General features: G+C 38.8%; 2 protein-coding genes across 3 annotated transcripts; one reads left to right on the top strand and one right to left on the bottom strand.

Moving 5' to 3' along the window:
- The first annotated feature begins 14,016 nt into the window (after positions 1–14,016).
- LOC137250933 (uncharacterized) lies at positions 14,017–47,497 on the top strand. 2 transcript variants are annotated; one of them, XR_010953118.1, is made up of 4 exons: positions 14,017–15,544; positions 46,390–46,443; positions 46,942–46,998; positions 47,422–47,497. XR_010953118.1 is itself a non-coding variant. In XM_067784677.1 (2 exons), exons 1-2 carry the CDS (start codon positions 14,059–14,061, stop codon positions 17,177–17,179), a joined length of 2,259 nt encoding a protein of 752 aa, XP_067640778.1. In that variant the 5' UTR covers positions 14,017–14,058; the 3' UTR covers positions 17,180–17,318. The 2 variants fall into 2 exon arrangements, 1 of the variants encoding a protein (XP_067640778.1); XM_067784677.1 differs by lacking the exons at positions 46,390–46,443; positions 46,942–46,998; positions 47,422–47,497 and adding an exon at positions 16,407–17,318.
- On the bottom strand, positions 26,856–43,333 carry l(3)05822 (lethal (3) 05822). The gene is made up of 3 exons (XM_067784705.1): positions 41,808–43,333; positions 41,483–41,731; positions 26,856–30,083 (listed from the first exon to the last, which is right to left on the bottom strand). Exons 1-3 carry the CDS (start codon positions 43,308–43,310, stop codon positions 29,979–29,981), a joined length of 1,857 nt encoding a protein of 618 aa, XP_067640806.1. The 5' UTR covers positions 43,311–43,333; the 3' UTR covers positions 26,856–29,978.
- Positions 47,498–72,089: the final 24,592 nt, after the last annotated feature.

Here is a 72,089-nt window from a genome sequence, read left to right as displayed (position 1 = left end):
ATTGGTCACACCAAGGGAGTTTAAATCGTTTTCCACCTGGTCCTTCCAACGGAGTGGGGGCCGCCCTCTACCTCTGCTTCCATAGGCGGGTTCCGATAGAAACACTTTCTTGGCCGGAGCATCATCTTTCATTCGCATAACATGGCCTAGCCAGCGCAGCCGCTGCGTTTTAATTCGCTGGACTATGTTGATGTCTGCGTATAGCTCGTACAGCTCATCATTAAATCTTCTTCGGTACTCGCCATCGCCAACGCGTAGAGGTCCATAAATCTTTCGAAGAACTTTTCTCTCGAACACTCCCAAAGCCGCTTCATCTGCTGTTGTCATGGTCCATGCTTCTGCCCCATATAGCAGGACGGGTACGATAAGTGACTTGTAGAGTATGATTTTCGTTCGCCGAGAGAGGACTTTACTTTTAAACAACACAGTGCACTTAAACCCCGTGTCCGGGTTGTATTCTGATCTTGGGACCTGCCACATAAACACCTCTACCAATGAATAAACAGAACAAGTTTCGGATGAGATCCGCTGTTTCTGATGACGAAATTTTATGGACTTATGGCATTTTATATAAGAAAAGTCGCTCTGCCTCGAAAAAAGACCGCTATCTACGGGCGTAGTAACTCGTAGTATATGGGAACGCTATTGGGCCGCGATGCATAAAAAGATTATCCTGCTTAAAAGAAAGAAACGCGCTGCGGAACGGCGTGAGTACTAAGGCATACAGACTTGGGCTGAGAGGAATTATGCCCGAAAGTTCTCCCAAAAAACTTGGCGGATTATAGAGTTTCAAGATTGGCCCAAATTCCTAAAAAAAAAGTGTAATCGACGTACAGGATAGGTTAACTTACATTTTTCTTCATGCTAGATAGCAACAACAACAACCGAATAGAAATATCACGAGTAAAACCGGAAAATGACTCACTACCCGCTGTTCAAACATCTAAGCGAAGAATTCAAGGTGGTCAGTCTCAATCCACAGGAAAGGCGATTCCACAAACCACGCTTATTACCGCGTAATGTAAGCTGCGCGTCGCGGATATAATCTCCGAGCGTACAAGAAACACACTTGAGGAACTGCAGGCCTGTCAAAACACCGCGCTCAGAACTGCCACGGGAACTAAACTCGCAGTTGCGAGAAGCAATCTAGCTCAACTACTGTAATAGGCTAAACTCTTTCTTATACCGAATCATCTCCTACATATCCAATGTATGTCTCGTTGTAACTTGTCCTCACCAACCATCTTTTCAATTACAATGTGCGACCAACGCCTTTGAACCCATATTTCTTTGGTTTAACCCTGTTGAAACTGCAATTTTCCGCTCACGGGAGAGGATATTGATGACAATTTGTGAGCGATCGCACCTATTGGTTGCGGCGAAGCACTGCTAAAATAACAACAACCGCGTAGCCAGCAATAATCACCACACTCATTGGACCCAATACGACTCGATAAATATACTTTCGATCTGATTTCAATTTTAATACAATCACCAAATCATGGAGAAAACTCACAATAACATAATTGATGCGCACCATTTCCAGCAGAACCTATAGGGCTTAGCAACAGCATTAGCCGCTGAAGGATTGGCAAGGACCTCTAGGAGTTATTCGGAACCTAAGGAGGCTTTAGGCAAGGTCCTATCGCGAGCTGGTTTATTTAACCCAATGCTGGAGTAGATAAGTCGAGCAACAGAACCAAACTGCAAAGATTCATTATTGTTATAACCGCAAAACACCCAATGTTGTTGTAGCAGTGCCGAGGTGTGGCCGATCACAAATTGTCATCAATATCCTCTAACGGGAGTCCAAGGAAACTTGCTGTTTCAACAGGGGTGGACCATAATGAGAGGGGTGTTAGAGGTGTTTGTTCCACATTACAATTAAAGAGATGGTTGGTGTCATGTGAGGACCATTGCAAGCAAGGCATACATTTTGTATGTCGGGGTTGATTCTGGATAGGTAAGAGTTTAACGTGTTACAGTATCCAGATCGAAGATGAGCTAGAGTGACTCGCGTTTCCCTAGGGAGTGTGCGCTCCTCTTCTACAAGTTTAGGCTATTGTTCTTTGAGTACAGGATTCACCGGCCAATTCCTGACATAGAGATCCGACGCCTGCTTGTGAAGTTCACTGAGGGCCTGCTTGGGTTTTTTGGCTTCATACGGCTGTGTTCTGAGGAGCCGTATTTCCTCATAATGCTTACGGAGATGACTCCTTAAGCCCCTGGACGGTGTTGGCTCATCAATCAGATGTCGTTGGGATGCCGACGTTTCTGGGTATTCAACAGGAACTGTTTGGTTAGCATTTCATTTCTCTCACTAATGGGGAGTATTCTCGCCTGATTATGTATATGGTGTTCTGGGGACATCAGAAGACAACCCGTGGCGGTTCTGAGGGCAGTATTTTGGCAGGCCTGTAGCTTCTTCCAGTGAGTAGTCCTAAGGCTTGGCGACCATATCGAGGACGCGTAGCATGCAATCGGCTGACCAATTGCTTTGTAAGTGGTAATGAGCGTTTCTTTATCTTTTCCCCAAGTATTGCCAGCAAGACATTTGAGGATTTTATTACGGCTCTGGATTTTCGATATAATTGCGGCTACATGCTCACCAAATTGTAGATCCTGATCGAACGTCAGACCCAATATTTTGGATTGTAAGACAGTCGGTAGCGTAGTGCCTTTGTCGTGGACATGGTCGACATTTGGAACGTCCATGTTGTAAATAAGGTCGCCGTTGATTTAGTCGGTCATAATGTCAGGTTTCGCGAGGTGAAGAAACTGGAGAGATCAGGGAGGTAGCCGTTTATTTTGTTGCATAGCTCATCGATCTGTTGTCCTGGGTCTGTGGCCATTATTGTGCAATCATCGGCGTAGGAAACGATAGTAACTCCTTCTGGTGGCGAAGGTAGCTTTGATATGTAGAAGTTAAACAAAAGTGGGGATAGGACACCACGCTGTGGCACCCCTTGTTTAACTCTCCTTGGTTTAGATGTTTCGTTTCTAAATTGCACCGATGCCTGCCGTCCACCCAGATAATTTGCGGTCCACCTTTTAAGACTTGGGGGAAGGGTAGACCCTTCCAGGTCTTGCAGTAACGTGCCATGGTTTACGGTATCAAAAGCTTTTGATAGGTCTAGCGCAACGAGTACTGTTCTATGGTGGGGGTTTTGATGTAAACCGCAATTTATCTGGGTGATAATGGAATTTAGCGCGGTGGTGGTGCTACCCAATGGTTTAAGACAGTGCTACCAGTTCTTTGTCGAATGTGAATCAGATGTTTGGACTGGCGCAGGAATGATTTGTTAGTCCCCTCAAACCATTCGGTCGGCTAATCTTGTTCCTCTGTAACGATAAAGACCTTCCCGAAGGTTTTTTTTGAAGTGTTATCGATGATGATGGTTCTTTGTAGAATATTGATCCGGTATGTTAGGAAGATTAGCACCATTAACGTACTAGCCCGTCCATATCGGAAGCGATTTGTGTTCATAAGTTGTCCAAGAGGTGTTTGGAGCTAAAAATCGCCTTCCCTAAGCTTTTCATCATACCATGTCAACAGCAGAAAAGATGGCCCTTGGAGTATTCAAAACTTTCCGCAAGTTTTATAGCCGTTACTTTTGACCCAAAGTTGAGTATAAAAAGAATTGGTGAGTTGTACGAGCTTTACATAGATACGAACATAGAGCAGTGACTTTGGCAGCAGAATAACCCAAAAGCCGCCGGTTCGATGTTGTCACAGGACGATGGAGACTTAACAATGTAAGTATTTCAATCCAGTTTTTTTCTCTGATCATTTCGAAATTTGGTTTCACAAAGGGGTGACGGAAAATTATTCCAATATACATCAATATCGCAACCATTTGCTCCGGTTTACATTCCTCCAACACTGCGAAGGTATATATTGTTGCGTCCACACATTTAACTCATATGTCAGGCCAAGCAACGCAGCAATGCGTTCTATGTATATCCGCCTTAAAGTAGCATTTCCTGAATAAAACAAAAAAATCATAAATATTTGGCGCAGTTTACCTCCGAGGAGATTTAGCCAGATCTTCTCTTACAATTTGCGTCATGCTTCTTTTTAATTTTTTCTACTAAAGGCGGGACGGGACCTTCATGTTTTATGCCAACTCCGATATGGTCACAAGGAATAACAGCCTACTTTTACATAGGACTTAGACGGCTATTCCTTATAACCACATGTTATTAAATGTTGCATACTATTCTGCGCACTTGATACTGTCTCGAATATTTTTGGCGATGGAGTTTTAGCGTTAGCGAAGGTTGGAATTTGGAGACATGAGAGTTGGCAGCACTCAACTCATGTATATTCATCGGTTACTCCGACTCCGAACGACATTTGCAAGACATGTGAATAAAGGCACAACTACACTTGTGTACACACACATCAATCATCATTTATACACATACATAGAAGGCGACGAGGAGATATCTCACACACACACATGCGGTCATCAGCCAAAGTAGTTACTCATACATACACCCGCATATGGCTATGGGAGAGGCATGGACTACAGATATTACATGTATATAGCTGGTAAGCAAGCATGAAATACAATTGTTCTCGAACTGTTCGCGAAATGACTAGACCTTAGCAGAAATGGGGAAACGCGAAAACCGAGAGTATAAAAGCGGCGCAAGCTGATTTATTTATTATTGCTTACTCATAATTACAATTATAGGCTAACGAAAACAGCTATAGCAACACAGGCCATCAGCTGACTGCTAGGTTTAAAAGTTTGTATGTATAGGTATGTGCTTAATTTCTTATGTATAGTTATATTTTAAAATAGGTAATTACGTTGCATGTTAACCTATCTTTTTAGATTTCGAAGTGCAGGTGAGATGATTTTAAGAATCTCAAGATTGTGGGTATGCTTTGATGGCTGGGATTTGATAGCAGGGAGTTTGGACTTTGTGTTAGTATATTTGTGCGTTGGGTATGGAACATCCTGCAGTCGCTTAGGATGTGCTCGATATTAATTAGTGTGGTGCTATTGCAGTAGGGACATGTTTGAGATAAGTTGTTGTCGAATCTGTGCTGGTGTCTTAGTTTGGTGTGAGCTAATCTGAGGCGAATGAATTTAGTTAGATCTAGTCTCTGCGGGTCTTCTTTGTGGGCGAAATTAATGTATGTTTGGATTCATAGTTGTTTAACGGTCATGTTTTTATACCATGCGGTTGTGTTGTGTATTTGTGAAATGTGTATTTTAGTGAAATGCGTTTTTATAAAGTTCTTGATGTCGTTGTGATTGTAATTTGCGATCACAGTTAAAGGTGAGTACGTTGCTTCTGGTAACCATATGTATCATATTGTAACGAATTTTGGGAAATTCCGCTTATTTAAAACCTTCTGCAAACGTTCGAATCGCTAAATTGTTGCATAAATCACTACAATATTCTGTATTGCGAAATGAGCTTTATTAGATTACTTTGGGAGTAGTACAATTATACTTCACTTCGCAACTACTCTCTGTTGCCTCGTCTGCATATTTCCACTAAGGTCTAGACGTTTCGCCTTCTAGAATAGTTGTATCTCCTACTTGGTAATTTCTATATACATGTATATTTGTAGTTTATGTTTATCTTATAGCCACATGCGTGCGTATGCGTGAGTACTACTTCGGCTGATGATTTCATGGTTGTTTTGTGAGTATCTTTTCGTTGCCTTGTATGTATGTGCGTAAATGATGATTGATTTGTTTACGTACACAAGAGTGGTAGCTTGCTTTAATGTTGTTGTGCCTTTATTTACTAACAGCTTAGTGATGCGAAATTCGCCACAATATTGTTGTTGCATTTGCATATTAAATCTCTATCCGTATATGGATCACGCTTCATTGGAAAGCGAGGAATATGCCAGGTAATCGAAACCAATGCAAATTATCTTTTGACTTGACATTCTTCCGCATGGCGAATCGGGTTGAATACGCTTTGCTCTCACCTTGTATTAATTCGCCTTGTCTTCAGTGAAAAAATTGAAAAAATAATTAAAATTTTTAAATATAAGTATATATTTATTTTATATGACTTTTATTATTTATGTTAAAATTATGTATGTAAATAATATGTGTAAGTTTATATCAAGGCAAGGCGAATTCAGTAACAGGTGTTGTTATTCCAATAGCTGATTGTTTCTTCTTGATAATTTTCTATACAATGCCTTGTACACCAATATATCAATTAATCAAAATCAATGAACATTTTCTTTTCACTTGACATTCTTCTGCTCGGCGAATTGGTTGAATTCGCTTTGCCACCACCTGGTATAGATTCGCCGCCTTGATATCAAGGCGAATTCAATACCAGGTGTTGTTAGTGTTGTTATCCCAACAGCTGATTGCTTCTTCTTGATTATTTTCCATACAGCGGCATTGTGGATAAAACAAGTGTGATATCTTATCCGTCAACTGCCTGACAGTCTGTTCAAGATGGCTACTTTTTGGCGTTTTGACCGGATGTTCAATATGGCGGCGCATACGGTCGCCTATCTTCAGCGGCTGATAGAAAAAGATACAGGATGAGAACACGATAGTCGCTTTGAAAATCAGGTGATCCTTTCTATTTGTAAATTTGACGTCTATGCAGAAGTTATCACACTTGTCTTATCCACAATGTACAGCGGCTTGTACTTTAATGTCAGTTAATCGAAATCAATTAAATTTTTCTTTTGACGTGAAATTCTTCAGCACGGCGAATTGGTTGAATTCGCTTCGCCACCTGGTATGGATTCGCCTTGGTTTATATTGAGCTTTTTTTCTGAAGCTTCAAAATCTTTTGTGCATGATTAAAAAAATTCAATTGGAAAATAAAAACAAAAGCGAGTTGTTGTAGAATGTTTTCGATTTCCAATTGAAATTGTGTTTAATCGTGCACAAAAAATGTAGATGCTTTAAAAACTAAACCCTTCCTATATAGGAAAATTTTCATAGATTTCGATTAACTGACATTTTGTTGTACAAGGCTTTGTATGGAAAATTATCAAGAAGAAGCAATCAGATGCTGGGATAACAAAAATTGGTACTGAATTCGCCTTGGAAGAGAGTTGCCGTGTGTATAAGGAATGCGCAACACCAAAATAGAAATTTCCGATAATTAGCATCAAAAATATTCATTTGTAAACTCGGTCTAAGCGAGCACAAAAAATATTTTTAATGATTTTTAGTTTTTGCGTATTTTGAGTTTGCATGTGATCATAAGCAAATACATTATTTTATTAACTTGGATGTGTTTTTTTAATATTTTTTTGTTTTTTTTGCTTAGAAATATTCTAACATAATATAACAATTCCAGCTATTTATAAACATTAATAGAAAGTAATAACAAGCGACAATTTAAATTTTAAAATAATTTTTTCTTTGTTTATTCGAACTCAAACAGGATCACTTATTGCTATTTAAAATAAGTTCTGTGTACTTTTTAGCACATTTTAAGGTGCACCATATAATTTGCTATCTTGAACGCCCCCAGACATTGTAAACTTTACCAAGTAGCGCAACTAACAGCTGATCGCTCAAAATTTGCACACACACACAAACATCACTGATGGCCATATTACGGAAATCTTAGGGAAATTTGAGTTAAATTTTTAAACAGACATAAAATGTTATAATTTTGGAATATATAGCATCTAGAACACCTTAATTGCAGTAATTGACAGAAAATATTAGCTTATACTCAAGTATTTAATTATTTTTTCTAAATTTATCTTTAATATTGATGCAATGATTGATCCAATGCAACTCTGGTCTTCCTACTGTTCTTCATTCCACTCTATTCGAGTGCCTATTTTCACGGCCTGCGAGTGCCCTCTATTCGCAACATAACCTCGAATTAAGCTGCCAAACTATATAGTAAACAATGCCCCCAGATATTGAATATTGTCTCTTTACAAAACTATTTTCATATTTAGAGGAAAATTCATAGAACAGGTTTACAAGTATGATATTCGGTCAGTGCATTGTACAGGTCTACAAGTAGGATATGTAGCAGCACGCACATACACAGCCACGCTCACCTGATAAAATGCTTGTTCTTGTTCGTTTTTTTTGTGGATGCTATTTGGCACTGTTGTACTTCTTAGGACCAAACAAAGTTTAGTAGCTGCTATCGAAAACTGCTTAAAATTTTTTTTCTTATATTGCAAAGAAATATACTTATTTAATTTCAAACGAGCACTTAATTACATCTCTCTTTAATAACCATATATTTTGGACAATTTTAATTAACAAATTGTGATACTTTTTTACGGGGACGATTGCTAAAACACGACCAAAACCGTCGGGGGAGGTATTAATAGACGCGTTTTTGCCTCGCTTCCAATAATTCGAATAATTTTTCTCTTCGGACTATTGACAACAGGACAAAACGCGTCTATTCATTTTTCTTTCCGCTTTTTTGGACGGGTTATTGCAGTCGACCTCGGTTTCAAACTGTTTTTCGCGGAGAACTTTTGAACGGGTAGAAAAACTTAACTCCCGTGTTTGTATTCTTAATACTGAAATAACTACGCGTCCTCAGATACCCCAATTGAAGACTTTTTTATAATTTTCTGAAGGACCCACATGGGTGATGGGTGCACTTAAAATTTCCTACTAAATTCGTTAAAAGAAATTTAACATCACAGCAACCCATATTTGATATTCCGATCCCTTTTTTGCTTCCCTGTGTCGCTTTCGACGAAGCAACCCCGGTAATTTTGACACTTCGTTCAGTGTCAAAACTCATGTTCCACGCAGGTTCCACTGGTTTCCACGCTAGTTTGACACTGACCGAAGTGTCAAACTGCCGTGTGTTAGAAAGGGAAAGAAATTGTTTCCCTCTCATACATATCATACTTGTAAACCTGTACAATGGGTCAGTGTCAAACTATTGTTGAACTCAGTGGAACCTGCGTGGAACATGCGTTTGACACTGAACGAAGTGTCAAAATTACCGGGGTTGCTGTCGTGGAAAGCGACGCAGGGAAACAAAAAAAAAGGAGCGAAATATCACATATGGGTTGCTGTGATGGTAAATTTTTTTGAACGAATTTAGCATGAAAATGTAGTGCACCTTATACAAAAGTCTTGAATTCGAGTATCTGAGGACGCGTAGTTATTCCAGTATTAAGAATACAAACACAGGTGCTAAGTTTTTCTACCCGTTCAAAAGTTCTCCGCGAAAAACTGTTTGAAACCGAGGTCGACTGCAATAACCCGTTGAAAAAGGTGGAAAGAGAAATGAAAAGACGCGTTTTGTCCTGTTATCAATAGTCCAAAGGCGAAAAAGTATTCGAATTATTGGAAGCGAGGCAAAAACGCGTCTATTAATATCTCCCTCGACGGTTTGGTCGTGTTTTAGCGATCGTCCCCGGTAATAAAGTATCACAATTTTTTAATTAAAACTGTCCAAAACATATGGATTTTAAAGAGAGATGTTTTTAACTGCTCGTTTGAAAGTAAATAAGGATATTTCTTTGTAATTTTACAATAAAAATTTTACGCACTTTTCGTTAGTAGCTACTACACTTTTCTTTGACCTAAGAAGTACAACCATGCCAAATAACATCCACAAAAAAAAAAAAAACGAACAAGAACAAGCATTTTATCAGGTGAGCGTGGCTGTGTATGTCCTTTCCATAGTGTACCTATACAAGTGTGTCAACTAAGCGATAAACATCAAAACTACAAACAACCTCGCTCACCTGATGCAAATCTCAGGTCTAGAGTTGCATTTTTGGTACGTAAGAGTACTTCAAACTGAGTTGCATTTGATAGTTTAATAAAACTTTGTAATAATAATAATAATATAAAGCGCCACACGTGTAACATGGAAAATTTTCACTTCTAAGGCTGTTTATACAAATGTATAAGAGCAAAATTATATAAACGCTTTGGTCGCTTCAAAGCAAAGATAACGTACGGCGTTTCATTGTTTTTCGTATGGCGTTGTCAAAGCGTAGGCACGCAACCAAAGCATTTATGTAAATTTTTGGATACTTCGCCCGACAGATGAATTAATGAATGCAACACAACCAAAGCGTCTGTGTAAATCCGCCATACAAGCCAACCTAATAAAACCGCACTGCGTTTTTTTAGCGCACGCAAACAACCGGCGTTTTTGCCCTAACCCAAATAAGCATGCATTGCGACAATGTAAAGCATGTGTGCAAACGTCAAATCTAAATGTCACGTAGAACAAAAATTGGAAATCGAGTCGAGCATGAGACATTTTTGACAGAAAATGACATGCGTGAATTTATATTAGGTTGGCTTCTTAAATTTTGTAGCTGTGAAAGTCTCCTGCAAATAAAATGGTACTGTAAGTGCAAACAAATCAAACTCCTATATGGCACTACTTTATTTTCTATGTATTTTTCTTGTATTTTCTCTTATATTTTTTGTCGAGGGAGCCAATAAGGTTTCAGTACTGGTGTAAGTGTGTGAACTATATTTAAAAAAACTAACGAAATACAAGAAAAATACAACGTAGTTCATTAAAAACAAACAAGCCAGTTTGTATTTCATAGGGGTTTTTGACATTAGGCCATTTTTTCTTTATTTTTTCTGACAAATGAAAATTTTGTGCATAAAAACAACTAAATTCAAAGTGTAAATTGTGTGTGCAAATGAGTTTTCAATAAGTGTACATTTTTCAGTCTTTCATAGTTAAGGAATTGACCTCCAGATTCTTAAAATGCTGTGGAAGAGGAGCAACACTTTTGTGACTACATAAACCCTGTTTCAATCTTTCACGTCTCTGCACAGAACCCTAATTGACCGTTTTCAACCGAAACAACAATGGCAACCCAGATTTTCCCGTTATGCTCACTTAAGCGAGTGCCTGTCAGAAAGAAGTCAACACACTTGTACTTGTACACTATAGTCCTTGCTGCAACATATCCTACTTGTAGACCTTTACAATGGGAAAATTTACTAAAAAACATGATTCAATTACTAGAGGTTTGTTCTCCAATGATGACAGAGCTTTGACCATATATGTAATACTCCTATATTGCTACAAAAGGCTGGGTACATTCCCAAACATCAGAGTGCCGATATATTGCTGTTTAAACGTTTTTGTTTTTGTATTCAATAATCAAATGTATTTAAATTTAAATTTTTTCTTGTCACACTTATGTATGCTGCTACAATCACAAAAATTTATAGGCTGTCTTGTTTTGATTTCGAATTCAAAACACATTGCGAGCATTTTCTATTAGCAATATAGGAGTATTACATATATGGCTTTGACACTCCCAAGTTTAGAAATCTAGGCGGGTTGGTTTTACGAAGTAACAAAAAGGGGGAATGATTCAATCCCCCCCAGCGAAAATTTTAGTAGAAAAGTACCTTTAGTAGTATATTAGTAGTGACAATAAATTTGTAAATGCCAACAGGTTTTGGGCGAAATAATTCATTTTCTACTAAATATTTCGTGAATTGATAAAGAGTTATGTTGAAATGAAAAATTTTTGAAAAATAGTTTGAGATAGACGATTTTGAACAGTCAGCCAACATAGGGTGATACTCTACTGATCAGCCGCAATCAACTGACAAAACAAAATAAAAGAAAATGGCTTATTGTCTTAGAACTTTATATCCCGGCCTTGACTTTGTAAGAAAAGTTAAGCCATTGTTTACTATATAGTTTGGCAGCTTAAGTGGAGGTTATGTTGCGAATAGAGTGGAAGGCAGTGGACTAGGCAGTCGAATGTCATATAATGAAGGAATGGTGTTCGGAGATTTTTCAAAGTTAAAAAAAAATGATAAAAGCTTTAATATAAATAAAACTATTGTTTCAATAACAACAAAAACGCCATATATATTCTGTATACATAAATTTGTAAGGATTATCTCACTTTAAAATTTGAATTAAATAATCTAAAGTTTTTTTTTGAAACTGAGTCGAGAACATTGTTTACCATATAGTTTGGCAGCTTAAGTAGAGGTTATGTTGCGAATAGAGTGGAAGGCAGTGGACTAGGCAGTCGAATGTCATATAATGAAGGAATGGTGTTCGGAGTTTTTTCAAAGTTAAAAAAAAATGATAAAAGCTTTAATATAAATAAAACTATTGTTTTAATAACAACAAAAACGCCATATATATTCTGTATACATTAATTGGCAAGGATTATCTCACTCTAAAATTTGAATTAAATAATCTAAAGTTTTTTTTTGAAACTGAGTCGAGAACTGTGCGTGTGAATGTGCGAATTTTCACCGATCAGCTGTTAGTTGCGCTACTTGGTAAAATTTACAATGGTCGAGAACTGTGCGTGTGAATGTGCGAATTTTCACCGATCAGCTGTTAGTTGCGCTACTTGGTAAAATTTACAATGGTCGAGAACTGTGCGTGTGAATGTGCGAATTTTCACCGATCAGCTGTTAGTTGCGCTACTTGGTAAAATTTACAATGGTCGAGAACTGTGCGTGTGAATGTGCGAATTTTCACCGATCAGCTGTTAGTTGCGCTACTTGGTAAAATTTACAATGAGTTAAGCTTTGTGCGGTCCTGCTACAGTATTCAGAGTATTCACCTTTTTATTCTGAAATTTTGGAAAGCTCTTTTCTGTTTAGTATTCATGGAATTGTTCCGGATAAACCGTTTGTTGCAATAAGCCACCAACGAAAGAGATTGGGGCAAAAATACAAAATCACACACACACGTTCCACACGTCATACACCAAAAGAGCATCTACGCCGACAGGTCTGGCAACACATTTGGTCCTAAATCGACGGCAGCACTGGCATGCACTTACCACACACACTTGTCAAATAAATATAGATACTTTGTATTAGTAGTTGTCTGTATTGATATTCTTTTGTACTTTATTATATACTTTGTAATTTGTCGATATCCGTTATTCGTTTATAAAAAGACAAAGAGACTTTGCCGCTAAGGCCAGTTACATTTTAATACCACATTTTGTCGTGTCATTTTTTTAAGCCGTGGACAACAATCGTGAGATTTTTTTGCCTTCCATGAAAATTTTTGTCTGTAAAATTCGTGTAGAGTAAAATTTGTTCATTCCCGCGTCAAATTATTTGTTTTCCGCCATTTGCTCGTACAATTTAAAGGGCCAATATTTCTTAATATGCTAACTAGGGCACGAAGTAGAACTGGCAGCGAAGAAGTGGAGGATGCCAACGAATCCTTTTCCGTCGCCGATAATACAATCTTAGAGAATGTCAATTCCCAAAATGCACAAGCTGCCTCTGCCGAGCAGTCTACAACAGGCATTAAGCTTCCATTACTGATACTTAGCATAGACTTGACTTGACTTGGCGTAAACTTGGCAACTTAGCCACGATTATACTCCACTTGGCGCATACAACCTGGCATCATAATCAGCGTTGAAATTTATTTTTAAATAAATGTCAATTTGTATGACCAAATGTCAAAATGAAATGGAAACAAACAAATGGCATCTCAAAATGTAAAAGTCACTTAGAACTTACATAGAAAATCAAAATTCAACAGACTTCTAAGTCAAGTTAAGTTTTGAGTAATCAGTAACATGCAATGTTAATTTAACAGAACTGTAAGTGACAGTTCGCAAGCCAAGTCAAGTCTATGCTAAGTATCAGTAATGGAGCCTTAACCATTGTTTACTATATAGTTTGGCAGCTTAATTCGAGGTTATGTTGCGAATAGAGTGGAAGGCACTCGCAGGCCGTGAAAATAGGCACTCGAATGGAGTGGAATGAAGAACAGTAGGAAGACCAGAGTTGCATTGGATCAATCATTGCATCAATATTAAAGATAAATTTAGAAGAAATAATTAAATACTTGAGTATAAGCAAACATTTTATTTCAATTACTTCAACTAAGGTGTCCTTGATGCTATATATTCCAAAATTATATCATTATATGTCTGTTTAAAAATTTAACTTGAATTTCCTTAAGATTTCCGTAATATGGCCATTAGTGATGTTTGTCTGTGTGTGCAAATTTTGAGCGATCAGCTGTTAGTTCCGCTACTTGGTAAAGTTTACAATGGGCATAACCAGCCAATTAGCCGCAATAGTAGCCAGTATTGCGTCACTTAGTGAAGGCATGAGGGAATTGCGCAACGAAACTCAAAATCTACGGGAGCGTGCATGTTCCGATTCCAGCAGTATAGGAAATGCATCAAATCAACCACCAATGGCGCCAGTAACTACGTCATCACTTGCCACACCGCCAATATCGCGGATAACATTTGCCAATAATATATCATCATGGCCGCCAGCAGCTACAGTTGCTACAGAAGGCAACATGTCACCAACTAACGCCCAGAGATTGCCACTTCCACCATCAACACCAGCCGCGCTTGTACAAAGAGAAACAGCGCAAGTATCGACGTCAGCAGCCATGCCATCGGCTACAGAAGCGCAATGGCGTGCTCAGTCAGGTCTAGATGGTTTATCAGCTAGCGGATCATATGCTTCTTCTGCACCACATTTTTTATTACAACAGCCGCAAGTATCAGCACATGCTTTGCCACAAGCATCATTGCACGCCACTGCAAATGCAATGAACCAGCCAGTATTTATGTCACAGCAGCCGCATGGTTATATGCGGGTACAGCCAACACCGCCTGCGCCATATAATATTGAGTCAGGAGTTTTGCACAGAACAAAGTTGTACCCACTGCCGGAGTTTGACGGCAATCCCGAGGATTGGCCGCTGTTTTACTCCAGTTTCGCCGACACAACACGTGAGTACAACTATAGTGATCGCCAAAATTTAATGCGCCTACAAAAGGCGTTAAAGGGTGATGCGAAGCTTGCAGTCACATCACTGCTTATCTTCCCAGAAAACGTACGAAACATATTAGAAGAGCTGAGATTTAACTTCGGTCGGCCAGAACTGCTGATTCGTGCGCAGTTACGTAAGGTACAATCATTTCCAAATATAACAGAGGACCGTATGGAACAGGTGCTGGACCTCTCCAATCAGGTACGCAATATAACTGCATTCTTTAAGTCAGCAAGGTGTGAGCAGCACTTAGTAAATCCGACGTTGCTTGAGCAACTTATTTCAAAGCTCCCAGCCTCGAAACAGTTCGAGTGGAGTAAACACGCATCTACGGTGACACCATTTGCCACAGTGGAAACCTTTGCCGAATGGGTCGGTAACCTAGCCAAAATAATAGCTATTATGCCAAAAGTTGCTGATAAGGCAACACATTCAACATCATTTAGAGCTCCTCGTCGATCGGATCAGAGACCGGTCATAGCAAGTCGCTTTCTACACAGTAGTCAGGGTAATATAAATCAACAATGGATGTGCATTGCATGCAATCAGCCACACTCATTGGAGGACTGTCCCCAATTTAAAACACGTAACATAGAAAATCGATGGGCCCTAGTCAAACGCCAACGTCTTTGTTTTGCATGCCTGCAAGGAGGACACAATTTGCAAATCTGTCAAAAGAAAAAGCGGTGTAATATACAAGAATGTCAACGTGTACATCATCGCTTACTGCACGCACCATCGAATACGCATACGGTCACATCAGCTACCACAAATAATGCGGAAGTCGTCCTCAGTTGCCAAGGTGAGTGTCGTCCCATTCTATTTAAAGTTATACCCGTCACATTATTTGGGCCGAAGGGTCACATGGAGACACACGCCATGTTCGACGAAGGCTCTTCTACATATGGTCGCCAAGCTTAAAAACCACCCACTGGAAGAAACTACAGGCCTGCCAAAATACTGCTCTCAGAATCGCCACGGGCTGTCTTCTTATGTCCCCAGAACACCATCTGCATAATGAGGCGAGAATACTCCCCATCAGGGAGAGAAATGAGATGCTGACCAAACAGTTTCTGTTGAATACCCAGAAACCTGGGCATCCCAACAGACATCTGATTGACGAACCAGCACCGCCTAGGGGCCTAAGGAGTCATCTCCGTAAGCATTTTGAGGAAATACGGCACCTGAGAACCCAGCCGTATGAAGCGAAAAAACACAAGCAGGTCCTTGGTGAACTCCATAGACAGGCGTCGGACCTTTATGTCGGGAATTGCCCGGTGAATCCAGTACTTGAAGAAAAATATCCAGAACTCGCAGAAGAGGAACGCATACTCCCCAGGGAAACGCGTGTCACTCTTGCTCAACTTCGTTCTGGATACTGTAACCGGTTAAACTCTTACCTATCCAGAATCAACCCCGACATACAAAATGTATGCCCTGCTTGCAATGTGTCCCCACATGACACCAACCATCTCTTTAATTGTAATGTGGAACCAACGCCTCTAACACCCCTTTCCTTATGGTCCACCCCTGTTGAAACGGCAAGTTTCCTTGGACTCCCGTTAGAGGATATTGATGACAATTTGTGATCGGTCGCGGCTATTAGGTGGGGCGAGCATTGCTACAACAACAACAACAACAAGGCTCTTCTATTTCTTTGCTAGAAGAAGACGTCGCTAATCAGCTGGGTTTGAATGGTCAATCATCATCACTAACACTACAATGGTATGGCGAGAACACAGCAACAGAGAAATCTCGCATAGTGTCGTTGGAGGTACAGGGTAATCAAGGCGGCGCACCATTTCCATTCAAGAACGTTCGCACAGTCAAAAGCTTGAATCTGCCTAGTCAATCGTTTCAAAACTATCGCCATTTTGGTAACTTACCAGTCGCCAGCTACAACAACGTAAAGCCGACGTTGCTCTTGGGTTTAGACAACAGCTTTCTCGGTATTGCCACCGAAACAGTTACGAAAGGGCCGAGCCAATTAATTGCCGCCAAGACAAAATTAGGATGGCTGGCTTACGGGCCAACTGATAAGATGGATTCGACTAGTCCACGGGTACTTATGATCAGAGACCCGCCTCTGTCGAAAAATATATGCAACATGGTCGAAGAATATTTTACATTAGAAAACTTGGGAGTGAAAGCAGCTGTTACCGAGGGAGAAGACGATATGCGTGCAAAAGCTATTTTGAAATCGACAGCAATTAAGATTGGCGACAGGTACGAGATTGGTTTGTTGTGGAAGCAAGACGACATTGTATTTCCACCTAGCTACGATATGGCGAAGAGACGGTTGCTTAGTATTGAGAACAAAATGAAGAGACGCACAGTTTTTGCTGAGAGTTACACCAAAGGCATGGCGCGCTACATAGAGAAGGGCTATGCCAGAGAGCTATCTGCAGCTGAAGTCAACAACAAAGAGCCCTCATAAACCCGGTAAGCTGCGCATAGTCTTCGACGCAGCCGCAATGGTCACCAACAAATCGCTCAACTCAGAACTGCTTAAGGGTCCGGAGCAAGCACAATCGCTCTTTGCTATTTTACATCGGTTTCGCCAAGGGTCGGTGGCAGTTGCGGGTGATATTGAAGAGATGTTCTCCCAGGTAAAAATCAAACCAGATGATCAGCACGCACAGAGGTTCCTGTGGGGAAACGACAGCAACTCTGATATACGGGTCTACGTAATGACCTCTATGATTTTTGGAGCAGCCCGCTCTCCCTGTTGCGCTGAATATGTTAAAAATACAAACGCGCTACAATTTTCGTCAACAATGCCAAGGGGAGCAGATGCGGTAGTAAGAAGCATGTACGTTGATGACTTGGTCATTAGCTTTCACTCGGAGAAGGAAGCCGAAATCATTACAAATGAAGCAATCGACATAAATGCAGCTGGTGGGTTGAATTTAAGAAACTTTGTCTCCAACAACAAAAGACTCCAAAGTCTTCTAAACGGTGCCAATAAGCCAAATGCGATCGTTAATATGGAGAAGCAATCAAGCGTTGACAAAATATTGGGAATGCACTGGAACTCGGAAAATCATTTTCAATTTTTCAAAATTTCTCCCGATATCTTACAGTGTAAGCGTCCACCCACCAAACGAGAGTTACTAGCCATAGTGATGTCGATTTATGATCCCTTCGGGTTTCTCGCATGTATAACAATTGCAGGAAAGTTACTGATACAAGCTATGTGGAAGCGGAAGATCCAATGGGACGAGCATCTACCTAATGATCTCGGAAGGGCATGGTCGACATGGTGGTCCATGTTCCAAAATATCAAAACACTGTCAATACCGCGCTGCTATGGAAATGTATTGCCAATCGCTGACGAAATCGAGGTCCATATATTCGTTGATGCAAGTTCAACAGCATATGCAGCTGTAGCCTATCTGCGAATGCGTAAAGGTCATCAAATTCACAATGCATTCATCTGTGCCAAATCTCGATGCGCACCTGTAAAAGGAATGACGATTCCTCGCCTGGAGCTCCAAGCAGCTGTGTTAGGATGCCGCCTAAAAACATTCATTCAGCAGAGCCATGATTTCCAGATTCATCGCTTTGCGTTCTGGTCCGACTCACAAACGGTGGTTATGTGGATACGCTCAAGGGAGCGAAAGTATAAACCCTTCGTCGAGCACCGTATCGCCGAAATTTTGATATCAACAAATTTTGACGCAACGCGAGCAACATTTACACAATGCTCATCACATCGATGGTTTACGGGGCCGGAATTTTTGCAACAAGGCACCGAGGAATGGCCGGGCGAGCCAGTTCAACTTGATACATCCGAGTGCAGTCATGAAGAAATACCAGAAAGAATTATGCTGTTATGTCAAACAGGTGACTTAATCAAATACACTAACTATTCTTGTTTTTTAAAGATAGTCAGAATTGTCGCTTGGATACTACGCTTTGTGGGTAATAGCCGCAGTAAGAGTCGTTTACGAGGAGAGCTAACAGCTGTCGAAGTCACTGAAGCAGAAAAGTATATTTGTCGCCAAATACAACAAGAATGTTTTCGAGCTGAAGTTGCAACATTGAAAGCCAAGCAACAACTTCCGAAGAGTAGTTGTCTCCACAAACTTACGCCTTTCGTCGATGAAGACAACATTATCAGAGTATATGGACGCATCGATTCAGCCTTTTGTCTACCATTGTCAGCCAGACAGCCGATAATATTGCCACAAAACCACTATGTCACGCGCCTGATCATGCAACAATTCCACGCAAGAAGACATCATCAAAACGATCTTTTAGTTATCAACGAAATGCGTCAGAAATATTGGGTGCCATCTGCCAAAAGGTTACTGAGGTCGATCAAACTAGCTTGTCCAATCTGCATCCGCTGGACTGCCAAACCCGTTGTGCCGCTAATGGGACAACTACCATCAGATCGCTTGACGCCCTTCGTTCGTCCGTTTTCATATGCGGGCGTTGAACTCTGCGGACCATTTCTGGTTACGATTGGTCACAGAACAGAGAAGCGTTGGGTGGTATTATTTACATGCATGACGACAAGAGCCATTCATCTCGAGGTAGCCGAAGATCTTTCCACCGACGCCTTCATCATTTGCTTAAGGAACTTCGTCAATCGACGCGGAGTCCCAGTGCAAATCAGAAGCGACAATGGCACAAATTTTGTTGGTGCCCAACGTGAGTTGAAGTCCGAAGACCGACTGTTTGATTTCGGGCGCATCGAGCAAGAAATTACGAAGCAGAATATTGAATGGCGTTTCAACTGCCCCGCCAATCCCAGCGCAGGTGGCTGCTGGGAACGATTGATACAGTGTGTTAAGAAGCTATTGCACCGCGTACTAAAGGAAGATGCGCCTCGAATCGAAACCTTCCGAACTGTCCTGATAGAGGCAGAGAACATTGTTAAAAGTCGCCCGCTGACAGATATCCCAGTTAGTCCAGAGGAGGAGGAGCCACTTACTCCTAATCATTTCCTGGTCGGATGCATGAACTCCACGCAGACACCCAGCCTGGATGAAGCCCACATCTGTCCGCGAAAGCAATGGAAGATTGCGCAAAATTTAAAAGATAGAATCTGGAAGCGGTGGATGGTGGAATACCTGCACAACTGTTGTGTCGACCCAAATGGAGGGAGGAATCCGATCCTCTAAAGCTAGATCAGCTGGTGATTGTCTGCGACCCTGCGCTGCCAAGAAGCCACTGGCAGATGGGTAAGGTGGTGGAAGTATTTCCTGGTAAGGATGGTCGAATTCGAAGCGCGGCCATAAAGACATCTCACGGAATCCTGCGTCGTCCAGCCAGCAAGCTAGCCGCTTTAAAGTATCGTGAATCCGCCGAAGATTCACTGGTCGGTGGGATGTTGCAATAAGCCACCAACGAAAGAGATTGGGGCAAAAATACAAAGTCACACACACACGTTCCACACGTCATACACCAAAAGAGCATCTACGCCGACAGGTCTGGCAACACATTTGGCCCTAAGTCGACGGCAGCACTGGCATGCACTTACCACACACACTTGTCAAATAAATATAGATACGTTGTATTAGTTGTCTGTATTGATATTCTTTTGTACTTTATTATATTTTTTGTAATTTGTCGTTATCCGTTATTCGTTTATAAAAAGACAAAGAGACTTTGCCGCTAAGGCCAGTTACATTTTAATACCACATTTTTTCGTGTCATTTTTTTAAGCCGTGGACAACACCGTTAATTTAGAATATTCGGAACATGTTCGTTTGATACTACCTCACGAGGCCCGAATATATCAAACAACATGCATAATATTCCAAATATAAACAGATGCCACAAATTTATATATGGAGATGAATGTTCCGAACATACAGAATGAATAAGTTAACAAGCTCAATGAGTACATTTCGTTATGACATCTCCATTATTTACTAATGACAATTTTACGTAAATCGATTTACTTGTCGAGTTTTTTACGTTGAACGATGACTTTTGAATTGGTTTAGGTTTCGTATATTCATAGGTTTACGAAAGCGCACGATTTCTTGTTGTCCTCAACTTTCATAAAATTACCTATGTTCAATGTTCAGCCATATTAATGCATCGAGGCATAGTTAATAAATTCACTATAAAATTTAAAAAAAAATGTTCTAAGGAATTATGCAGTTCAGTACTTATCGAGTATTTGTAAACTGATAGCTTCCTATTTCTACTACTAATATTTGTCGAAAAGTCGCAAAGAAACAACACAGTTAACGGATGTCAAGTCGATTTGGGAGCAAAATGACTGCAATTGTCAGAAAATTTGTCAGCCGAGCAAACCTCTTGTGATCATGACCATTTATGTTCTTTCCATGCATTATAAAAGTCGATACTTTCCAATGGCATTGTGAATTCATACAAGTGAAAAATCTTTCTATTCCTCCATTGCCATACCTACCTGTCAAATAATAGCAAACAGGGAGAATGACTGTCGCGAATGGCCAGAGAATGGAAGATAGGTTTGTTTTTTGCACGCGGTTACTAAACTGAACTGCCATGAATTGCCCATTTGTGTCTCAAATCAGTTTTTCTTTTAAATGTGTATACTGAAAATTAGACTACATATTAATAAAATTCATTTCTAAAATCTAGTTAATAGATAAAATCTGAGCAGCCAGTTAAGCAAATATTTTAAAATATGTAAAAAATTCAATAAACCAGTCGTCTACAAAAATGTTTAAAAAACACTGTTCAGCAAATAATTTAAGTAATCGAACAGCGATTGAACAGGTTATCGAGGCTGTTTACTATTGTGAACTTTTTTACGAGTAACTCTATTAAGGTTTTACCGTTTATCTATGTAAATTTTTTTTTTTTCAGAAAAGAAAACGCTATTAAATTAAAATTATCTAAAATAAACATAACTTGCACACAATTACATTTTGAATTTTATCCCCCTATTTTATTGTGCATGAGAGAATGTATTTTTTTCTTTACAATTAATGTGCTTTTGATTATGACTAAACCACTTAAAAGTAATACTCTATCAGCGCTGATAATTTTGATTTCAATATTATTTGCATTTATAGTTATACAAGTGCACACCCACTCAGCATTTAGGTGATTAAATTTTGGATTTCCCTACATATCAATACAATTTGATTACTCTTTCTGACTAAATAATGAGTTATTGAACAAAAGAAATGATCAAATATGAATATAGTTTTTCAATCACATTTTGGAATCATATTTGAATCAAATGTTTTTACTTTAGGTGATCACAAATTTTTAATCATTTCTCATTCAGATCTCTGAATCTTTTCTGACTATCTTTCTTGACTGAATAATGAATTTTATAATTGTTAAAATTTTAATTTTCATTGAAGATCTTATTTTTTTCACATACACAAATTTTTTCAATCATAAAGTTCAGAAAAAATATTTTAAAATTTGTTTCTTCAAGACAAGAAATAATGTAAATACTGCTCCTATCAAAAGATGTCCCCAAGCATTTCTCCACCTTCGACTTTCCAGAAAATACAAATCCAACCATTAGACAATACAAAGGTTGTGAACTATTTGAACCCAAGGTAAGTGAAACTCTCTTGACTTATGTACCTGGAAATGGCTTCAACATCCCGTACCATATGTTGACGATCATAGCGGATGCTGGCTGTTGTAGTCGCAGGTGTATATCGGTGAAGTTTGTTTGCGAATTACCTTTGGTTCAAATAGCTCACTTCCGCATGCTTTCTTCCCCTGATTAAATAAGATGTAGTATCTTATTTTGTATGAGATATGAAGAATAAATGCATGATAATCGCATTCAAAAATGATTCACAAATCTCAACCAAAACGATTGAAATATGTTCACGAGTATGATCAGAAAATGACTGTGAAAAGCATTCAAATATTACTCTTAAACAATTAAAGGTCAATTTTACAATGATATCAAATATGAACAAAAAGCGTTTCGAAATATGAATCATAAATGGTTATTCAAGAATAATCACATTTATGGTACACTTTTCTCCCGACGATACATTAACTTTCGAACAGAAAATGCTTTTAAATTTGAGAGTTTTAAATCATCTTGGGGTATGACATTTGAATATTTTTTGATCAAAATTTTCAAAAACTGCTGGCTGGGCAGTTTATTGTTGTATGTATGTAAATCATTAACTAATGATGTATGTATGAATGTGCTGTATCAAAGAAGTTCCAAATATCATCACATATGAAAAAAAAAAATTCAAGATAATTTTTAATCAATTCTATTTTTTGTTTACCTAGGGCTTCATTCTCTATTACGAAGCAAACGCTCGTTTCGTCTCCGAGGCGCAGCTGGTTCTTACGTAAAGAAAACGGGAAAAATTGTATTATTTTCAACAAAAACTAGGCAAAACAAAGAGGGGGCTTAGAATATACCGGCGGTAGGTATGCATGTCGTAAGAGGCGATTATAATACCAAATTGATTCAAGGGGTTGTGTAGCGCAACCCTCTCAAGGAGATGCCAGTGCAATATATAGCTTCTCCAACCCAATTGTCAACCTCACTTTTCCGTGGCGAATCCTGTTTCACTAACAGACGAGGCTCTAGGAGGGAGGGATGGCCTGAAGGTTTAATGTGGCCATATAAATCGTTCCCGAGATGGTCGGGCTAGCACCTTAATGGTGCTGTGTTACCGGAGCGTAACGGATCTGTATCCGGCAAAGGACCATCACATCGATAACACTCCTCAAGGCCTTCGGGGAGTATCTTTATCGCTACAACAACAACAACAGTATCATTTAATGTATCTATTGGAGATCAACGATATAAATTCCTCTTGAAATCGGACAGCTGTTGGTGCGATTGCTTTGAAATAAATGTTTGCCAGCATAGCCAAATTTAGGCCATCTGCAAAATTATCTACAGCAGCACGACTATCTTTACATGCTCTCACTTTTTTCAAACATACATAAATAAATTTAATTTGAAATAAATTTAGCATTTCCAAATGCCTTTTTTAATTTTTTAAATGAAAATGTCAAAATGGCAAACAAGTATTTCCAGAGTTTTAAAAGTTTTGCAACTTTGAAAAACTTAAGGCTCCATTACTGATACTTAGCATAGACTTGACTTTACTTGAGAACTGTCACTTACAGTTCTGTTAAATGAATATTGCATATTACTGATTACTCAAAACTTGGCAACACTTAACTTGACTTAGAAGTCTGTTGAATTTTGTTTTTCTATGTAAGTTCTAAGTGACGTTTACATTTTGAGATGCCATTTGTTTGTTTCCATTTCATTTTGACATTTTGTCATACAAATTGACATTTATTGATTATGATGCCAGATTGTATGCGCTAAGTGGAGTATAATCGTGGCTAAGTTGCCAAGTTTACGCCAAGTCAAGTCAAGTCTATGCTAAGTATCAGTAATGGGGGCTTTAACTGATTCTCATGTTTTCAAATAAGTTATTTATACAAGTGGCGAATGTTTGAAAAAAAAAAAACCTTCACAATAGTAAACAGCCTCGATCACCTGTTAAATCGCTGTTCGATTACTTAAATCATTTGCTCAATAAAGTTTTTCAACCATTTTTTAGAAGACTTGTTTATTGCATTATTTACATATTTTAAAATGTTTGTTTAATTGGCTACTCATATTTTCTCTATTAACTAAATTTCAAAAATTAATAATATGTGGTCCGATCTGCTGTAGATTAGAGTTGCCAAATATCCGCGTACCTGTGATTTTGTCACAGCTACTGAAATATCACAGTACACTTCAGCGACAGCTTACAAGGAATATTCGTGACTGATTGCTTGTGACAGCATTTATTTCCCGTTACCAATCACAGACTCAAACATAGCTCTCATCACAGGAACAAATCGCTTCTATGCTATGAACCAATACAATGAGCAAGTTGCTTAAGCTGCGGCTGAATAACAGTAGATGTCCCAAAAAATTACGCAGAGTTTACTATTCGCAACACAATATAAAACTGAGGTAATTCTATATGACAGCATGACACTGCTTATACGCATCCAAAAATATCGAGAGAGCTGTTAAAAGACGCGTATTAACCTCGACAACAATAATCCGAAGGCGGAAAATAAAAACTTTAGCTCGTTCAAAAAATATTAACGAAAAACCGGAAAATGACCCCGGAGTGCTCCGAAACCGGTTTGGAGACCAAAACTATATCCGCGCAAAACAACTTATGTTCACAATTTTTTTTTGTGGGTATGACAAAATCTTCAAAATTACAACAACCACATGAAAATTTCCAATTTCTTTCGCAAATATCTCTCGACAGACCCACAATTTTCATTGTGGGTATGACAAAATCTTCAAAATTACAACAACCACATGAAAATTTCCAATTTCTTTCGCAAATATCTCTCGACAGACCCACAATTTTTATTTTCCGCCTTTGGATTATTGTTGTCGACACCTCTCTCATCTCTCTTTTGACACCTCTCTCGATATTTTTGGACGCGTATTAGCAGTGTCATGCTGTCGTATACAATCACCAAAACTGATTCCTGTTGGCGTGGTATTTGTTTTTTTTTTTTTCAGTCACAGTCATGGTTAAAAGCCGCTGTGACTGAGAGGTCACAATCACAGATAACATTGTTCCTCAAAAATCACGGGATCAGCCAACATTACTGTTGATGCATTTAAAGGAAAAGCTGGTTTGAAACACAAATAGGTAGTTCAATTTATTTATATCGACCAAAAAAACAAACCTTTCTTCCATTTCTGGCCATTCGCGACAGCCATTTTCCCTGTCAGCTATTATTTGACAGGTAGGCATGGTTCAATTATGTACAGGTTGGCTCATCTCATCAGCTGATTTTATTTATGTCATTGCATGGTCGAAGGGATTGTCAAAAGGAGCTGGCAAACTCAAAATAAAACCAACACATTGGCAGCATTTTACTTACACATACAAAAACTGCTAAGTTTTATGTTTCCATTTCATACCATTCGCACCAACACCAATACACAGATTTTGACAATTTGAACAGACATGTTTTGTTGCTTTACAGATGAGCCAACCTGTATATAGTTGAACCATGACAGGTAGGTATGGCAATGGAGGAATAGAAAGATTTTTCACTTGTATGAATTCACAATGCTCTCGACTTTTCCTTGACATAACGTAAAAAACGTAAAGGGCCCATTACTCATACTTAGCATAAACTTGACTTGACTTGAGAACTGTCACTTACAGTTTTGTTAAATGAACATTGTATGTTACTGATTACTCAAAACTTAGCAACACTTAACTTGACTTAGAAGTTTGTTGAATTTTGATTTTCTATGTAAGTTCTAAGTGATATTTACATTTTGAGATGCCATTTGTTTGTTTCCATTTCATTTTGACATTTTGCCATACAAATTGACATTTATTTTTTATTTTATTTATTAATTTTTACACTCATAAATTAATTGTAGTACTCAAAATTAACTTTGTTTAAAAACCACCACTTTTTGTAGCAAATATTTAACAATAAAATGACAGCTGGAAAACAGCTGATTATGATGCCAGATTGTATGCGCTAAGTGGAGTATAATGGTGGCTAAGTTGCCAAGTTTACACCAAGTCAAGTCAAGTCTATGCTAAGTGTCAGTAATGGGCCCTTAACAGCCGAACATAAATTATAGAGAAGAACATTGCTAGACGAAACCGACAAGAGGCGAATAATTCGTTTGAATTTTCTTTCGCAATACAGAATGATGTTATAATAAAGGTGATATCAACAACATAACCTCACTTTTTCGGTAGCTCTATTTTCCAGTATTTACTTGTATTACAAAAAAAGTATTAAATTTAGACAGCTTAATTTTTCGTACAAAATTCCCCACAAAATTTTTTTGAGCTAAATTGGTTGCTATATTCTTTTTGGAACACAAAGTTACGTTAATCTTTTTGGCTAAACAGTTCTAGTAGCGACTTATATAGTTATAATATTTCTAAACGTATAGTAAAACTTACTCTGCTCGTAGTAGAGTTAAAGACAGTTATGCGTGATAGACAAACCTCTAAAATATACATACCGAACTTGTCAGAATAAGGGAAAACGTCAACGGGATAAGAACACCTGAATGTTCATTTTATCATGTCTTTATATCGTTCTACATTTTTTCTGAAACATCAAAATAGCAGTAGGTGTGGGAATTTTACTTTATATGTATACAGTTATATTTTTTGTAATAATGACGATGCAGAAAAATAGTTTAATTTTTCCACAAAAAAGTGCTTGTCGAACTCTAATGCCGAGTTTTTCAGTGCGAGTTTAAACTACAGTTAAATTTGAGTAGAGTTTAACCCTGCCACTTCGGCCGCTTAAGGGCCAATTAAACTTCCTTAACCCTAACGCCATAGTCGTAACCATACCCATATCCATAACCATCTCCATTGTGAACGATTAATGGTGCCTTAACCTAAAAATCGTGAAAATTTCATAAAAATGAAGAAAACGCAAAAAATTACAAACATATTCCACAAAAAATAAGTCTCTTAGTCCATAATGTATCCAAAACAATGAATAAAATCTACAAAAAGTTATTAAATTCACCAACTTAAATATTTTTAGGTTATGGATATGGCGAGAAACCAAAAACCAATTGGTTGGCTATGATGGTATGGTTATGGCCATTAATGGATTACATTGATTTCCATAAGGTAGGTTCGATCAGCTGTTTTATCTGGTTATGCTTATATGGTTATAAGTCACCATTAACTGGCCCTTTAAGCTGAGCAGCAAAGTTTTATGTTGTCGAACAATGTGGCAAGTTAAACTCTAGCTAACTTTAACTGTAGTTTAAACTCGCACTGAAATACTGGGTATAAATCAAAAGTAATAACTGCCACTATTACGGTTTACAACTCGACTTAGATGGAGTCTTAAGACCGTTTCTTTAATAATCGCGCGTTTTCTACGAAATGAAGGTGCGGTAATAAATTTGCGAATTAATCGTTATTCGATGCAACTATTGCCATTCGATACCTACGATCGATGTTATGAAAAATTAACCTTTTCGGGTGCTCTCAGAGAGTAGATTATCAGTGCTTGCAAAATTTCAACGGAAATAGAATTGTGAGTTGTAAACCGTAATTGGGACAAACAACACAAAACATGTTTAGGTGAATTTCTTAGCTTGAATTGACTCACAATGGGCGCTTTCAGCGAACACAATTTTCGTTAATACGTTGCAAACATGTTTCCGGCACGGCGAGATGACCCAGCTGGCAAATAAAGTAATTATTCTTAAATTTTAAGGAAAAGGATTTTTAAAATTATTTTTCACACTTCACTCTAATATTAAGAGGAAAAAATTACTTCAAATCAGTGGCGTAGTAACGGAGGAAGGGACAAAACCCCTCCGAAATATTAGTAGTTTCGTAAAAACTTTTTGATATACATTTCAATCTCAACTTAATCCATAAATCTTTCGCTCCATCGTCGAAACAATAACTTTCGTCGGCATACAAGAAATAGCTTCAAGAGGACATCGTGACCCTGGTCCTATATCCCTCGAGACTCCTCCCCATAATGATGGTAACTTCAGATCTTTATTAAGATTTCGGATGAATGCTGGTGACCAAACATTGAAGCAACATTTACTTCAAACTGCCGCATTGAAAAATCGCACAGATTCAGACTGAACTCATCGAAATTTGCGGGCACATAATTCTTGAAAATATTTTTGCAAAAATTAACGCAAGCGAATCAGGCGCGAATCCACGAGGATGCCGTCGAAACTTTGAATTATCCAACAAAGAAAGAACGTTTGAAGCGATTGCGTGAAACAAGATGGACGGAAGGACTAAATGCTGTGATCTGCTTCGAAGAAATGTTTGCTACCATTTATTTCATTTTAGAAAAATTTCATGACTGTGGAAACGCTGAAAGTTCTAAAAATGGTTTCAGTTATCTACACACTTCGAAGACTGGAGGATTCATTGTGGCAATTGTTATTAACGAAATTTTTTCTTTGGCTCAACCATTAACCTCTTACCTTCAAGGGAAAAGTGTTGATCATTCTGCAGCAGTTTCAGCGGCTGGTGATCTGGCTGTTTTGTTGAAAGAAATTAGGGAAAAGGCTAAGTCAAAGTTCAAAGAAATGTTTCTTGATGCTAAAGAATTAGCTGAATCTATCGGAAAGAAAATCGAAGTTCCTAGGATTATGAGTCGTCAAAAAAATTGAGAAAACTATGAAAACAGCTCAGCAGAAGAATATTTTCGCAAATTGATATTCACCCTTTTCATCGATCACTTCATATCTTCAGTGTCTAATAAATTCATCAAGCATAAAAATACATTGTCCATTATTGAAAATGTCATTCCCGATAAATTGGTCGGAAAAGTAGGTGAAAACGTTTCTGAAACTGTCGAAATAATAATTGATCAGTGGCTAGCACTTACTGGAACAGCGGTATCTATGGTGAAAAATGAAGTCCTACTATGGAGACAACGTTGGGTTGGAGAAGAAGGTCGCCCAAAGACATTCATCGACGCATTAAATCTTTGTAATGAAGAATTTTTTCCACACGTTTTCAAGTTTTTGAAGATTGGAGCCACGTTAGCTGTAACCATTGCCAGCAGTGAACGAAGTTTTTTAACATTGAGGCGTTTGAAAAATTGGATAAGGAATTCAACCGGAGAAGATAAGCTGAATGGACTTGCCCTATTAAGCATAAATATTGATATCACAGTGGAAGAAGTCATTGATCGATTCACTCAAAAACAGAGGAAAATCAATGTGTAATTTTGCTTTTTACTATTAATTATTACAACAACATTTTCAATAAATGGATCACTGAATAAATACAATACTATTTCGTACCAATAACATTATTCCATACAATAAGTAGGTAGTGATGATACTTAACAAAATTTGAATTTTAAATTTTGTGAATCCCTACTACTACGCCACTGTTCAAAATGTCAATGAACTGCTTAAAACGAAAAAAAAAAATTATGCTTAGTAATTTGACGTAAAATCCCATAAATACACAACGGTGCGTTCAGAAAATTACCATTCAACGTTTGATCCTCTTGTGTTCGCTGAAAGCGCCCAATAACACCAAAAATTAGTTTTTGTGCTTACTCTATTAAAAAACTACCGTGATTTTTGATTTTGTAAAAATGTTGTTAGTTTTGTGCTAGCCAGAGGCTTCCACGTAGCCTGATTTTGTGTTGTGATTTAGTATACGATATGTTTGTGTGTGTGTGTATTTGCAGAATTTGGTAGTTGACCAGTTGGTAGTTGCTTATTCCAACGGAATATTGGCTGACTAATATTCAAGGAAATTTGCTGGGAATTGACCTTGCCGATTGTCAATCTCGCCAAATAGCCAGTCTTCATTGATTCTGTAGAGTATGGTCACCATATCATTTTCCTGTAAAGGCAATAAAATAAATTAGTACATTACATAAAATAATAGTTAAATGTTGTCATTTCATAAAAGATAATCTAAGTTCAATCGTAGGCTTTAGCCAGAGTATTTTAATCTTTCTAATTTATTTGTATCGGCATTCATCCTGGAACGAGTGATGAAAAAATCCCCCCAAAATGGTATCCATTTTTATTATATATAAAAAAAAAAAATGTAAGGCGTGATAACCCCCGAAGAGACCTAAGGCCGAGCTTCTCTTCCAATTTGCGTCGTGCTCCTCTTAATTTTCCCTACAAATTTACCGGACGGGACCTACATGTTTTATGCCGACTCCGGACGGCATCTGCAAGGCAGATGAGTTTTCACTGAAAGCTTTTCATGACAGAAATACACCCGGAGCGCTTGCCAAACACTGCCGAGGGCGTCCCCGCTTAGAAAAATTTTCTTCTAATTGAAAAAACTTATTTCTAAAATTCTGATGTTGCTGTGCCCGGGGTGTGAACCCAGGGCATACGGTGTGGTAGGCGGAGCACGCTACCATCACACCACGGTGGCCACGCTTATATTAGCTTTACTTGTATGTTTGTACCTCTTTCATATCAAATAATACAAAAAACGTGTTACTTATAGGCACTGGTACCCGTTGTTGTTGTTGTTGTTGTTGTTGTAGCGATAAGGTTTCTCCCCGAAGGCTTTGGAAAGTGTTATCGATGTGATGGTCCTTTGCCGGATACAAATCCGGTACGCTCCGTTAACTCAGCACCATTAAGGTGTTAGCCCGCCATTAAACCTTCACCACATTAAACCTTCAGGCCATCCCTCCCTCCCCACCCCCAAGTTCCATGAGGAGCTTGGGGTCGCCAGAGCCTCGTCTGTTAAAGAAACAGGATTCGTCGCGGATAGGTGAGGTTAACAATTGGGTTTGGAGAAGCTATATATTGCGCTGGCAACCTGAAAGGGTTGCGCTACACAGCCCCTTGAATCTGATATTTTAGTCGCCTCTTACGACAGGCACACCTACCCCGGGTATATTCTGACCCTCTAACCCGCTGGGGGTCACTGGTACCCATCTTTTCGAGTGGTACAAATTTTGTATGGAATTTAAGTACACTAGACTACATCAAATGAAAAATTTGCAAAAGATCGTTCTCAAATATGAAATTAATTTTGGGAGAGTGTCTATAATAATTAAAAATTTGTATTCTTCCAAATACAGTAAGTTTTTATTTCAGAGTGGCCATATGACATCCGATCTATGAATTTGGAATTTCTGAACTTCAATTGTGCCTATCTGACTCTGCAATTCAAGCAATTTTCTGAATTTGAATAATAACATTTTAAACTTATTATATAAGTTGTAATTTTTTGAATTTTAGTTGTAACTTTCCGAACTCGCATTAAAACTTTCTGGATATGAACTTTCTCAATTTAAATTATAAATCCCGAAATCTAAATTATGATTTTCTGATCTCAAATTGTAATTTTTTTAATTTAATTTTATGAATCTGAGATGTAATTTTCTGAACTTGAAATATAATTTTCTGAATTTCAGTTATCATTTTCTGAAATTCAATTGTTATATTCTTAACTGAAATTGCAATTTTCTGAATTTGAGCTTAAAATTCTGTTATTGAATTTTAAGTTCAGAACTTGAAGTTTCGTGAATTTGGATTGCAGTTTGAACTTTATTTGTAATTTTCTGAATTTTAGTTATTTTCTAAATTTGAATTGAAATTTTCTGAATTTGAGTTGTAGCTTTCTGAACTTTAGTTGTTATTTTCTGATTTGAGTTGTAATTTCCGAAACTTTAGTTGTTTTCTAAATTTGAATCGAAATTTTCTGAATTTGAATTGTCATTTTCTGAATTTGAGTTTAATTATCTGGGACCATGTAGTTCCTGCGTCCTATATTTAATAGCATTTCTATTGCCATATGGCCTGCACTCAAGCTGCCTGAGGTCAGGCCTTAAGCCTTGTTACAGTTGCTAGCGCTATATTTCGCTATTGTGCAGAACGGCATACAATGCTGCTGGCGAGGTAGGTTTTATGGCTCTAGTTATGTTAATCATTGAAAAACTGCATGCCCCTCTATTTTTTGAGCTTGACAATTGCCTCCAATACTCAATTAGAGAATTCGCGTGATAGGGCATCCTAGCATCATTTTGCATGCATACAGTGGAACGGAGGCTTTCTTTTGCTCTCTCTTCCACATGGAGCTTCCACGACAACTTGCTGTCTAGTATTACTCATAGATATTTTGTACTGTACTTTTCTTGTAGGATCACCCCTCCAAGCTTAGGCTTAGTCCAATTAGGGACCTTATATTTCCTAGTAAATACTATTGTATCGGTTTTTTGCGAGGTTGCGGTTATCCCGGCTCCAGATGCCCATGCATGTAAATCCCGAAGTGCCTAATCCATCGGAGAGCTGATTGTCGATAGACATTTGCTGCTTATGACGACTCAAACGTCATCAGCATACGCTGTGGGTTTGACTGGTCCTCTATTAGTTGGTGACCAGCGTTCACAGCATTGGTTATAATATCACACCCTGCGGCGTCCCTCTGTTTACAGATCTTGTGACCTCGCATAGACCCCATTGCGCCGTGATAATTCTTCAGCTTAACATGAAGCATTCAGTTTGTTGAGGCCGGATGAACTTCAATCGTTTCGAGATATTGTTGCAAGCCCCAGAAAAACACCTAGGGCATATTCCATTTGTCCAAGGCTTTCTCTATATTCATGACCACCCTTTTCAACGTATATAGTGGAAGCATATTGTGCTGAAGAGAGAAATACTTCTTTCTATCTACGGTTTTGACAGAAAACATGTGAAAAATATAAGCCTGTAGTCTTTTGAGTGTAGATGACTGGTTCTTCCCGCTTTCGGTATGAAGATTACTCGAGCCGTTCTGCATGATTGCGGGACGTGGTTCGTTTTTCTGCAACCCTCAAAGATAGTTCCAAGCCATGCTACAATCCGTCCGTCTGCCATTTGCAATGTATAAGGTAATATCATATCTGGAATCGGCGATTTGAACTTGGCAAACGTTTTATCGTCCATTAAATTTTGGTATTTGTCACCAATCCTGGTACTGCTCGCTCCGTATTTGGAGTGTAGACTTTGTTACACAATTCTTCCGCATCATCTCTTGATGGCAAGTGTGTTTTAAGTAGCGCCTCAAGGGATTTTTCACTACTGTGTGACCATTCCCCGTTGTAGTTGTTGTAGCGATAAGGTTTCTCCCCGAAGTCTTTGGGGAGTGTTATCGATGTGATGGTCCTTTGCCGGATACAGATCCGGTACGCTCCGGTAACACAGCACCATTAAGGTGCTAGCTCGAACATCTCGGGAACGATTTATATGGCCGAGTTAAACATTCAGGCCATCTCTCCCTCCACACCACCAAGTTCCATGAGGAGCCGGGGGTCGCCAGATCCTCGTCTGTTAGTGATACAGGATTCGCCGCGGATAGGTGAGGTTGACAATTGGGTTTGGAGAAGCTATATATTGCGCTGGCAACCTGAAGGGGTTGCGCTACACAGCCCCTTGAATCTGGTATTTTAGTCGCCTCTTACGACAGGCATACCTACCGCGGGTGTATTCTGACCCCCTAACCCGCTGGGCGTGACCAGCCTTAGGGCACAACGATAGAGACATTTTCTAGAAAACACAAAGTGACAGGCCTAGGCCTACCAAAGCGTTAAAACAAACGATATCAAATGCGAATAAAGCGAACATTGAGCAAGCCTCGACCATTCCCCGTCGTCCTTCTTTATAAGACCCTGGACTTTATCTCCCTTAGCACTTTGCTAAATCTTGCCGTACAGAAAGTTTCCATGAAACCATCTTGAACCTGCTTATTTCACGTTTATAAATCCTCAACCAATCTTTATATTCGTTGCAGCAATCTTCGCTGTCCGCAGCTTAAAAATCTGCATTACCTTTCCCCAAGAGGACTCAACTCATTCAACTCCACGAAGTAAGTATTCGGCCATATTTTCACATTTTCAACTTATTTTTGGCGAATTATGTAAAATACGTTTAAGTTATTTGCATGATTCAATCACAAGAGGTTTGCTCGACAAACACATTTTTTGACAATTGCAGCCATTTTGCTCCCAAATCGAATTGACATCCGTTAACTGTGTTGTTTCTTTGCGAATTTTCGAAAAATATTAGTAGTAAAAATAGGAAGCAATCAGTTTACAAATACCGGATAAGTACTGAACTGCATATTCCTTAGAACATTTATTTTCATTTTATGATGAATTTATTAACTATGCCATAATCTATTAGTGTGATAGGTTTTATGAAAAGTACGGACACCAAGGAATCGTGCACTTTGGCAAACGTATGAACATACGAATCTTAAACCAATACAAAATTCATCGTTCAACGTCAAAACCTCGAATATTAAATCAATTCACGTAAAAATGTCATAAGTAAATAATGGAGATGTCATAACGAAATGTTCTCATTGGGCATGTTAACTTATTCAGGTAAAAGTCTAGAACAGGAGTCTACTGCTAGGTTAGGTTAGGTTAGGTTGCAAGGGCTGAGCTGGACACTATGGTAACAGCTCACTACTTAGGCCACCAATGGGCCCATTGTAATACCCTATACGGTCTCAAAGAGGACCCCTACCCTGCCTAAAGCGGCTCTAACCACCTCGTGGAAATTATAAATTTTGCTAGAGCCTTTACTTCATAGCTAGAGACCTCAGCGAGGTCATGTAGAAAACGTTTACCAAGGATGGCCAACCTACGCCTACTAAGCGCTGGACAATGACAGAGAAGGTGCTGGACACTCTCTTCCTCTTCTGTACATCTGCAGCTGCGACAATAGTCGAAGGTCGTTACCCCCATTCTAGCACCATGCGTGCCTATTAAGCAATGCCCTGTTAGAACCCTTATCAGGGACGATAAAACTGATTTGTTTAAAATCAGAAGCGCTTCTGTGCGCCCCTTGTCATATTAGGGCCAGGTTTGCCTGGATGTCTCACACGATGATATGGCTGGCCATAGTCCATTTGCAATTCTTATAATGCTTGTGTTCACACGAAGCCTGAAAGTGGCCTTGGGTATACCTACCGAATCATTTCCCGGAAGGATATGGTCGGTGGTGCCTCTTCTGGTCAGCTCGTCTGGTCTGCAATTGCCTTCAATATCCCTGTGCCCAGGTACCCATATAAGGCTGATACTGAAGTGCTGAGCCATCTCGTTAAGAGATCTGCGGCATTCAGTGACCGACTTTGCGTTGTCGACGAATGAGTCCAGGGCCTTTAACTACTGCTAATACGCGTCCAAAAATAGCGAGAGAGGTGACCTCGACAACAATAATCCGAAGGCGGAAAAGAAAAATTGTATCTCTGTCCGGAGATATTTGCAGTTGAAGTTGGCAGTTTTCATGTGATTTTTGTAATGTTTTTGTGCACTGAAAAAGATTTTGTGTACAAAGGGATTTTGCACGCATTTAATTTTGATCCCACCTCATTGGTGGACCGGCCAGGGTAATTTTTTATAAGCTCGGCTGAAGGCCGCCAACGCAACCCGGGATCATTTTTCGGTTTTTCGTCAATATCTTTTGAGCGAGCTAAAATTTTTATTTCCGCCTTCGAATTATTGTTATCGAGGTCAATACGCGTCTTTTGACCTTCTGTTCTATTAATTCCGTATGTTCGGAAAATTCGTCTCCATTTAAGAATTTGGAGACTCGGGTTTATATTTGGAATATTATGCATATTCGAACCTCGTGAGGTAGTAGCTAATGAACGGAATATAAAGTTCTTAGACAAGAATACATTTTCTTTTATTTATGTTTTTGTCAGTTCATTGCGGCTTCTGAGTAGCGTATCACCCCATGTCGGCTGCCTGTTCAAAATCATGCTATCTCAAAATATTGTCACGGATATTAGCATCCCTAAGCTATACCATCACTAAGGCGATGCTAAACGATGTTCACGTCAATAATCAAATAATGTATACACATATATAAGGCAGCCGAGAGATGTCACACACAGATGCATTTACTTATACGCCTATGTGTGTGCGAGAGACTGTAAACTACAAACTCACATACATCTGAGAGACGCTGAAAAGTAGAAAATTGTAAACAAGTAGAAACTATATGAGAACTATAAACACTCGAAATAGTTGGTAAGTTCTGGAAATAGAAGAGCCTAGATGTATGCAGCGTAAACTATAAAAGCGGCACAAGCGAGTAAAATGTAATTCAGTTTGATTTGAGATTTGGATTAAGCGCTATCTAGCGAGCTATAGCAGTATTATTTTGAATAGTAGAGTTTCATTTGAGCTGTCAATCAGTTTGGTTATTAAGTAAGCTATTCGTTGCAAATTACAAGTGTTATTGTGAAGTACTTGAATAAAGGCCATTTTTCCATTATTCAATATTGGAGTTATTTATTCAACAGTTTAGTGATTCGAACTTAGCAGAGGATTGCAAATAAGAGGATTTGCAAGCAAATTCGTTACAATTGGTGTCAGAAGAGGAATTGTTGAATAAATTCCAGAGGACAAAAAGGACATGGCAAGGTTCAGTGAATTGAAGATCCAGCAACTAAAGAAGGAGTTGGAAGCCCGTGGATTGAATACAAGCGGCGTTAAACTCGAACTTCAGGCACGGCTACGAGAGGCAATGGAAGCAGAAGGAATTGATGTGGACGAGTATGTTTTTTATCCTGATGAGGACGAGACAACAACAAAAATTGAAGAGAAAAATGAAACACCGCAGACAATGGCGAACACAGACCTGAACATGATATTGGTTGCAATATCGGCACAAATGTCCGAAATGTCATCACAAATATCTACCAACATGTCATCACAATTGGAAGAACAGAAAACGTATATGTCATCACAGATGGAATCCCAAGAGACACGAATAACATCAAAGATTGAAGCACAAGAAACGCGTATTTCAGAAATGTCGTCGCAAATGTCATCTCAACTGGAAGAACAGAAGACATATATGGCATCGCAACTGGAAGAACAGAAGACATATATGATATCTCAGTTGGCTCAGCAGTTGAAAGCGCAAGAGGATCGCATATCATCGCAGTTGGAGGGTTTTAGTGAACGACAAGATAAAATGGAAGCTGAGATGGATGCTTTGAAAGATCGGATTCCGCAGTTACAATTAAATCGTCCAGCAGTTTCAGCGAGTAATCCAAAGGTAAAAACACCATCCTTTGACGGTTCTGTTCCTTTCCATGTCTTTAAGCTACAGTTTGAGAAGACCGCAGTAGTGAACAACTGGAATGTGGAAGATAAAGTTGCCGCACTCTTCGTAGCATTGAAAGGACCAGCTGCCGAAATCTTACAGACTATTCCAGAGTACGAACGGAACAGTTATGATGCATTGATGGCTGCTGTAGAACGGCGGTACGGAAGCGAACACAGGAAACAGATATTTCAAATAGAATTGCAAAACCGTTACCAAAAAGCTAACGAGACTTTGCAGGAGTTTGCTTCGGACATTGAAAGATTGGCTCATCTTGCAAATGCGGATGCACCCGTGGAATACACGGAAAGAGTGAAGATTCAGAGCTTTATAAATGGCATACGGGACGTCGAAACGAAGCGAGCCACATACGCGAACCCAAAGCAAACATTTTCTGAAACGGTATCCCATGCATTGACTCAGGAAACGGCGTCATTATTGAGTAAACCAGCATACAAAGCTCATCGTGTGGAAGTAGAAAGGCCGGAGTGGGTAGACGCAATATTGGAGGCACTGAAAGGATCGCAAAAGCGAAGTGAAAAAGTTATCAAATGCTTCAAATGCGGGAAGTCCGGTCACATAGCACGTCATTGCGATCTTGGTCTTAATAGTTCCAACAATGTGGGTGGCCGTAAACGCAAAGCTGGAGGAGATGAGCAAGAGCGAGTAAGAGGTAGAGAGCTAGATCCAGCTATTGAATGCCCTGTGATATCTGTGTCGCAAATTGGAAGGAAATCAAGCAGTCTTACCGTCAGAGGGAATGTGGATGGCAAAGAACGAGTACTGACTGCAGATACGGGCGCATCTCATTCCTTGATCCGATCTGACTTGGTCAACAGGAGAGTAAAACCGTTACCTGGAGCAAAGTTGAGTACGGTCACTGGCGAGTATAACCAAGTTCAGGGAGAAGTGATATGTGAAGTATTGATTGGGAAGGTCATGGTTCTACACAAATTTGTTGTGGCGGAGATTGTTGATGAAGTTATATTGGGAGTGGATTTCTTGGTTGACCATGACATCAAGATCGATATGCAGAGAAGGGTGATGTGTTATGAGAACCAAGATGTGCCACTTAACTTTAATTTGGAAAAAGGGTTCAGCAGTAATCGGGTACTGGTGGAGAAGACTCGACGAAGGCCACGGAATTCAAAGGTAAAGGTTGATGGAACAAATGGGCCAAACAAATCAAAACCGAAGGTACCTGTGAGAGAAACACTGGCATTGAAAAGCCCTAACGGACGTACTGAAACGAAGAAAGAATGCAAGGGTGGTTTCAAGCCAAGGCACACTACTGTTGTGAAGCGTCGGAACGATACTGATTATGCAAAGGAAATCCGTCCAGCGCAAGCTCTGCGAAGTAGTTCTTCATTGGTCAAGCAACAGAGTGCGAGGGAACGATCCAGGATAATGAGTAGTAAGATGAAACACAGGTACGACAAGGAAAATAATTCGAAAGGTTTCTTGGCGGGAGATTTGGTACTGTTATACAACCCTCACCGGCGGAAAGGTGTTCCATCCAAATTTCGGTGCTGTTGGGAAGGTTGTGAAGAAGATCAGTGATACCATCTACCGCATACAAAGCATTGAGAAACCACGGAGTAGAAGAGTGGTACGTTTGGCGATGCTAGCAGCGTTTAGATCGAGAGATTTGTCTGATCGGGACGATCAGACTTAGGTGGAGATATTAGCATCCCTAAGCTATACCTTCACTAAGGCGATGCTAAGCGATGTTCACGTCAATAATCAAATCATGTATACACATATATAAGGCAGCCGAGAGATGTCACACACAGATGCATTTACTTATACGCCTATGTGTGTGCGAGAGACTGTAAACTACAAACTCACATACATCTGAGAGACGCTGAAAAGTAGAAAATTGTAAACAAGTAGAAACTATATGAGAACTATAAACACTCGAAATAGTTGGTAAGTTCTGGAAATAGAAGAGCCTAGATGTATGCAGCGTAAACTATAAAAGCGGCACAAGCGAGTAAAATGTAATTCAGTTTGATTTGAGATTTGGATTAAGCGCTATCTAGCGAGCTATAGCAGTATTATTTTGAATAGTAGAGTTTCATTTGAGCTGTCAATCAGTTTGGTTATTAAGTAAGCTATTCGTTGCAAATTACAAGTGTTATTGTGAAGTACTTGAATAAAGGCCATTTTTCCATTATTCAATATTGGAGTTATTTATTCAACAGTTTAGTGATTCGAACTTAGCAGAGGATTGCAGATAAGAGGATTTGCAAGCAAATTCGTTACAATATTTTTCAAAAATTTCCCAATTCAGGATTTGTCACAAAACCGCTCTATATTAGAGTTAGATTGAAGAACGCTTCATTTCAGAATGCTTTTCATTAACTCCCTCGTAAGACAAAATGCATTGAACTTATGCTCATGTAGTTTTGGAAACAAATTTTGAGATAGTGCATTTTTGAATAAAATTCTAACGTACGGCATTCTTCAAACAAACTCTGAAAGAATGACCAAACCAACATAACTCTTTAACAATTCACGAAATATTTAGTAGAAAATGAATTGTTTCGCCCAAAAACTTTTGGCATTTACAAATTTATTATCACTACTAATATACTACCAAAGATACTTATCTACTACCATTTCACTGAAGGGGATTCAATTATTCCCCGTTTTCCTTACTTCGTAAAAGCAACCCGTCCAGGACCCGTATTACGTGTTACGATCAGCGACTGAAAACCATTTTCAATCAAGCAATAACTATGCAACTGTCAAACTTTTTTTAAAAACAAGTAAAGGTGTCTAAGTTCGCGTATAACCGAACATTATATACTCAGCGTGAGCTTCAATTGTACATTTCATTTCAGATAAATTACTTTTCTACATAAACCGTGGCACCGCCCGTTTAAAAGAAAAATGTCTCCCCATTTCCTCTTACAGTAAAACTTGATAACTGAAATATCATTGATTCAAAACTATTTTTTGCTAAGTTATGGCTTATTGTTCTAGTCTACGACCCTTTTAGATTTATTTTATATCTAAGTTGCCGTGGTCTTTAACCGATCCCGTCCATTTTTACTAGAAATATTTTCTGCTATAAGAAAAATATGTGTACACAATTTCATTACGATATCTTAATTTTTCTTCGAGTTATGGCTCCCGAAAAATAGAAAATTGCCTAGTCATAAAAGGGCGGTGCCACGCCCATTTTTTTAAATTTGAAGTTTTTTCTATTTATTGTTATAAATCCACTTGGGAAATGAAATACCATTGATATAAAGCTCTTTTTTGCAAAGATATAGCTTATTTTATTCATCCATGACTCTGTTAAAAATCTTTTATATAAAAGTGGGCGTGGTCCTTAACCGAATTCGCAACTTTTTCTTCTCTCTGACGAATTTTATTACGCTAGGCTTAACCGTTTTTGACTTATGATTAATATTATTTGTAAAATTGATTTTATCACAAGTGGGCGGTGCCACGGTCACTTAAAAAGATTTTTTTTTAATTTTTATCAAGTCTCAATATCAGTCCACTCGTCAAATTTGAACATTCTAGCTGTATTATTTACTAAATAATCAGGTTTTTTGTGTTTTCCAAAATGTTATATATATAAAAAGTGGGCGTGGTTATCATCCGACTTCGCTCATTTTCAATACCAATCTATTCTGGGTCCAGATAAGCTCGTGTACCAAATTTGGCGAAGATATCTCAATATTTACTTAAGTTATTGTGTTAACGGACAGACGGACGGACGGTCATGGCTCAATCAAATTTTTTTTCGATACTGATGATTTTGACGATTCCTTTATACCTGTACAACCAACCGTTATCCAATCAAACTTAAATACTCTGTGTGCAAAGCACGCTAAGTATAATTATAATAAACAATGGATCAAACGAGTACTATTTCTGGCTAGTTCATATAAATCCGATCCACCTTTTAAGAGCTATTGTGATTTAAAAAATAAGTTTCGATCATGGATCGTAACACGTAATACGGGCCCAAATTTTTCAATTTGGGAGTGTCAAAGATCTGTCTTCATTGAAGAACAAACCTCTAGTAATTGAACCATGGTTATCTGGAAATATGTACTAACAATTGCCATTTCCTTTTTTTAAATATTATTGGAAAATGTGTAAATTCTGTTACAACTATATGCGTGCTCAAAACTAACTTACCTTTAAGGCCAAATCAGTTTCGTATTCGGCTGGAAAATTGTAGAGACAACGGACGCGCAATGGCTTACTTTTTGCTGTTTGCTGAACATTATTGATTCCTAGTGTCAATGGTGCCGCCGTTTTTTCCTCTTTTAGAGGTACTTTAATATCAATATAATTTATTGGGAAAATACCTTCACAACCAGAACGAGTGCGACCGCGATACCATTCAGCGCTTACTTGATCTAGAATATAAATTTTTTCATTTTCCTGCAATAACAAAAGGAAGTCGTATGCATTAAGAACGTATTGATGAACGAACAAAATTTCAATACAATTCACTTACCCTAAAGCAAAGATCACCTTCCTCGATACCATCAAAATCGTATAACGCTACACCAAAAGGCCTAGTTTCCGCCACACCACTGCTAGGGCCACCACTGCCAACAGCACCACTTAGCTGTAATGCGTCCGCTTTACCTGATATCACATCTAACAATGAAACACAATTCGTTGATGACAGCGGTGGTGGCGGCGGTGCACACAATGGCATCGGCGGTGATGGTGGTGCATCATTAACGCTGTTATGATCGAATTGTGGTTTCGGTAATATCGGTGGTTTGGGTGCGCGCAACTTTTGTGTTGATACTTTTGGTTTTATTATAGTGGGTACACTAACTGTTGGTGTCGGTGGTAGAAGACTCTTGCCATTACACAGTGGATTGTCGTTGCTCGATTGAATACGTGTATTAATTGTGCCGAGATTGCGCACTGGTGCTGTTCCAATATTACCCGCAGTCGTTGCTGTACTCCCATAAATAGCTTCGACTATTGTAGCGCCACTATTGAAACCACTATCAAAAGCTTCCCATGGATCTAAAGGACTTGTGGTAGCTGGACGGCTGCGCGCAGTGAAATCATCTTCGAAACCACTCTCCGGTTGTGAGACGCTACCATTGTTGGGTGAACTAAAATTCGAATCGGAACTAAAGCTATCGACGCTAAGGCAATCACTATTTGATTTTTGTGTGAATGTTGGGGAACTTGGTGGTGAATCGAAACTGATAAGTTGTGCTTCGACTACACTGCTTGAAGCGCCTCCTGCACCACCACCACCACCCCCCCATGAATTTAATGATGTAGAAGTGTAACTGCTATTCGAATTCACCTGCCAACTGCTACCATTTGCTAAATTGGATGTGGCACACGCAGCTGCTCCCAAAGCATTTGCACTGCTGCTGTTGCTGGTGTAGTTGGTTGTTGAAATTAATTTATTACTGCTGCTGGTGTTGGTGCTGCTGGAATAAGCACCAATACTGACACCATAAACTTTTTTAGCTTTATTGTTAGTATTACTGTTACTTTTCTTAAGTCTAAATATATTATTTAGCAGTTTTGTTGGATGGTTTGGTGGCTGTGGCGCTTTACGCCCGTTTACTTGCACTTTGGGTGGTGGTGGGCGTGGTGGAGGTATTTTCTTAAAATTACCATTTGTTGCGCTAATATTGCCACCTAAGCTAAAAGGGTCATCATCCCAATTAGTGGCTGGTGTATAACGTGCTTGTGGAAATTTTCGCGTTATTGTTGATTGATTACCTTCCATGCTAAAACTTGCAAAGTTGTTGTTGTTGCTAATGATGCTTGCATTGGTGTTCATTGCTGATATTGGCCTCTTTGGTGGTGGTGGTATATTGAAGGTCATCTTTTGCATGCCACCACTTTGTTGTTGTTGCAGTTGCTGTTGCTGTAATTGTAGGCGTAATTGTTCAATGCTAGCATTTGCACCTGCAGCAGCACTTTGACCATGCGCCACTGGTGGCGCTGGCGCTGGTCGCGAAGGGATTGTCATGCTAAGCGTAGGATGAATTATTACTGCAGAGAAAAAAAAGAAAACAAGTAAGTAAGCAAATTGGTTTAATAACAGTAAGGACGGCACTGCCGAAGACCCCATACCTGTCATTAATGGAGCTGAACAATAATTTGTTGCAATTTCCAAAATTTCTAAAATCTGAACACTCTGTTGTATCAAATATTTTTTTATAAAATTATTTATTTGCACATACATATTTACATACATAAGCATATTGTGTAAAGCAAGCGGTATTTTTCACCGTACTTAAAAAGTGGCATTAGGGATGTTCTAACTTTATAGCATACATTTTATATAATTTAAAGGTGAGTAAAAATTTTAAGGTAAGTATGCAGTTTACAGGTAAGTATGAAGTTTACAGGTAAGTTCGAAATTTACAATTCAATTAGTTTTAGATCCATGTCTTCAACACCGCTCTTAACGACTTTTTCAGACAGTAATAGATGCCGTATATGTGGGGATATTGAAAAGTTTGAGGCTTCTAGCGGTTAAAATGAGGAAGAAATTACGATGTGCCTCTTATCTGAACAAACTGTTGTATGATCTGATATACATTATATATATGAACGATCTTAACAATTTTTCTAGGCAACAATGTCTTCCTTATATGTAAACTTCCTGTGAAATTTCAATCTTCTAGCAGGTAAAATGAGGAAGTAATAACAAAACCCTGTTTGTAGGAAAATCGGTTGTATGGGGGATATATGATATTGTAACGAATTTAGGGAAATTCCGCTTATTTCCAACCTTCTGGAAACTTTCGAATCGCTAAATTGTCGAATAAATAACTCCAATATTTAGTAATGCAAAATGGTCTTTATTAGACAACTTTGAGAGTACTTCACAATAACACTTATACTTCACAACTAATTGCGTGTTTAAATCAAACTTATTACTGATTACTCAGCTTGCGCTGCTTTTATACTCTCCGTAGCTTCATTCGCATATTTCTACTAAAGTCTAAACGTTTCGCTTTCTAGAATCTCTGGCTTGGTTACCAGCGATATACATGTATATTTGTAGTCATATGCGTGTGTATGTGTGAGCACTACTTCGACTAATGACTACAAGTGTGCGCGCTAATATCTCTTCGTTGCGTAAATGATGATTGCTTGCTTTATTGTTGTTGTGCCTTTATTTAATAACCGCTTAGTGATGTATCACTTAGTGATGCTAATATTCGTCACAATATAGTGATCCGATCCGGCCGCTCCAGACAAATGATTAATCGGACACACAAATATACCAGCTCACCAAATTTCATCAAAATATCTCAAAAATTGAGGGACTAGTTTACGTTAAAACAGACAGACGGATGGACGGACAGGCATACATGCGGACATTGCTGAATCAACTCAGCTCTTCATCCTGATAATTTCAGTATACCTACTTATTGGTGGGTTTATCTCTTCTCCTTTAAGGACTTACATTTTTGAGATTCGTAACAAACTTACTATTCCATTTCGTTTTCATAAAAGGTATAATAAAAAAGATTTTATTATGTTTGTTCGCATCTTCGCGTTCTCCTCACCGCCCACATTTTATCTTCTGAACCCTTTCCATTTATATGTAATCCCCTGCCCTCAACAGTAAAACCAGAGATACTTGAAACTATAGAAATTCAAAACGCTGTACACAATTGGAATATGTCAAACTGGCGATAGTAATTCACCACATAGCTGCTTGAATAATTTCGAAAAAAGCGGTTAGAGTAAGAGCCCGTGACAGCCAGAGTTTTGTCATTTTATAAAAGTTGAAATTTCGTTAGTGCATACTTCCAACCGAAGCAGGATCGTTGGTCTATTATACAACTTGAGTCATGGTGGCTTTAACAGATATCGTGCAAAATATTTGCAGAAAAACAGACCTTTCTTTCATTTTATAAAGACTGATTTTCATATATATATGGTCTTCGTCACGATATAAGCAGCCACTAGTCTCATTGCCAGACACTTTCCATAGGGGCTTTGATTAGCCAGACACTTTTAATCCTTGTAAACTTCTAAGAAAATCGAACCAATTTTATATTGAAATTCGAATACAAAATCTTTAAAAAAAAACTTTTGAAATTTTGTTTGCCGTAAAAAACTTTCAGCTTATGAAAAAGTATTTAGCTTTATGAAAAAGTACAGTTTTGCATTATAAAAAGTGTCTGGGTGGACAAAGCCACTATGCAATTGTCAAGCAATGAGGCTAGTGGCTTCTTATATCGTGACGAAGACCATATATGAAAATCAGTCTTTATAAAATGACGAAAGAAAGGTCTATTTTTCTGCAAAATTTTTGCACGATATATGTTAAAGCCACCATGACTCAAGTTTTATAATAGACCAACGATCCTGCTTCAGTTGGAAGTATGCACTGACGAAATTTCAACTTTTATAAAATGAGAAAGATCTGGCAGTAACGGCCTCTTAGACTAGGTTTTTTGCTCTTAAGACAAATTTAGTGCATGAGTTACAAAATAGTTTTTGCTTTGAACAGTTTTTGGAAAAGTAGGCTGGCAACTTCCCCAGGTAGTTTAAATTTTATTTTTGCAAAAGTCCCACCCTCTTCTGCTCAAAATATTAACATTTGGGTACATCTACGGCTGAGTATTCCATTCATCATATCTCGGCTGACAGTTCGAAACTATTGGAAAATACCCTATTTCAGAATTCAGTTTATGGATATACTTGCTGTTGATAACATACTGAATCAAACCTTACTTTATTGAATAAAGTTTATTCAGAATCTTCACTTTCACTCTACGCATTTTTCACCACTTTCTACTGGGCATTTGTCATCCCTGTAGAAACTGCAGTGCACATATTCAATTACAGTAGAATCGCGAGAAAGTTAATCGCCAGTGTTTTTCTTTTATTTGAAGTTCTACCACTTCTACCACGCAAGCTCGAAAAAAGATGGTAGTTTTTTTATAGAAGTTTTTTGAAGAAACCTTTGCTTTTCCACAATTTTTTGAGAAGAGAAACAATATTATTTGTAGAAGAATAGTTTTATAACACTCAAAATAACACCTAGCGATGCTTTGATCACCATTTAATCTCTTTTCCTTTAGGTTTTTAGTACATAACTGCCACTTCCACCTACCTATGTATATATAGGAAAAGAAGTAAGTAATATTCACTACTTAAAAATATTTCAAATATAACCCAATGCTACCACTTTTTTCATATATCTCCCACTATTTTCTGAAAAATCTACCACTAAACAAAATTTTAAAGTCCGCACACTGTTAATCGATCGGCTAAGTTGACCGAGTATGAGCGTCCACGTCCCGCTCTAAAAAGTTAACTATGTATTGGTTAACTTTTCTGAGCTCATAAATTTTTTCAAATCTAGCCGTTTGTTTGGCAATAAAAAAAAGTGCGGGTATTCCGCGAATTCCTGTGTGAAAAATTATTGTTGGTGTCGCGTGGCGCAAATGTAGTTGGTCATGGGCATTTAAACTTGGGAGTTGTGTACTTGTGTTACATTGTGTTTTGGTTAACCTTTTTCGCGATTCTACTGTATTAACCTTAGAATATTAAAAAATTTAACCTAACTCGATTTACCGACTCGTTCGGCAATTTTAACTATTAAATCTGTTTAATTAATCGACAATTGGAAGTTCGAGTGTCAGATAACCAGCAAACTAAAAGACCGAGGGCGGAGGAACTCGAAAATGGTAAGTACGAATTTTCCATTAAAGTGTGATTCGGGTTTTTCCATCGAGCATACATTGCTATTTTCATATAATCGTTAAACATTTAATAAAATTTCATGAATCAGACTGCTTTTTAACAGTCGAGTATAAATAACAGTAGCGAGCAATATATTTGCACCAGCTTTTTTTCGTGAGATCACTTGGATATAGTATGTTTATGCATATACTGAAGTCGAGGCAAGAAAACAAGTGCATATAGCTTGTTTTTATAGCTTTTTTTTTAATATCAAAAGAGGAATCTTGTGTCTACGTATTTCTAATTCGCTACATCAATCAGCATCAAAAAAATTTCAAGTAGATAAACTTCATAACATGCAAATATTGCTCACTGCTTCTACGAGAATCAAAGAGAATTCTTGAATAACGTGAAATAAATATTTACAGGACGGAAACTCTGATGGAAAAGATAATAAGAAGTGACGAGGTATTAAGAGCATCAAAGAATATTTTTGGAAGCTGCCACAACTTCAAGAACAGGTCTGCTATGATCAAATGTAGAAAACGGAAGTACTGTTCCACTCTTAACTCATACTGATCGCGACGCTAATACATTCTTGGTTGATAATAATAATGAGAAAACGTTGCATTCAACATCTATGAATACTGAATCGGGTTCGAATGTACCTATATCACTTTCACAAAATTCTATTGTTGAAAAATACGACATAGGTAATTTTGTGGGAAAAAACATTTATTAGGTGATTATACGAAGTACAACTTACTAAAATATCCTTGGGTATCACCGAAGGACTATATCTTCCATTTTTCGAGTCATAGTAAAAAAGGAAAAATAGAAAAGCGATACTTTAAACATCATTTTTTAACTGAATATGAGTGGCTTGTTTATTTTAAACAAAAAAAGGATGTTTTTGTAAATATTGTTTCTTATTTGCAAGTGGTGCACTGGTGACTCGAAATCGAATGTTCCTCTCGATGCACTTGTCAAAGGTCCTGTGACATCGTTTGCAAAGTTGTCCGGTAAAGAAGGTGTACTATATAACCACGCTATCAACAAATATCACTCTAAGTCAGTCAAGATTTCATAAATACTTATGAAAATCCAGGAAAGGAAATCACTAATTTGCTTTCTTCTCATCGCATGGAACAAGTTGAGAAAAATAGAAGATTGTTGGAGATTATTATAAAAACTATTATTCTTTGTGGGCGACAGAATTTAGCATTAAGAGGCCATAGAGATGACGGTAAACTTCACTTTTCTGAATCAGCAACAAACGAGGGTAATTTTAGGGCAATTTTGAAATTTTTAGTTGCTGCAGGTCATAAAGAGCTTGAAGAACTTTTAAATTCTACACATCCAAGAGCTACTTATATAAGCAACACGACTCAAAACGATCTTATTCAATGCTGCAAAGATGAAATTCAATCTATTTTGATAGAGAGGGTTAAAAAAGCTAGATTTTTTGCAATTATTTTCGATGAAACTACTGATTATAATCCCCTCACTAGGGTAGGCACCTTGTCGTTGGTGTGAGGGCTTAGCCGAACTCCATAGCGCCGGACTATGAGGCGGAGCTGGTTAGGACTGACATCTACACCGTTTCGCCTCATACGAGGGCGGCGGGATGTCGGTGACCAAGAACTGCCAACCCCCTAATCCAGGGTGTTATGCGGACCGTGCCTATTGGACGATTTGCAGCCAGGGGATAAATTCGGAGCCTTCCCGATACCGGGCCACCTCGGGAAGTATTAATGGCCTTACCACAGCAAGGGGCGTTGCTGTGGCGGACTGTTCTTTCCCCGTATATAATACTGGACCGCTGAGCCCGCCTTGTCGGGCAGGTGGTCGTACGACCAAGATGAACGACTCATTAACTGACTGTAATAAGGACGATGTAAAGAGGAGGACTAAGTAGCAATCCAAGGACGACAAATACGAATTAAGCGATGCGTCGGACTCGGGGAGCGAGAGTAGTGCTGATTCAATGAGCTCCGTGTTGGAGAAGCACACAAATGAAAACGGAGTAGAAGAGTGGAGAAGGGTACGGAGCAGAGGAAGTAAAAGAGCTCTCTCGCAGTACCGTGCAGCACTAAGAATTGTTCAACGCTTGGGAGCAGTGGTCGACCCAACAGAAGTGGAGATCGAGCGCTTTGAATGGGCCCATGAAGCGGTAGAAGTAGGTCGAAGGTAGTTCAAAAGGTTTGCTGCGAGAAACCCTCGGTTCTGCAACCGGTACGAGGAGGAAGAAGCGTCGAATGGCAGAATGAAGAGGCAACGTTCGGCGGAAGGCGATAAGCCTGCTTTCAAGAGGTAGAAAGGACCCAGTCCTAGAGCCGCGAGGCAGGGCAGTCGCCTAGACAAGACAAGTAGGCCCAAAGCTGTAAGACAGATGGGCTCCAATAGCGAGCTAGCAACTACCTCGAAAGCTGCGAGTCAGAGGGAAGTTCCAATTAAGGAAGTAGGAGATAAGCCAAAGGGAGATAACGCTAAGACTCCGACTTTCTGGGAGGCGCTAAAGGGAGTTAACGCTAAGACTCCGGCTTTCTCGGAGGTGCCAAAGGGAGATAACACTAAGACTCCTGCTTTTCCCGAGAAGATGAGTGATGTGGCAAAGCAGTCACTGACTGTGGCGCTGGTTGATCGTAGCAGTCCTTTCGGACAAATGACTACTGAAAGGTGGAGATCTGTGGAAAGGGAGCTTATTAGCTTAATGCTTAAGATGATGCGGGAACAACCAAGTAAGCCCCTTCCAACCTTTGATTCGGGGGGATGGTATAACGGTGTGAAGATGATAGCGTGCGACAACATCGCGAGCTTGCAGTGGCTGGAGGAAGTGGTTCCAAACCTCCAAAGGCAAGGCATGAACGCGCGGTTTGAGGTGGTGGATAAAGCGCAAATCCCCACGGTACCAAAAGTTAAGGTATGGATACCATGCGTGATGAAGTCGGAGGATACACTGCGACTTCTGCAGAATCAGAATCCGAACATACCGACACAGGATTGGAAGATACTTACTGTATCTCGGCCTACCGAGGATGGTCAGTTCTAAATCTTCCAAATAAACAAGCAGGCGGAGGATATTTTGTACACGCAGCTTGGTAAAATGTCCTTTGGCACTGGCAAAATTTACATGCGACTCAGGAAAAGAAGTCCCGAGGATAAAAACCCTAACACGCTAGAGGTGGGCGAAGTCGAAAAGGACCTCAAAATCCTAAGGGAAAAAAGACAGGTGGAGGTCCCCGACGTCACCACGAACGTGCTAGAAGAGGACCAACCGCTAAATGGTGCTGTGACTCGCACAGAGGAACACCCTGCTCAACAGTCACGAGAGGCTGAAGGGGGCCTCGAATACTCTAAACCAAAAGGGCAAGGGGAGGACGACGACGTCAAGACGAAGGTGCAGGAGGGGGACAAACAGCCCAATGGTGCTGCGAGTCCTACAGATAAACCTCCAACACAGTAAAGTGGCGCCGAGCGAACTCCTCCAAACCCTTGAGGAGGGTTCGTTTGACGTGGCGCTGATCCAGGAGCCGTGGCTCTCATCGGGAGGAAAGGTTTCTGGACTTAGCGAGCGCGGGTTTGGCATTTACTACGCGCAAACGGAAGGACGAGTGCGAGCTGTAGTAATGGTAAGGAAACAGCTGCATTCATATATGCTGCCTAATTACACCACTGAGGATCTCGTAGCGGTGGCCTTTGAGCAAAAGAATAAGCAGGCATTTATCCTGGCGTCCTGCTACATGGCCCATGCTGCGGAGGTCCCACCGATGGAGTGCAAAAGGCTAGTACAGGAGGAAGGGCGCAAAGGGCGGTTGGTCATAGGCGCAGATGCAAATGCGCACCACAATGCGTGGGGAAGAGCAGATACGAACGAGAGAGGCGAATCTCTGTTTTGTTACATCCTGCAAACCAATTTGCAGATAGCCAACAGGGGAAATGTCACTACATATATTAGTCCAACATCCAGCAATGTTCTGGATATTACATTGAGCTCCGAGCATGATATATCAAGGTATGATTGGATGGTTCTTGATAGACCATCCTTCTCCGACCATGGGTATATCAGCTTCATCATCCCCCTAAAAAGGGTAGAGAAGGGAGGAACCTATAGAAACCCTAGGTCAACGAACTGGACTAAATTCCAGAAACATGTAGAAACAAAACTGGGGCAACCCAAAGAGGTTGCTAATGTAGAGGAACTGGAAGAGTCGAATGAATTCCTAACAAGGACGCTTATGACTGCGTATAACAAAGCTTGCCCTCTAAGAAGATTCAGAGGAAAAGCAAAGCTGCCAATGCAATGAGCTGAGTCTTCTAAGAAGACAGGTTAAAGAAATGGTTAAGCTCGCAAAAACCGCGGAAAGCGAAGCATGTCGGGACGAGTACAGGGATCTACTGAGGATCTACAAGCGTGAAATCACCAGGGCGAAGAGAAACTCATGGAAAAGTTTCTGTACGGACATAGAGTGCTCCAGCGAAACAGCACGGTTGAAAAAAGTCCTAGCAAAGGGAAACATAGTCCAGGGACTAATAAAGAAAGAGAACGGGGAATGGTCACGTAATAGTGAGGAATCCCTTGAGGTGCTTCTCGATACACATTTCCCATCGGGAGACGGGACATCACAGCAGACATCACTCACACTCCGATCACGGAGCTAGTAGTGCCGGGCTTGGTGACCGATACCAAGATCGAGTGGGCAGTGAAGACGTTTTCTAAGTTTAAATTGCCGGGCCCAGATGGTATATTCCCGGCCATGCTACAAGTCTCAAGTAGGGCGGTCGTGGAAGGGCTTAAAATAATATTCGATGGGTGCATACGACTGAATCATGTACCGCACTCTTGGAGAACTGCTCGTGTAGCTTTTCTACCAAAGGCGGGGAAGATCGGTCACATGTATTTCAAAGACTATAGACCCATTAGCTTAACATCATTTCTGCTCAAAAGCTTTGAGAGGCTGATAGATGTGTACATAAAGTCCAACGTGGATGAAAAGCTGCTCTCCACAACACAGCATGCGTACACCAAAGGCAAGTCGGTAGACACCGCATTGCATAGGGTGGTAATAAGCATAGAGAAATCCCTGGAATATAAGGAGTATGCTCTAGGAGTCTTCTTGGACATTGCCGGGGCTTTCAATAATGTTGCAAAATTGGCGATTATGGATGGTCTTAATTACATTAAAGTACATCCTGCCTTAATCAGATGGATCGGCTGCATGTTAAATTGCAGAAAGATTACATCACAATGGGGATTGTACGAGGCCACGAAATCAGTGGACAGGGGCACGCCGCAGGGAGGGGTGCTATCACCTCTGCTGTGGACGCTGGTCATCAACCAACTGCTCAGGCAATTCAATGAGGGACCCGTAAAACTTACGGCTTACGCAGATGACGTTGCAATTGTCATAAGTGGAAAGGACCTTCCAACGATTAGTTCTTTGATGGATCGGGCGCTTCGCGATTTTCATACCTGGGCATCTAATGTCGGGTTGAAAGTCAATGCGGAGAAGACGGATATGGTCTTGTTTACAAAGAGGTACAAGGTCCCAAATTGGACCAGGCCTAAGTTAGGAGGGGTGACCTTACAGGAGAAACCTTGCACAAAATATTTAGGAATCATCCTAGACAGTAAGCTGTCATGGAAGCTCAACGTGGAGGAGAGGGTCAAGAAGGCCTCAACAGCACTCTACGCACGTAAAAGAATGCTGGGGTGTACGTGGGGCCTATCGCCATCTCTTTCTCATAGAGTTTTTACAGCGATTGTAAGCCCTATTCTATACTATGGAGTTCTTGTTTGGTGGAAAGCCACACAAAAAACAACATACCTCAAAAAATTAGAGGGGGTATGCAGACTATCGATGCTTAGCATTACGGGAGCCCTGAAAACAAGCCCGACGGCTGCACTGTATGCCATTTTGCACATCCCACCTGTAGACCTGGTAGCAAAGAACAAAGCGTTAACGACCGCAACCAGGCTCGGTGCTTCGGGGCAGCTTGAGCGCCGACCATATGGCCATAGTAGTATAGCGTCATCAATCACAAGACGAACAGACTACATGATTCCCTATCTGCGCTTCGAGGGAGATCATAAGGCCACAATAGAGGTGGACGGTTGGCGCAAGGGTGCGCAAATGGCGGACGAGGCGATACATGTGTACACCGATGGTTCCAAAGTAGTGGAAGGAGTAGGGTCTGCGGTATACTGCGCTGATCCGGAAATAAACAGATCCTACAGGCTGCCGGATTACTGTAGCGTTTTCCAAGCGGAAATATTAGCCGTAACCAAAGCAGTAGAAACCCTGGAAGAGAATAGCTTAAGCTGCAACCGTGTTAACTTTTATATTGACAGTCAAGCAGCAATTAAGGCAATAATCTCGCAAAGCACAGCATCTAAATGCGTGTTAGAGTGTAAGCAGTCTCTGGAGAGAATCGGGACAGGGAGAAGCATACATCTATATTGGGTCCCAGGGCATATGGGAATAGATGGGAATGAAAAAGCGGATGAACTAGCTAAAAAGGGCGCATCCCTTGAAGCTTGCTCCGTAGATGTCCCAATTAGATTGGGCGAGATTAAGCGAAGGCGAGAGGTGCACATGATCGACCAAGCGGGAAAGGCGTGGGCTCAAGTGCGGGGCTGTAAAGTGTCGAAGATTATGTGTAGGTCTTACAACCTTAGACTAACACAGTTGCTCCTATCATTAAAAAGAGAGGACTGTAGACTCATGACGGGTATTCTGACTGGACACTGCCTTCTGCCGTCACATGCCTTTAAACTAGGCTTGATCAGTGATAGCAGATGTAGGAAGTGCGGGTTGGAGGAGGAAACGATCGAGCACGTTCTGTGCTCGTGCCCTGCACTTGCCAGGCTAAGACTCCAGCTATTAGGAGTGATACAGCTGTCAGATCTAGAAGCAGCAAGTGGCTTAAGTCCTAGGAAGCTTCTAGTATTTGCTAAGAGGACGGAGTTATTTTATAACATAGGTCCTGGTTTTTGATAGGGTTTTTCAGTTTGGTCGTTAAAACAAACTTCTGGTAACACTACGGACTCAATCAGTCTATGTGAGGTCCTCGTGGACCGGCCAGTTCAACCTACCTACCTACTGATTGTAATCATACTGAGCAACTCAGCCTTTGTTTGCGGTATTTATATGATGGCAATATAAGAGAAGATTTTGTAACTTTCCTTGATGCGTACGATTCGATCCGAAAAGAAGATGTTATAAATGGAGAAAAAAAATTGACAGGTGTAGCCTTGGCACACATAGTGATCGATGTTTTTAATAATTTAGGACTACCCTTCGAAGATTGCGTTGGAATTGGAACGATTGGAAGTTCTGTAATGACATCAGAAGTTAAAGGAGCTGTGCAGGAACTTTTTAAAATATGTACCAATGCTAATCATTGTCCGTGTTTCAACCATTGTCTTAATAACTCGCTTGCGAAAACGTTGAAAGTTCTTCAAACAAAGGATTGTATTGCGTTGATGAAAAAAATTATCAGTTTTCCAAATCAGTATCCGAAACGTACCATAGTTTTCAAAAAACATCTGCAGGAATCATTAAGTGGACTACGCGCTGGTCTGAAAAGCATGATGGTATAATGCAGTTTGAAGAAAACGTCACAAAACTTGTTGCTTTGTTTCAAGAAATTTCTACTTGGCAAGATTCAACAAGTTCTGAGGCCCGTACTATGTTGAAATCTATTTGCGAGACAGAGTTCGTGATTTCAATGATTTGTTTGAGCAATGTACTTTCTGTTACACGACCACTAAGCTTACTTTTGCAAACACCGTCAATAGATTTGAATCAAGCTTCTGAAGCATTAAGTGACACTTTGCGAAAATTAAAAAACCATAGACTTGAAGCAGGAAGTCGTTTTGCGGGACTTCACAAAAAAATAGTCGCTTTAGCAGAGTTGAAGTTTGATATTGTCCTCCCACGAATTGCTAAAAAGCAAATACATCGAGCGAATTACACTTCATCAGACGCTGAAGAGTATTATCGAAAAGCAATTTATATACATTTTCTTGATCATATCATTCTTGATTTACAAGGTAGATTACCTGAAGATACATTGCAAGTTTTTAATCTTAATTTGCTACTCCCATCGCGAATCATCAAAGATAATACACTGCAAAAAAAGAATTTGTCTAAAGAGCTTGTCCAAGATCTTGGTAAACGATACCCATTTCTTATTGGAGGAAATAAAAATAATCTAGATGGAGAGTATGAAGTGTGGTGAGAACGCTGGTCTGATAAGCAACACAAAAAATCAATTCCACTATCAGCTGAAAAAGTTTTAAATGATTGCAATGAATATGCGTTTCATCAATAAATGCCCTTATCAAAATTCTGGCCACGCTTCAAGCTAGCAATGCTTGTGCTGAAAGGAGTTTTTCGACACTTCGCCGGTTGAAAACGTGGTTACGGTCCACAATGTCCGAGGAAAGACTTACTGGTCTTGCACTTTTAAATACACATTTCGATATTGAGATTGATATTGATCATATAATTGGAAGATATGTAAAAATGGGAAGCATAGAATTAAATTTACTATGTGAATATGAACTATGCAGAAGATAAAATTGATGTAAAAAAATTGTATGTACTGTTAATTTGAATAACTAAATGAAAACAAATATGTGTATGAAATTATTAAACAATGTAAAAAAATACTAATAAATTTACCCCTAAAAAATAACGATCTGCTATACGTTTCCCTTGTTGTTTTGTCTTGCATTTTCACGTATAAAGTATCTTGATGTGAACTTTGTTCAAAACACATCAGCTATTGGGAGAAACAGTTACTGACTGAAATCGCCCCCCCCCCCCCCCCTTAAAAACGCAGCCTGGATCCGCCACTGGACCCGGCAGACATTGTTCTGCCCTAAATTTGGTCTATCTGCATACATTTTAATAAGCTTTTTCCGTCTAACTCTGCCCTTCCCCCTCCTCACTTTTTCCTAATCCTTTTACTCACTCCTCCGTCCGTCTTTTTCGCTTCATCTATCTCTTTCTTCGTCTCACTCTATCTCTTTCTCAGTCTCCTTCACCTTCTTCTTCATCCCTTATTGCCAGTCCCAGAGGGTGGTATCTATTTTGTTCCAGTCCCATTCCGAGTCCCAGTCCCACTCCGAGTCTCAGTCCCAGTCCTAGTCCTAATCCCAGTCCCAGTCCGTCTCTGGTCTACTTCCCGGAAAAAAGGATCGTAAATAATAATATAGGCAAATTTATATACCAAATTTCTGGCAAATCGAATAGTACGTATGTAAATAGGTATGTGGGTATTATTAATTCATATCTTTATTTCGGCTTCGCATGCATATTTATTAGTATTGCCAGGTTGATACGACTAAATCGAATATCACAATGAAAATTACTTTAAAGCACACACAACAGCTTTCATTTGACATCCATATTACACACACATTCTAGGGGTATCCGGATCCACGTTTTGGCCTATATCTCGAGACCCTAGTCCCCAATAGGTATGAAAACTATCCTTTACTAAAGCACTCATCACCAGCTTTCATTTGATATCCATATTGTATAAACTTTGTCTAGGGGTGCACGGACCCACGTTTTGGCCTATATCTTGAGACGCTAGTCACCCAGGGGTATGCAAATTACCCTGTACTAAAGCACTCATCAACAGCTTTCATTTGATATCCATATTGTGTAAACACTGTCTAGGTATCAAGACCCTAGTCACGAAAAATTCCCCGTATCAAAGTACTCATAAACAGCTTCCATTTGATAGCCATATTGTACAAACACATCTTAGGATTACCTTAGCAGAAAAAATATATTGAAGAATTAAATTTCCTTAGTGCACAAATATTAGAGGATAAATATAATAAGAGGCGTCACTGCTTACATTGCGTAATGTTATTCGTTAGGGTAACAGCAGGTTTTGTTTTGGGCGAGATTTGCATAAATGTCTTCTATACATTTCGTGGGGTATTTGTGTTTATTTTTTCAACTTTATTTAATGAATTAATTAATTCTCTTTACAAAAATAATATTTGCATAAGGTGCCTACACGGCATGAATAAATGCGAGACAATTAAAAATGTCCCTCACAAAAAACATTAGACATCAATTTTTTTGATTTCCAGCGAGTTATTCGCGACTTGTAGCAGACTGGTGGCTCTTTTTTTATTTATCCTCTTTGTCCATACATATAAATGTACTCCCGAAGTTAAATAACGCAGCGAATGCTACATATGTGTAGCCTGCCTCACTCAGAAGCAATTTGCGCGCACACTTGACACCAAACAACCACACACACTAATTTTTTGGTAAAAATGTTACTTTTGTTTAAACAATTTGGCTGATATAAGAAAGGAATCAAGTATTTTTTTTTTTATGCAGAACGGAGGTAAATATTTGAAAGTTTTACTGAAAAGTAGAATTTTTTAAATTCATCCATCCGTTTATGAGTTATAGCTGTGTAAACAAAAACTTTATGATTTTTTTACTACATTTTGGCAATTTGCCACGCCTCTATAATATATCCCTTCAAATTATATTAACTGTACCATCTCACGTAGCTAAGCTTTCAAATGCAAAAAACCGGTTTAAAATCGGAGCATTCTGTGTGAAGTTATGTGCGCACATAGCATTTAGCGACTTAATTTTATAAGATTTATAGAAGATATAGATAGATTATAGATATAGATAGATGACTGCAGCCTCTTTTAGGCGGAATTTATAGCCCTGTAAGCAGCCGATTCTATTCATAGTCAGTCGGCGATCAAGGCAATAATCTCACACAGTACTTCATCAAGAAGTGTTCTGGAATGCAAAGAAGCATTGGAATAACTTCGCTCAGGCCGGACCATACATCTATACTGGGTGCCCGGTCATAAAGGGATAGAAAACGAAAAGAATATACGTCCCAAACCACAACCGTCCATCACACTGAAGAGATCCTGGGTTCGACTCCCGGGCAAAGCACCATCAACAATTAAGAAATAAGTAACGTCAATTAGAAAAGTCTTTCTAAGCGGGGTCGGCATTGCTTTGGCAAATATTCCGAGTGTATTTAAGTCATGAAAAGCTTCTCAGTGAAAACTCATCTGCTTTCCGCATGCCGGCGAGTCGGCGTAGAACATGTAGGTCCCGTTCCGCCAATTTGTGGGGAAAATTAAAAGGAGCACGACGCAAATTGGAAGAGAAGCTTAGCCTAAAATCTCTTCATAAGTTATCGCGCCTTGCATTTATTTACATTCTTATTTATATGAACATGTGTAATAAAATAATAAAAAAAAAAATTTAAGATAAACGGTTTTATTGAAAATAATACTTACATTAAGTAATAATAATACTAAAAGCTAGAAAATAATTAGGTAGGCCCTAGGTACTAGTTACTACACTCCTCACCAATCTAGGGCGTTGATCATACAATTAAATAAAAGCGTTGGACGCGCCAAATTTCTATTGATAGTCATATACAAGACCAACTGAACCTTAATCAAGTTTTGCTACGCCTCACATTTTTAGAAATTTCACGCGACCAATTTTCGTCGCAGTGCTTTTGTTTAGCTCTATTTTATTAAAATAATTTGCTAAAAATAAACGATTGTGAGCACACAAAGAAATCTATTTATACTATGGCACTATTGTGAATATTTGCACTGCATTACCGGTAGTTGCTACCATACGCCAGATGTAAGTTTTAATTGATTGATAGAACATCTGGTTTCTGTTGATATTTGATAAGAGACTTTTATATTGGTTGCGGAAGATGTGCACGGGTCCGGCTCTTTATACATATAATTTTGTTCACAATATTTTATTTTTTTAACGAGATATTCTCGAATCTCGAAATACTCGTTATACTCCCTTGCTTCTCGAAACGTATTAGTGAAGGCATAGACTTATCCTAGAAATTTGAAAATATAATCACCCTTGTCGCGAAGTTCACGCGGAAAAGTGTTCGCCTTCACTTCTTTTGTTCGGGTGAACTTTTTCCGCCTATCGGCAATTTCGGGTGAACAAAAGTTCACTTCGAAACAGCTGATGCCCTATTGTGAATTGGCAGTAAACAAATAATTTACTTAAAATTGTGTAAATTTTGTAACCAAGCACATATTTTCTTAAAATACAACAAAAAATAGGAATAAAAAATGTATAGTATGGGAGACATTCACAATGTCGAACATCAAGACCCAGACACACCAAAATACAGACAAAATTCAAAATTTCCGACAAAGTCAAAATACAGACAAATCAAAATACAGACAAACCAAAATTAAGACAAATCGAAAAAAAGACACATCAAAATGCAGACAAATCTTAATTTAGACGAAACAAAATACAGACGAATGTAAATTCAGAAAAATCAAAATACAGACTAAGACTCTCCGTTCAAAAATAAATGTGATTTCTTGAATAAGTATATTAAAGGATAATTCTTTACGACAACATGACACTGCTAATAATATCGAAAGAGGTGTCAAAAGACGCGTATTAATCTCGAGAACAATAACCCAAAAGCGAAAAAAAAAATTGTATCTCTGTCCGGAGATATTTGCAGTGGAAGTTGGCGATTTTCATGTGGTTGTTGCAATTTGTACCCACAAAAAAAATTGTGAACGCAGGACATCACCGTGGCGGTAGCCACGGTTATACCACACACCCGGACTTGGCATGGCGTAGCCCAGGGTTATTTTCTATAAGCGCGGCCGAAGACCGCCACCGCAGAAAGGTGTTCTGCGCAAAAATACTATGGATACCACCCCCGGTTTCGGAGGTACCCGCGGGTATTTTTTCGGTTTTTCGTTAATAATAATTTTTATTTTCCGCCTTCGGATTATTAATACTGAGGACTATGTATTTTTATTTCAATTAATATATCTTCATAAATGAAGATAAACCTATGTATGTTTAAATATGCTCAGCGAGGGGATCGCGTAGCCGGTGTTGGATCGGCTAAGGGTTATTTTTTTGAAGCGCGGCCGAAGGCCGCCTTCGCGGAAAGGTCTTCTGGGTAGAAATACTGTGGATCGCGTAGCCGCCTACGCAGAAAGGTGTTCTTAATAGAAGAATCAGATTTTGGGACCAACAAGATACCATTTTTTGGTTTGTCTGTATTTTGTCTGTATTTATCTGTATTTTGATTTGTCTGCATTTGGATTTGTCCGTATTTAGATTTGTCTGAATTTTGGTTTGTCGGTGTTTTGATTTGTTTGCATTTTTATTTGTCTGTATTTTAAATTATCTTTATTTTGATTTGTCTGCATTTCGATTTGTCTGTATTTTGATTTGTCTGCATTTTGAATGTCGACATTTTGAATTTCGGGATTTTGATTTTCTGTATTATGTTATACACCCGTTTAGTATTGCACTTAGGTTGGTATTGATTGAGCGCTAGGAGAATATAAATGTGAAAGCGATTCGGAGGCAATTAAGGGACAGTTCTAACCCCTTGGAGCTAAGTGATTCACTGTAAGCTAAAAATAACTATTGTCAGCACTTTTGAATAACAAGTTAATTTTTTTTTCAATTAGCCTTCGCCAATATTACAGGCTAAACATGCCGGCATTATGATATTTGCTAGATATTCTTACCAACTCCTTGTCACCATTAAAGCAAGAATTGGGAGTTCGACCAATTGTAAAGCTGAGTACATGTGTTCGATTTTCGCATAGGGAAAGGGCGTTGGAAAGGACGATGAAGTGTGTCTTAGTCAATCTTGTTTCAGTGAGGTGCTCAACATTTTGGAACCGTCGTTTTGTCCACAATGGATAACTTGGCCGACTGATACGTTGTCATAAATAATAGAATTTACATACCTAGCAATACAGGAATTTTACTTTTTTCCACTCAGCTTCCGATTGTGCATTATTTATTGATTTATTTCTAATAATAAAAGTACATATAATTATAAGTCTCAAATTTCAAAAGAAAAAATTACTAACATTTTCTTTTCCTCTCGTTCGCCTATAAAATATATGTGAACAAATTTGGGTTTCCCTGCTGTTCATTTCGACCGAACAAAGAGTTGCCGATAAGGTGAAATCTTTTTCGAACACGAAACATTTTTTAGCCACCCTCTGCGATAGGGTGAACAAAAACTGTGAATATTTTCGGGTGAAAATAAAACTCACGATAAGGGTGAATACCTAAAAGTAGTGTTTTTGTTTGTGCAGTTTGAATAAAGTCTCCTATTCGCTAAGTTTATTAAAATTTTGTATAGGAAGCCATGGAAACATCCTGAAATTTTATATGTAACAACGACTACGACACTTTTGTGAATTGCTTGTATTACAAGCAAATTAAACAAAAATTTGGTCCTTTTTTCTGATATTTGGTCCTTTTTTTCGATGAATTTTGTTCCCAAATGAAAACATGGTGTGGCAACCGTGGTTACAAGTCAGAACAAATGAAACATCTTTTGTTTAGAGCTTTCAGACGGGTTCCTTTACCCATTTGAGGAATTGCATGCAAAAATTATTTTTGTTGTTGTTCTTGTTGTAGCGATGAAGATTCACCCCGAAACGAAGGTTTAGGCGAGTGTATTCGATGTTCATGATCCTTTTCCGGATATGGATCATTTACGTTACCGTAACAAGCACCATTAAGGTACCAGCCCGACCTTCTCAGGAACTACATAACACGACTATTTGACATTTGCCCTTTTTTAACACTAGGAAATGGGATACGTAAAATTCTCATTGATGTGCCACTATTGCTTCTATGTAAGTTAATTAATCTCTTTTGTTTGCTGTTTTTTTTGCTTTTTTACTTTTTTGCTAGATAACTTTCATAAATTTTTAGGATTATTAATATAAACATGTGGCTACTTAAGCAATCTATTATTATATAGTTTCATTTGTTATTAATAATTTATGTTCTTTAGTAAAACAACTTTATTATATTTCCAGACTACATACGTGCTGTGCTCTGGAAAATTTATGTTTGTTTTGAAATTGCTTACGTTCGACTGTTCGTCACAGCGCAAAAATTCGCCCACTTACCCGTTCAGTTGATAAGAATGACGACAAAAAATAAAAAAATAAAATAAAAAGCTATTTAGTGTTGTATGGTTCCGTGTACTTTTAGAACTGGGTTTATCAAATCTTAACACCGGGTATTTGTACCCGATTAGGGCAAATCACGCCAAATTTAGCGCGCTGTTGTAACCTAACTTAACCTTAGACTAACAAAGTTACTCCTATCATTAAAATTGGAGAACTGTAGACTCATGACGGCTTTTCGGACGGGAAGCTGACTTCTGCTATCACATACCTTTAAATTAGGCCTGGTCAGTGATGGCAGATGGAAGTGCGCGTTGGAGAAGTGAACGACCGAGACCGTTTTGTGCTCGTGCACTGCACTTGACTTCGCTAAGACCCCAGCTGTTACAGTGGTCAATGTGTGGATTAAATATCTTTTCCGTATGCGTAAAACCCCAATGACCGATGCAGACCAATATAAGTTTATGGGTGTCGGCATAGATCTGTCCAGTAGACTCCTTGTCCTCCTTTCTTTGCAGTCTGGCTATGTAGCTCTTGAAATTGCACAGCCCGTGGTGCAAAATCCGAATTTTCCCCTTGGCTACCCCCAGGGATATGCCTACATCGACGCTGGTTATTCGCTCACCTCCGTCCTGCCCCTACGTGCTAGTTCATCAGCCATCGCCTTTCTTTCGATTCCCCTATGTACCGGAATCTAGATAATTGATATTTCCAGAGCAGCTTTAAGTTTTTCGCATGCCCCTACTATCTTTGAGCGTGTATGGTTCAGACAGCGGCTTTATTGCTGTTTGGCTGTCAGATTGGATTATTTGCCAGCTATGTTCCGGACCACGAGTGTTTTGCAGGCCTGCTGAAACACACAAAAGTATGATGTCAGTTTAAAGACCATTTTGGCGCCATCGGTGTAGATAAGTAAGTCGTCGTTAGCTGGCACCGTACCTCTCTATCAATCATTCCTCCTTGAATTGATAGTGTCAGCACCGCACTCAAACTGCAATTTACGGGAATAATAATTGTTTTCAGACTTCAAAGTTACCGGCGGAAGTAAATTTAATATACGGCTATGCCCTGTTTACATAAGTATCCTTCCAGCCCCAAATTCCCTGAGTCTCGGTGCGGTTTGCGACGACGTACATAATATGTGCATGTCTATTGGAAGCAGTTTTAAGATGGGGTCTAAAGCCGCCGGGTAGGTGCGAGAGGCTTCGGTGGCACTAACGCACGCAGTGCGCTTATCTTTTTGTTGATGAGATTGTAGTTTTTTCTAAGAGTTTCCCACTACACTAACGAGCCATACGTCAGCACTGGTGCACCACTGCCTCGAAAGCGAGGCAGTCCTTCCATTCCCGTTTCTCGATACACGCTTCCCAGTTGAGTTTAAAATATATTGTTAGTCCCAGATATTTGGTACTACTTGATAGGGTTAATTGCTGGCCGTTAGCCATTTCGAAAAAATGTATCGTCGCAATCCGTTGATTTTTCTCTTACTCCTTTTGCAGAGCTAATGTTCTTTACAACTAAAGTCTCTTGAAGCAGTTTCTGGAATTGAATTTCAATTCCTTTATACATGTTATGGTTTATTTTGGAATTAACATACCAGTTTTTCGACACTTTTTTGCATCACTAAAACCGCATGAACTGTGCAGATGCTGAAAATATCTATCAAGTGCCAGTATCCACCCCATAAAACAAAGTTCCCAAAACATTAATTAACAAGTATAAATATTGCTAAATATTACATGTTTATCGCAAAACTTCCTTCTACGCCAGACGGGTGAAGTCATTAATACAACAACAATAATTTGACCGCCCTCATATCCGGCCATGAATTTTAAAGTAGGGGGGAGGGAAAATTTTTGGTACTATTTTCCTACTATTTCCTAAAATTGTGCCGAAAAAACCGAAACTCGATGTATCTCCACATTGAAAACGGGAAAATGAAAGAAAAGAGAAATCAGAGGAAATGGGAAGAAAAAGTAGAGGTTGTTAGATGGAAGTCGGAAAAGTAAAAAGAACAAGGGAATGATGAAGAGTGAGAGTAAAAGTAAGAAAAAAGGTAATAATGGTTTTCGACAAAGTAGTCATAAAATAAATATAGTTTAAAAAACAACACGCCGTAGCACAGAGGTTCGTGTCTCCGCAATTAAGCACATATCGTCTTGTGCCGAGTTATTTAACCACTGCCTTCTTCAATAATTGCCGCTAGATGGATATCTTTGTGCGCCTAGCCTAGAGAGTTAAAAACATACAAGAGAAGCTTGCATAAGCGTGTTAAAAAGAAGTTGACAGGAAGATTAAGGATAAGTTTAAGAGTAATAGTGATAGATAGAATTGGATAGGAGCAATAGCGGGAAGAGTAAGAGGAAAGGCGGGAAGATTTACGGAAGAATGAAAGGGATAACGAAATTGAATGAGCCGAGGTAAACTAGAAAATGCAGAGGGGAGTGAAAAAATTAGAGGAAGAGGGTTAGACAGAGAAAATCAGGTGATAGAGAGAAGATCAGAACAGTAGCTGACGGGTTTGATCATACGGCTGGGAGTATTTCAGGTTTTCTAGTAATATCGACAGCTGTTTAAAATATAATTCTGATAAGCCAACGTTTTTTGTCGTCAGTTAAATCTATAAGCTTTCATTTGTTGAAGCATCCTTGCTTTAAAACCTCTGCCGCTATATATTTTTACACCAGTCACCTCTTTCTGCTCAATGATCCTACTTCAACGCTTGGTTAACATAATATCTCCATGATTAAATTTCGTATATAAACAGTAGTCATGATTTGATAAATCCAATTTCCAGCAAATATTGATTACAATTTTGAACATCTCGGTGATTGTTTTAAACCGTACAGCGGTTTTCGTAGCTTGCAAGCTTTGCCTTGTTCTATTTCAACACCTTCAGGTACGGCCATGTACAAATCTTCCTGCAGTTCACCATGTAAAAATGTCGTTTTTACATCAAGCTCTGGTGGAATAATAGACGCTCATGAACTCCAACAGCAAGAAGAACTCTGATTGTGGTTAATTTTTCTACTGGAGCATGCGTTTCATTATAATCTACGCCCTCTTTCTGCAAAAATCCGTTTGCAACAAGGCGAGCTTTGTAGCGTGTTGGAAGTCCATTTTCATCTTCCTTAACCCGAAAAATCCATTTGGATTTTAGCAACCTTGCACCTTTTGGAGGAGATACAATATCCCAAGCCTTGTTTTTATTCATAGATTTAAGTTCTTCTTCAAATGCATTCAACCAATTATGTGCATAACTTCTTCCAGCAATTTTGGAATAAGTTTCACGATATCCTGAGTGATTATAAGCGGAAGAAGTGGCTCTATATGCAGTAAAGAAATCGAATAACTTACTTGGAGGTCGACGCTTCCGTTCACTGCGCAGAATAACAACTTCAGAACTATTATTTTCAGTAGAAAGGCCCGCTGTATCGTCAATAACATTTTCAGTATCGTTTAATACATCATCAGCTTCGTTTACCACATCTTCAAACATATCTTTGGCTTCATAATTTTCTACAATAGCTTCCTCTCCATCGGAAAACTTTGGAACGTAACCAACCAAGCCCCTTATTGATCAATTCGACGAATGACTGTTGACGAATATGCCCCAAACGCTTGTGCTACAGAGTCACGTTCTCTTGATTACATATCAATGCTGATGGTCGCATACATCAATTTCATTTCATACAAACCATCACGTAGGTATGCTGTTGCCAACAGCTCTCCATTCTTGATGATATTAGCTTTATTTTTACAAAATATAACATCCACACCCGATTTAGTAAGTTTACGAACAGGTAACAAATTATCACGCAATTCTGATATAAACAAAACATCATTCATTACGAACTGCACTCCTTTTTTACTAAAACCACTCATTTGTCCACAATCCCGCAAGAAACGTATAAGCACTGTGTGCACAGATCAAGTCTTCCTCCACCTGCCTCAAACTGCGGTGTCGACTGAAGTACTTTCATGGCCGGATCGTCCTCATGCACTTGTTGCAAAGAGTTATTCTCCGTTTGATTTCTTAATTGGGGGTGTACCCGCCTTGGAGAAAACTTGGGGTACAGTATATCCAAGCCACCATTGTCAAGAAAGGATCAACACTTCCGCAAATAACATATAAGTACAGTAGAATCGCGAAAAAGTTAACTCTCGAGAAAGTTAAACGCTCGGATAAGTTGACCGAGCTTGAGATTCCACGTAGCACTCTAAAAAGTTAACTATTGATTAACTTTTCTGAGCTTTTTTCAAATTCAACAGTTTGTTTGGCAATAAAAACAAGTTCGGGTATTCCCCTATTTCTGTGTTATTGTCAAAGGTGGGTGGTGTTGACGTCAGCATTGACGACATTGAAAATTGGAACGACGTTCAAATTACGGAAGATGACGAAGATTGCAAAGTGTCCGATAATGATATGCAACAACAGAAAGTGAGTTTTTCGAAAGCAGTTGGATGCATCAATACCTAGATAAACAGATATCAGATATCAGATCTTATTAATATGCGGGCGAAAATCGTCAAAAGCTTTTACACAAAAGAAAGCAAACAAGTCTCAACTGCTTTAAACCAGCTCTTACAAATTACGATTTCTCTACGCCTCAAGATCTGCACACGATGCTACTTTCGAGCGTACCTATAAAAAGCAAACATTTATTGAAAAAAAAATAAGAAATATGACCCCGCCTATGAAAAGGTGGCTTATGACTCAAAAAAAAAAAACAGCTGTTAACACCTGTTTTTCGCAATTTCTTTTTTGAGTCATAAGCCACCTTTTCATAGGCCGGGTCACAAATTAAATTTCTTCAGGTATATTCGTCCCCGAAACCAAACGAAAATAGGTATTAAAAGTTGTTTACATCCCCGTGCCTTTGTAAATTATGAAAGGCAACTTTACACCACCGCGGACTAGAGAAAAAAGTGATTTCTAGTTTGCAACACTTTTCAGCGTTTTAAGCGCTTCAACAATGTCTAACCAAGCTTTTGTGGTGTTGAATACTCTTTTTCGCTTTGGTAATATACCTTTCATGCACTTTTATTAATTAAACTAATATTTTCTAACTAACACGCATCTTGTTCTTCCTTTTTTTCAAGCGTACGTACGCTCAGCGACCAACATTGCTGTACGCTGAGATACATGAAGCTTTCATGGCTAGTCGCTTTCGTGCAGCGTACGCCTCGTGTGCAGCTCTCCATTCAAGTACATGTGTTCGACATCAAAGCGTACAGATTTCGCCTGCAGCGTCTAATACGCGTAGCCTCGTGTGCACCTTCCCTAATGAGCACATATCGACGTGTCATACGAAAAGTAACACTTACAAAATTTTTTCATAGGATTTCTTTGTAAAAAAATTTGAAAGTGTTACTTTTCGTATGGCATGTCGATATTTACAATGTGAATAAATTAATATGTATGTATGTTCTGTGTACTTGAAAACAGCTAGTACAAATTAAATCTAAATTTATGCTCTGTAATGATTAGAACTAAGTCATTTATATAACTTCAATGTGTTATATCCCAAAAACTAGGTTTTTTACTGAATTTTTTGAAATTTGAAAACCGCTTGAAAAAGTTAATATTTCTGAAAAGTAAACTACCTCTTGGGACATTTTGGTTAACTTTTTCGCGATTCTACTGTATTACATTACATAGCTTTTGAAAAATAACACCCTACTTATAATTTTCTGAGTTCGAATTGTAAATTTCTGAACTTAAACGGGAAAAGGTGTAGTTTTCTGTACTTGAATTGTAATTTTCTGAACTTAAATTGTAAAACTGAACTTGAATTGTAACTTTCTGAATTTGAATTATAAATTTCTGAATTTAAATTGGAATTTCTGAACTTGAATTGTAATTTTCTGAACTTTAATTGGAGACTCTGAACTTGAATTGTAAATTTCTGAACTCGAATTGTAATTTTCTGAATTTAAATTGGAAATTCTGAACTTGAATTGTAAATTTCTCAACTTAAACTGGAAAATGTGTAGTTTTCTGTACTTGAATTGTAAATTTCTGAACTTGAATTATAAATTTCTGAATTTAAATTGGAATTTCTGAACTTGAGTTGTAATTTTCTGAACTTACAACTGGAAAAGTAGTTTTCTGTACTTGAATTGTAATTTTCTGAACTTAAATTGTAAAACTGAACTTGAATTGTAACTTTCTGAATTTGAATTATAAATTTCTGAATTTAAATTGGAATTTCTGAAGTTGAATTGTAATTTTCTGAACTTAAACTGGAAAAGGTGTAGTTTTCTGAACTTGAATTGTAATTTTTTGAACTTAAATTGTAAAACTGAACTTGAATTGTAACTTTCTGAATTTGAATTATAAATTTCTGAATTTAAATTGGAATTTCTGAACTTGAATTGTAATTTTCTGAACTTTAATTGGAAACTCTGAACTTGAATTGTAAATTTCTGAACTCGAATTGTAATTTTCTGAATTTAAATTGGAAATTCTGAACTTGAATTGTAAATTTCTCAACTTAAACTGGAAAATGTGTAGTTTTCTGAACTTGAATTATAAATTTCTGAATTTAAATTGGAAATTCTGAACTTGAATTGTAATTTTCTGAACTTGAGTTGTAAATTTCTAAACTTAAACTGGAAAAGATGTAGTTTTCTGTACTTGAATTGTAATTTTCTGAACTTAAATTGTAAAACTGAACTTCAATTGTAACTTTCTGAATTTGAATTATAAATTTCTGAATTTAAATTGGAATTTCTGAACTTGAATTGTAATTTTCTGAACTTAAACTGAAAAAGGTGTAAAAAACGGCGTATTTCCAATACAATGCATTTGTTGACGATCACATATCTTAATTTCTACAGCTAACAATCTTTCTTTCATAGATTGATAGTTAACTTCGCATCACTGATATATTGTAATGCCGCCACAATAGGATAGATCTTCTCTGGCAAGGTCAAAAATAATTGTGCCAAAAGATCTTCCTCATTCATGGTAGCACCAGCCATCTTTAGTTGTTTCACTAAATTTTCAAATTTATTAAAATGAGCTGCCACACAGTTGTTGTTGTTGTTGTTCTTGTAGCGATAAGGTCGCTCCCCGAAGGCTTTGGGGAGTGTTATCGATGTGATGGTCCTTTGCCGGATACAGATCCGGTACGCTCCGGTACCATAGCACCATTAAGGTGCTAGCCCGACCATCTCGGGAACGATTTGTGTGGCCACATTAAACCTTCAGGCCATTCCCTCCCTCCCCACCCCCAAGTTCCATGAGGAGCTTGGGGTCGCCAGAGCCTCGTCTGTTAGTGAAACAGGATTCGCCGCGGATAAGTGAGGTTGACAATTGGGTTTGGAGAAGCTATATATTGCGCTGGCAACCTGAAGAGTTGCGCTACACAGCCCCTTGAATCTGGTACTTTAGTCGCCTCTTACGACAGGCTTACCTACCGCGGGTAAATTCTGATCCCCTAACCCACTGCCACACAGTCATCCTCCGTCATGCGGAGCGTTGGTAGCTGCTACCCCACTAAAAGCTGACTCACAATCGATTTTCTTGCAAATCCCATCTAAAGATTTTCGCACATCTTTCTAACCGTACTCTTATCTCTGATATAAGCCAAGCAATCATTGTACACAAACCCAACCAAAACATCCTTTGCCTTTTTATCTTTATTCAGAAATTCTTCCTTTGCCGCATCATCAGTTGCAGGGTCGCCCGTTAAGACTTCCGCCAACCCGCGCGCATCGAGATGCATTATCACTCTAAACTGCCAGTCATCGAAACAGATTCCCGAAAACTGCGGTATACCGTGATCTTTTAAGCTGCAGACATTGGTGCGTTATCGGTAACCGTATCGGTAACCTTATAACAGCTGATTCGACCAACCTTATGGGAATCAATGTAATCGATTATTGGTGCCATATCGAAACGCTATCCATAACCTAAAAATAACGTGAAGGCACCGTTTACCGACCGGCCTCCTCTATCCGACCATTTTAGTTTTTATTGATTTAAACAAATTGGCGGCCACCGTGGCGTGATGGTAGCGTGCTCCGCCTACCACACCGTATGCCCTGGGTTCACACCCCGGGCAACGCAACATTAAAATTTTAGAAATAAGGTTTTTCAATTAGAAGAAAATTTTTCTAAGCGGTGTCGCCCCTCCGCAGTGTTTGGCAAGCACTCCGGGTGTATTTCTGCCATGAAAAGCTCTCAGTGAAAACTAATCTGCCTTGCAGATGCCGTTCGGAGTCGGCATAAAACATGTAGGTCCCGTCCGGCCAATTTGTAGGGAAAATCAATAGGAGCATGGCGCAAATTGGAAGAGAAGCTCGGCCTTAGATCTCTTCGGAGGTTATCGCGCCTTACATTTATTTATTTATTTTTTAAACATATAATAAATAGCTAAAAAGCCGTAAAACCGACCCCATTCAATTCGAGAAATCATCGTGCGTCAATTGTCCAAACTTGAGTTTCAAACGATAACGGATACTCTTTTAATAAAAGCTACGCAGCAGTACAGTTCGCATCAAATTTGATGCGAAAAAAACATAAACCGGACAAAATAAGAAGTAATATTTTTTTAAATATTCAGCGGTAAGTTTGACATTTATTTATTTTATATGATTTATTAGTGTTTTAACGTCTTTAAATTTTAATATGCAAGAAAAATTTGATTTTCTTAATATATTAATCGGTCAATTAATTGTGGACGGAAAGAGGGGCCTACAAAATATTAACATTCCTAATACCGACCATTTGGTCGGTAACAGAAATTTGCAAGTTTGCAACTTAAACTAAGTTTCTATTTTTTTATGTTGCGTTGTGAGTGTTTAGTGCTTATTTACTTATTCTTTAAGATATTTTTTTATAATACACCGGTATCCGACCTATTAATACTTTAATGGATTTTTTGTAATTTACGTTGAAGTTTGCTCTATTTTTTCGCTTTATTTCCAATTCATTTCGAAAAGCCAATCATGCTTTAAAATCTTTTACTGTAAGTTTATTAGATATAACTGCATAATTGCTATATTGCTAGATTCTTATAAGTCCGTGGAAGTAGAAACGTGCTAAAAAATTTGAATAAAACTCGGATTCGAGGACTTATTAGGTAAATTTGGATTTGGTCGGAATCTGGATACGATTTCTTTCGCTGTCCTGTTTCCGTCCAACTCCGTTGCTTTTAGTTTTGTGTGCTTGTTTGAAATCGCATGTATTTTTCCAGGTTATTCGTCATGGATAAAAAGAAAAAGTTGAAGTATTCGCAGGAGAATATGGAAAAAGCGTTAAAAGAGATAAGAGAAAAAAAATGAGCATAAACCAGGCTGCGAAAACGTACAAGGTTCCAAAGGTCACTAAGTTAATTAAGATTTTGAACTGTAAAAATCCTTTCAAAAATGACAAACCGGGTAAAAAATGGTATAATGGGTTTCTAGCTCGCCACCCGGAAGTTTCGAAAAGAGTTCCACAATCTCTCACAATATGCAGAGCCATGTTTCGGAGAATAATATTAGGAGTTGGTTTTCAAAAATATGGCAGTATTTTGTGGAAAATGATTTATTGGAACTTCTCCAAGATCCTAAACGTATCTTCAATTGTGATGAGAGTGGTTTTTATCTGTCGCCTCAAGAAAAGTAAGTATTGGTCAGAAAAGGCTCGAAAAAAGTATACAATCATACTGCTAACGACGAGAAAGAGTGTTTGACGGTTTTACTTACAGTAGCTGCTGATAGGGCAATACCTCCTCCACTGGTAATGTTTCCGTATAAACGCTATGTTCCGTCGCATATCACAGCCTAAAGGGTGGGGAATGGGTCACTCTGATTCTGGGTGGATGACCAGTGAGGCATTTTTTGAATACACTACAAATGTCTTTCACCCATGGTTAAAAGAAAAAGGAATCAAAGTGCCAGCCGCTCTTTCTGGATGGTCATTCATTCCACATTGACATTAATCTGAGTGAATACTGTAAAGAAAAGAAAATAATTTTGATAGTATTTTATCCCAATGCTACCCATCGTTTACAGCCTTTGGATGAAGGGGTATTTTATCCTTTAAAAACTTGTTGGCGTAATGATGTCCGAGAATGGCGTATGATAAACAATGGGAACAAAATGCAGCGTGCATAA

This window comes from Eurosta solidaginis, chromosome 1 (assembly GCF_040869045.1).
Source record: "Eurosta solidaginis isolate ZX-2024a chromosome 1, ASM4086904v1, whole genome shotgun sequence".
Taxonomy (NCBI): Eukaryota; Metazoa; Arthropoda; class Insecta; order Diptera; family Tephritidae; genus Eurosta; species Eurosta solidaginis.
The sequence above is the reverse complement of the archived record's forward strand: the minus strand, read 5'-3'. Positions and strand labels throughout refer to the sequence as shown.

Coding starts and splice junctions, on each gene's coding strand:
- LOC137250933 (XM_067784677.1), top strand. CDS start 14,059: ATGAGGGAATTGCGCAACGAAACTCAAAATCTACGGGAGCGTGCATGT. Junction 15,545..16,406: donor AGTCGTCCTCAGTTGCCAAG/GTGAGTGTCGTC, acceptor TTTCTTTGCTAG/AAGAAGACGTCGCTAATCAG.